The sequence below is a fragment of the Lolium perenne genome, chromosome 4, assembly GCF_019359855.2.
Source record: "Lolium perenne isolate Kyuss_39 chromosome 4, Kyuss_2.0, whole genome shotgun sequence".
NCBI lineage: Eukaryota > Viridiplantae > Streptophyta > Magnoliopsida > Poales > Poaceae > Lolium > Lolium perenne.
Window position 1 is genome coordinate 227,605,622 of NC_067247.2, and position 71,773 is coordinate 227,677,394.

General features: G+C 43.4%; 3 protein-coding genes and 1 long non-coding RNA gene across 5 annotated transcripts; 2 read left to right on the top strand and 2 right to left on the bottom strand.

Moving 5' to 3' along the window:
- Positions 1–20,683: 20,683 nt before the first annotated feature.
- On the top strand, positions 20,684–32,232 carry LOC127323322 (uncharacterized). 2 transcript variants are annotated; one of them, XM_051351483.2, is made up of 19 exons: positions 20,684–21,049; positions 21,670–21,801; positions 22,289–22,360; positions 22,752–22,822; positions 22,903–23,002; positions 23,081–23,179; positions 23,466–23,592; positions 23,770–23,903; positions 23,985–24,044; positions 24,132–24,364; positions 26,220–26,649; positions 27,273–27,596; positions 27,717–28,322; positions 28,407–28,580; positions 29,551–29,781; positions 29,853–30,136; positions 30,223–30,501; positions 30,646–30,774; positions 31,639–32,232. In XM_051351483.2, the coding sequence occupies exons 1-19, from the start codon at positions 20,891–20,893 to the stop codon at positions 31,769–31,771; spliced, it is 3,777 nt and encodes a 1,258-aa protein (XP_051207443.1). In that variant the 5' UTR covers positions 20,684–20,890; the 3' UTR covers positions 31,772–32,232. The 2 variants fall into 2 exon arrangements, with proteins under 2 accessions (XP_051207443.1, XP_051207444.1); XM_051351484.2 differs by lacking the exon at positions 20,684–21,049 and adding an exon at positions 22,151–22,202 and having other exon boundaries at positions 21,667–21,801.
- Positions 32,233–34,811: 2,579 nt separating this feature from the next.
- Positions 34,812–37,584, top strand: LOC127323278 (DNA-directed RNA polymerases II, IV and V subunit 6A). Its single transcript, XM_051351432.2, has 6 exons — positions 34,812–34,968; positions 35,668–35,701; positions 35,792–35,961; positions 36,037–36,088; positions 37,090–37,157; positions 37,248–37,584. The coding sequence occupies exons 1-6, from the start codon at positions 34,937–34,939 to the stop codon at positions 37,315–37,317; spliced, it is 426 nt and encodes a 141-aa protein (XP_051207392.1). The 5' UTR covers positions 34,812–34,936; the 3' UTR covers positions 37,318–37,584.
- A 519-nt stretch (positions 37,585–38,103) lies between these two features.
- LOC127323277 (protein POST-ILLUMINATION CHLOROPHYLL FLUORESCENCE INCREASE, chloroplastic) lies at positions 38,104–39,847 on the bottom strand. Its single transcript, XM_051351431.2, has 6 exons — positions 39,584–39,847; positions 39,372–39,456; positions 39,021–39,099; positions 38,801–38,914; positions 38,577–38,689; positions 38,104–38,475 (listed from the first exon to the last, which is right to left on the bottom strand). The coding sequence occupies exons 1-6, from the start codon at positions 39,769–39,771 to the stop codon at positions 38,248–38,250; spliced, it is 807 nt and encodes a 268-aa protein (XP_051207391.1). The 5' UTR covers positions 39,772–39,847; the 3' UTR covers positions 38,104–38,247.
- Positions 39,848–43,051: 3,204 nt separating this feature from the next.
- On the bottom strand, positions 43,052–45,899 carry LOC127323247 (uncharacterized). Its single transcript, XR_007865479.2, has 3 exons — positions 45,633–45,899; positions 45,403–45,525; positions 43,052–43,115 (listed from the first exon to the last, which is right to left on the bottom strand). It is a non-coding gene; the product is annotated as an uncharacterized lncRNA (long non-coding RNA).
- Positions 45,900–71,773: the final 25,874 nt, after the last annotated feature.

Here is a 71,773-nt window from a genome sequence, read left to right on the forward strand (position 1 = left end):
TGGTATAAAAAATCGCTGGATGTTGGGCTGAGCTCGGTTGCTGGTGTCAATAAGTTTGAGGCGCTTCTTTTCCGCCTCTGCCTTCCGGGTTGCCGCAGTGCTGGGCACTTTGCGGGCGCGTTTAGCAGCAGGGCCGGAGGAAGAAGTCCTTTTCCTTTTAGAGGAACCCGGAGCTTCGGGAGCCTCCGCCTCGGATGCGGCCTCCGGGTCGGTGTTGCCCGTTTGAGGTACTCGGAGGAGAGTTCCGAGGTCTTTCTCTTCAAGGGCCTCAAGCTAAAGTTACCCAATAAACGCTCAGACGAATTCAGCAAAAAACTTAAAGAGAATCAGTAGTTGAGTCATGTAAACTTACCGCGGTCCCGGAGCCATTGGTGTGAATATCCATATTGCACACATGGATCTTCAGCTCACGCGGAATCTTGATCAGCACCCGGAGGCGCTTGTCCAAGGCGTCGGCGGAGAGGTTGTCCTTGGAGGCGCGCATATTGTCTTCGCGCCCCGTGTACTGGAATAGCAGGCGGTCCCGGTGTTGTAGGGGTTGGATCCGCTTAGTAAACCAGGACATGGTCAGGTCCTTCCCCGACAAGCCCTCGTCCGTGAGCTTGTGGATCCGCCTAACCTCCCGAGTCAGTTGAGGAGACTCGGAGAGGTGAGGACATTGAGTCCAGGCCGGAGTCTCGCTAGGGGGGCTGTCCTTGAAGTCTGGCAGCACCTTCGGAGATGCTGGATCCGACACGTCCTTCAGGTAGAAGAAGTTGTCGGACCAGTACCGCACAGACTCGTGTCGATCTATGTGCGGGTACGTGCGCCCAGGACGGAGCTTGAAGGTGATGCCGCCGCAGGTGGCCAGCGTAGAAGTCTGAGAAACTTTCTCCTTTTTTCACGGAGAAGTAATACTGGAAGAGGGGAAGATCCGGGGTTATCCGGAGGTGGCCTTCACACAACGCTACGTGGTTGCTGATGGCCAAAATGCTGTTCGGAGCAATATGATGCGGCTGAAGCACGTACGCCTTCAGGATCTCGGAGAAGAAATCACTGGGCGGGAAAGAGAATCCACGCTCGATAAGCGCCTTGGTCACCACCCACTCTCCGGCTTCGGGTGCGGGATTCAGTTCGCCGGAGACCCTCCGCCAGGATCCGGGTTTTATAAAACCCTCCGCCTCGAGGTTGCGGAGCTCGATCTCCGAGGTGAAGCAGGGCCACCACTTTCCTTTGGCTTTGTCATCTCGTTTCCGAGCCTTTGATTTCTTGGCAGCAGCCTCCTCCACTTTCTGTTCCATCTGTTCTGCCCCCGCGGTGTCTTCCGGGTTGGCAGACATCCCTTCAATGCTTTTGCTGGAATCCTTTGAGGGATCCAGCAACACTGGGATGAATGGAGGAGGGGCGGAGGAGATTGGGGTTGCCGCGATCGGCTCGGTAGAGGGAGGCGGAGTCGACGAAGACATCTACAAAGTCAATGAGCGAGGGAGACTGATACTTAGCCGGATCCAATGTGACAAATACCTAGTTTATCCCTACCAACTACGGCGAGAAGGAAAAGCTTGAGTGCTTACCAGAATGGTTTCCGCGGTGGTTGAGGTCGCCGGCGGCGAGGTTTTGCTGCGGTGGCTCGCCGGACTTATGAACACGAAGAACAGCTCGCGGCGGCGGGATGGCTCCGGCGAAACTCCGGTGGACTCCGGTGCGGTGGAGGAAGAGCTCGGAGGCGGCGCTGTGCGAGAGGTGAAAAGGGGGGCGAATGGGGTGAACGGCGGATATTTATAGGCTGAGGGGAGGAGATTCGTGCTCCGCATCCTGTGGTCGGAATGCAAGCATCGCGCCGTTGGATGATCGACACGTGTCACAAACCCTAACGGTAAAAATGGCTAAGGATAAGTTACCGCTCAAATCGCGTGAAAATGACGCCAGAATTGGCGGAACCGTTTGAACCTTTTAAGGATCCGGGTTGCAGCGTGAAGATAAACAAACTCTTGTCCGCAGCAGGAGAGTAACCCGGAGACGTGCCGTATGCTGTCAATGGATGAAGTCCCGCAGGATGGGGGAGTTTTTCGACCTAGAGTTGGAAAAGAGAAAAATATAAAGTTGGAGTTCTTCAAGTTTCCCCAGGTTACCGAGTTTGACGGAAGCTATGAGGTTTTAGCAAGGCGGAAACAAGAGGTGAATCTCGGAGAACTATGGGGGCTACTGTTGTGGGTATACTTCATGGGTGTACCATCGACAGTGCCTAGATCCGGCAAGCCCGGGTGGCCCATAGATGGTGATGTGGCGTGAGGCCCATCGGGCGGCCCAGTTGCTGTTGATCATGAAGGATGAAGTCCAGCCCAAGATCAGTAAGCTAGATCTTAACCGACCTTCGGAGGAAGCCGGATCCGTGGAGGCCCATAAGGAACCCGGATCCAGTACGATGTAGATGGAAGGCGGATCCTTGACGTACATGGCAAGATATTGTACCGTAGTTAGGCAATCTGTAATCCGGCTAGGACTCTCCATGTAAACCCTAGATCCGTGCGCCTATATAAGCCGGATCCCGGGAGCCTGATAACCCACAAGTATAGGGGATCGCAACAGTCTTCGAGGGAAGTAAAACCCAAATTTATTGATTCGACACAAAGGGAGGTAAAGAATACTTATAAGCCTTAACAACTGAGTTGTCAATTCAGCTGCACCTGGAAAAGTACTAGTAACAGGGGTGATGTGAAAGCAGCAGTAATATGAGAGCAGAGGTAATAAAGAATACAACAGCAGAGTGTAATATGAGAGCAATGGCACCAGAAAATAGTTGATACTACTTCCAATGACATGTAGAATGAGTATATGATGATGAGAGATGAACCGGGGTTCCCAGCTATCTACACTAGTGGTAACTCTCCAATAACAAGTGTTGGGTGAACAAATTACAGTTGGGCAATTGATATGATTGAAATAGCATTAAGACAGAACATCAAGATTATTAATCATGTAGGCATGTTTCCCATATATAGTCATACGTGCTCGCAATGAGAAACTTGTACAACATCTTTTGTCCTACCAGCCGGTGGCAGCCGGGCCTCTAGGGAATCTACTGAAAATTAAGGTACTCCTTTTAATAGAGCACCGGAGTAAGCATTAACACTCAGTGAAAATGCTGTGGCCTAAGGCGACGTGGGTTGCCCGATCTCACGAATTGACCGAGGGAAAGGCGGGGAAGAGGAAGACCACGAAGAACACGGCGATGAACACGATGAACACACGCAAACGCACACCAACCCGATACAATTCGGTTTACTCCCGATAGCCTGAACCACTATCCCGATAGAATCCCTCAAGAGAAAGACACGCGGTAGAATCCCCGAGAGGAAGATCGGTATACGATCGGTGGAATCACACGAGTGAGAGACCGGTGGTAGAATCACAAGTGTGAGAGACTAATCATATAAGGAGTGCCTTGTACAATAGATTATGGTAATCTAAGGAGGGGGTTTCCCTAATCCCAAAGGGATGGTGGAGGCATAAGCCAAGTTTCACTCAAGTTATGACCTAACCTAATGAAGGGGGAGGTGGGAGCCTATATATAGGGAGCCACTAAGGAGGGGTAGTTTAGGCATACAAATAGCATAGTGGGATGGTTTATATTATGAGCTTCATAGTGGGGACGGCGGTGTCGGCGTAGGCATGGCGACAGTGCCGTCTTCCTCCGGCGTCGAGCAAGGTGGCAGTGCCGGCCACTCCGTGGCGGTAGTGCCGGCCTTCCTAGACGCGTCTCCTTCTTCCGTCTCCTCTTCCATGCTTCCGTGACGTCGGACTTGAGCGTAGTTCTTGATGATGACCATGATGCGGATAAGACCGAAGGTCGGGCTGCATCATCTCCCCCCACTTGAAAAAGAGTCGCCCTCGACGATGAGTCTTCATGAATGCGTAGAGGAGGTAGATGACACCAACGCTTGAATGTCCCTTCACTTGTCAAGAGCCCTATCAATAGCACAAGAAAAGCAAAGGAGCAATCAAAGCGTAGCCAAAGTCCAATGGATTTAGGAAGAGAGCGCAAGTAGAAGGATGTCACCTTAGCAAGATGTCGGTGTGCTCTCATGGAGAGATCTTGTGTAGTCGATGTGTTGGGTTCGATCTTCTCATTGAAGCACTTGTGGATGTAGCTCTCTAGAGCTCGTTTCGTCAACTCGTGCTCAATCGAGGTTGACATTCTCTTTCTTGTACCTACACACACCATAGCTAAAACAAAGAATATGTGTGCATGGTATATGAACACATCATCCATCATGATGGTCCATTTCTTTTGCACATCACCATTAGCGTTAAGCAAAGCATCATAATAGATATGGTGAATATGCGGGGTAAACATGGGAACATGCTCAACATGGATATATGCAAAGTCTCCAAAATTTGAGAGAGCTATGGGGGCAATCTCACTAACAAGCACATTAACATAATTGCAAACCAAGCATTTGAAAGAGCAAGTGTTCAATATTTTGGATGCATTAATGGGAGAATATTGCAAGCATTGTGAGCAAAACATGTTCAAAGTTTCATCATTGTTGTCGACAAACCTAGGGAAAGAGCAATTGTTCGGCAAGGTTGTCACAACACAAGCATGAATGTCCTCATTGCAATCAACACATGGAAAAGAGAAATTGTTCGATAAGTTGCAAGCAATAGGAGAGAAAGTGAAACTCTCATAGCATGGCATGGACATATTATCATAAGCAACTAATTCCACATGATCAACAATGTTATCAAGCAAAGCATCACATGGGAATAAGAATGAAGCATATGACATGGCAATAGGATCATCCAACTCATGCAAGCACTCACAAATCATCATGTCCACTAGTGGGATCATGGCATCATCAACACCCGTATAGGTACCTTTGTAGTCCCGCTCATATGAGGTAGGTGTTGTGGAAGTGGTAGGCTCCATGTGGCCTCCATGTTCATCTTCAATCAAGCATGGTGTGATAGCATCATCTTCATGCACCATGTACATCTTCTCCATGATCGGCGTCTCGTCATCCATGGAACCTAGTGAGACACAAGGAAACACACTAGAGGTAGAGGGTAAGATGTTAGAATTGAAAATGGCCTCACATGACCTATCAACTACCACTCTCATCTCACTTGGTGTATCACTCATGCTCTCGAAGTGGAGGCACTCATCAAGCTCACATATAGTGGAGTCACTCATCTCACATATAGTGGAGTCGCTCATCTCACATATAGTGGAGTCCCTCATCTCCATGGCAATGGCGTCGTCGATGTCCGAGAAACCTAGCAAAGAGGAAGACAACACAAGAGGAGTAGAGGTTAAGTTGTTAGAAATCGAAACATCCTCACTCGACTCATGGTGTGTATCACTCTTGCTCTCAAGGTGTTTGAAGTAGGATTTGCACTCGGCTTTGTCTTGGAGGGTCATTTTGGCCTCTCGAGCATCTAGCTCGGCGAAGTATGCTCTCATCTCGGCTTGCTCTTGTGGGGTCATCATGTATATATCTCACTAGGAAGGTGTATATGTATGTGGTGGAAGGAAAGCTACACAAGTATCTCACCTATCAAGAAAGTATCGGAAAAATGGTTCAAGTCAAGAGCAAAGCCAAAATGTATCGGGGTTACTCACACACACACTCAAAGCACACGCAAAAGGCTAAGAAACACTATATGTGGTGGGTAAGGGGTGGATAGCAAACGAAAAAGATCAACGGAAAAGTCTATTGTCAAATGTGGGTAAGATCCAAAGTCAAATGTCAAAAGTGGTGATCTATGTCAAGGAAACACGGAAACACACACAAGAAGATCAATGGGGTTAGCGCGACCAAGGAAGTGAGCAAGTAACAAGATGGTCCTAGCGAAGACTATTAGCTCGGTGTCACACCAACACAAGAGAGACCGTAGCTTGGTTGCACAAGATAGAAGCAACAGATTTGCACAAGGGCCACTCTTCTCTTATCTCTCTTAGTGCTCACAAGCTTTGCACTTCTCGGTATCGGTGGACACACACTCTTTTCTATTTTTTTTTCTTTTTCTCCTTTTTTCACTTTTTTCTATGCTTAGAAGCTTTATTTTTCTCTATGTCACACTTTTCTTCTTTTGTGTATCTTTCTCACCGAGCGTGCTTCGGAGCTTTGCTCAACACAACGCACACACACACAAACCCTCTCACGGTCGTGACACTTGTGCAATGCTTCGCAACGCTCGGAAAGCCACTCTCAATGGGATAGGTACGCAAAGAAAGAAAGGGGCTACAAGGGGTAGGGGAGGCAAGTTATACCTATTGACGTTAGGCGGTGTCAAGCACACGAACTTGCGATGATGAAGTGGTGGTGTCGATGACGATGTCGAGGTTGCGCCGGAATCCGGGGTGCCAACGGTGTCGTCGCGGAGTTGGTGTAGGCGCGGAAGTGGAGTAGACGACCGATGCACTCCAAATCGGAAAACGAGCAAATTAAGTCAATGCCCGAAAAGTTGGGTCAAAACGAGCGGTCAAAAAATATATTCCAAAAATCATCAAAAATTAGAGATGGGCTATGTGGAGTATTTGGGGGATGCTGTTAAAATTTGGAGTCGAACGGGCGCCGGAAAGTTGTCAAAATTTGGGGCAAAAAGTGGAGCCAAAATTGGACGAAACTGGGTCAAATCGGTCCAGAACCCGGTCAAACCGGATCTGGGACCGGCGCGCCCGGTCCAGACCGGGCCCCGGACCGGATGGAGCCCCTAGATTGCGCCGGATGGCATCGGTCTGTGCTCCGGTTTCAACCGGGTGGCCCGGTGTGCCGCCCGGTTTGCTCCGGTTGGAGGCGATTTTGCGTGGATGTTGGTGGTGCTGCGCGCGTGGAGGTGAAACGGGCGTGGGGATCGAGGCCAGGGGCCAGGCGGCTCTGGATGCGAGGCGGGGGCAGCGGATGGCGGCCTGCGCGTGGAGGGCCAAGGGCGGCTGAGCGCGCGCGGGGCTTGGGCCGGCGTCCAGCGGAGGATCGGCCTGGTGCGGGGCTCGACCAAGAGCAGTCCAGCGGAGCTTGGGCGGGCGGCGCTGGGATCGAGGCCGGGGCGCGCGATGCGAAGCTGTGCGCGCGCGGGCAGATGCGGGCGGGCGGGCGGGGCCACGGCGGCCGAGCTGCCGGATGCGAGGTGGTTTGGCTGGGGAGCTGCGCTGCGTGCGTGGATGTGGCTCGTGGTGCAGCGCTGTGGCAGCTGTGGCACGGAGCGAGCGCAGCGAGTTGGGGCGGGCGTGCTGTGGTGCTCAGCAGCGAGATGGGCCGGTGAGGCTGGCGGCGGCGGGTGGGCTTGGCAGCTGCGGGATCTGATGAAGCGCTGTGCACCCTGGCGGCGCGGGATTCGGTGCTGGCCAAGGATGCGTTGACCAGGACAGGAGGAAGATGAACCGCGCGGCTGTTCTTGCGAAAGTGACCACTGCCCCGCTCGAAAATCTTCAAATTGAGGCCGAAATTGATGAATTCGAAGGGGAAAAATATGGAGAAGTATAGATCACCACAAGTAACACCAGATCTGTGGAACAAAACCACAAAAAACTCAACAAATTCGGAGATCAATTTTCGAGCTATTTTTTGGGGCAATTTTTGGAGAAAATTTTTGGGCGAAATTGGAGAGATTCGAGGGTCAAATTCGTGGCAACCTTTGTTCTGATACCATATGATGCGGCCTAAGGCGACGTGGGTTGCCCGATCTCACGAATTGACCGAGGGAAAGGCGGGGAAGAGGAAGACCACGAAGAACACGGCGATGAACACGATGAACACACGCAAACGCACACCAACCCGATACAATTCGGTTTACTCCCGATAGCCCGAACCACTATCCCGATAGAATCCCTCAAGAGAAAGACACGCGGTAGAATCCCCGAGAGGAAGATCGGTATACGATCGATGGAATCACACGAGTGAGAGACCGGTGGTAGAATCACAAGTGTGAGAGACTAATCATATAAGGAGTGCCTTGTACAATAGATTATGGTAATCTAAGGAGGGGGTTTCCCTAATCCCAAAGGGATGGTGGAGGCATAAGCCAAGTTTCACTCAAGTTATGACCTAACCTAATGAAGGGGGAGGTGGGAGCCTATATATAGGGAGCCACTAAGGAGGGGTAGTTTAGGCATACAAATAGCATAGTGGGATGGTTTATATTATGAGCTTCATAGTGGGGACGGCGGTGTCGGCGTAGGCATGGCGACAGTGCCGTCTTCCTCCGGCGTCGAGCAAGGTGGCAGTGTCGGCTACTCCGTGGCGATAGTGCCGGCCTTCCTAGACGCGTCTCCTTCTTCCGTCTCCTCTTCCATGCTTCCGTGACGTCGGACTTGAGCGTAGTTCTTGATGATGACCATGATGCGGATAAGACCGAAGGTCGGGCTGCATCAGAAAACATGTGATCCTCATATCTAAGCCTTCCCCTCCAGTTGTCCCAATTTCTGTCACTTTGGGGCCTTTGGTTCCGGACATAGACATGTGCAAACAACTTGTAGATACAATCTAAGCAATAAGTATAGAGCTTAAATCTAAGATCATGCCACTCGGGCCCTAGTGACAAGCATTAAACATAACAAGATTGCAGCAACAATAACTTCACAAGCTTATATAGATAGACTAATCATAATGTAACAATCCATCGGATCCCAACAAACACAACAACGATTACATCAGATGAATCTCAATCATGTAAGGCAGCTCATGAGATCATTATATTGAAGTACATGGGGGAGAGAATACCAACTAGCTACAGCTAGAACCCGTAGTCCATGGGGGAACTACTCACGGAGCATGATGGAGGCGGTGGCGTCAATGGAGATGGCTTCCGGGGGCACTTCCCCGTCCTCCAGGTGCCTAACAGAGACTTCTGTCCCCCGAATTGGAGTTTCGCGATGGTGGCGGCGCCCCTGGAGTCTTTCTGGAGTTTCGTCAATCGGTATCGAGGTTTTAGGTCACCAGGGCTTAAATAGGCGAAGAGTCGGAGTCGGAGGCTGCCTGGGGCCTCCCCCTCATAGGCTGGCGCGCCCAGGCCTGGGGCCGCGCCGCCATATTGTGTGGGGCCCTGTGGCACCCCTCTGGTCCCCCTCTCGACTTTCCGAAGGTTCCGGAAAAATAAGGTCCCGGGTCTTCGTTTCGTCGAATTCCGAGAATATTGCCCGAACAGCCTTTTCTCGGAACCAAAAACAACAGAAACAAAGAACTGCCCTTCTTCGGCATCTCGTTAATAGGTTAGTTCCGGAAAATGCATAAAAACATTATAAAGTGCAAGCAAAATATATAAGTATTGTCATAAAACAAGCATGGAACATCAGAAATTATAGGTACGTTGGAGACGTATCAGCATCCCCAAGCTTAGTTCCTGCTCGCCCTCGAGTAGGTAAACGATAAAAAAGAGTAATTTCTGTAGTGACATGCTACTTACATAACCTTGATCATACTATTATAAAGCATATGAGATGAATGCAGTGACTCAAGGCAATGATCTATAGTTGCTAACAAATAGATAACATATAGCAAAACTTTTCATGAATAATACTTTCAAGACAAGCATCAAACGTCTTGCATAAGAGTTAACTCATAAAGCAATACATTCAAAGTAAAGGCATTGAAGCAACACAGAGGAAGATTTAAGTTTCAGCAATTGCTTTCAACTTTCAACATGCATATCTCATGGATAATTGTCAACACAAAGTAATATGATGAATGCAAATAAGCAAGTATGTAAGAATCAATGCACAGTTGACACAAGTGTTTGCTTCTAAGATGGAAGGAAGTAGGTAAACTGACTCAACATAAGGTAAAAGAATGGCCCTTTGCAGAGGGAAGCAGGGATTAAATCATGTGCTAGAGCTTTTTAAGTTTTGAAATCATATAGAGAGCATAAAAGTAAAGTTTTGAGAGGTGTTTGTTGTTGTCAACGAATGATAGTGGGCACTCTAACTACCTCATCAACTAGACTTTCAAGAGCGGCTCCCATGAAGGACGTTATCTCTACCAGCAAGGTAGATCATCCCTCTTCTCTTTTGTTTACACGTGTATTTTAGTTTCATTATTTATGGATGACATTACTCCCAACCTTTTGCTTACACAAGCCATGGCTAACCGAATCCTCGGGTGCCTTCCAACATTCACATACCATGAAGGAGTGTCTATTTACAAAATTAAGTTGCTTACTGATGAATCAGAGCAAAACATGTGAAGAGAATTATTAATGAAAGTTGATTAATTGGGGGCTGGGAACCCCGCGCCAGCTCTTTTTGCAAAATTATTGGATAAGCGGATGAAGCCACTAGTCCATTGTGAAAGTCTGTCATAAGTAAATGACAAGATCGAAAGATAAAACACCACATACTTCCTCATGAGCTATAAAACATTGACACAAATAAGAGATAATAGCTTTTGAATTGTTTAAAGGTAGCACATGAAGTATTTGCTTGGAATGGCAGAAAATACCACATAGTAGGTAGATATGGTGGACATACATGGCATAGGTTTTGGCTCAAGGTTTTGGATGCACGAGAAGCATTCCCTCTCAGTACAAGGCTTTGGGCTAGCAAGGTTGTTTGAAGCAAACACAAGTATGAACCGGTACAGCAAAACTTACATAAGAATATATTGCAAGCATTATAAAACTCTACACTGTCTTCCTTGTTGCTCAAACACTTTTACCAGAAAATATCTAGACCTTAGAGAGACCAATCATGCAAACCAATTTCAACAAGCTCTACGGTAGTTCTCCACTAATAGGTTTAAACTACATGATGCAAGAGTTTAATCATGATCTAATTGAGAGCTCAAAACAATTGCCAAGTATCAAATTATCCAAGACAATATGAGGCATTTTCTTTTTCCAACCAAATAACAATAAGTGCAATAGCTTCCAACTTTTGTCATTGAACATTAAAAGTAAAAGCGAAGAACACGAGTGTTCATATGAAAAAGCGGAGCGTGTCTCTCTCACACACAAGGATTGCTAGGATCCGAATTTATTCAAACATAAACAAAAATAAAAACACACAGACGCTCCAAGTAAAGCACATATGATGTGACCGAATAAAAATATAGTTTCAATAGAAGAAACCTGATAAGTTGACGAAGAAGGGGATGCCTTGGGCATCCCCAAGCTTAGACGCTTGAGTCTTCTTGAAATATGCAGGGATGAACCACGGGGGCATCCCCAAGCTTAGGCTTTTCACTCTTCTTGATCATATATCATCCTCCTTTCTTGACCCTTGAAAACTTCCTTCACACCAAACTTCTCATAAACTTCATTAGAGGGGTTAGTACTCAAAAAAACTTTAATCCACTTTAGCCCTGTAGTGACACATTGCAAGACCTCAATAAAACATTAGCTACAGCTCTCCACGTCTAGAAAGCCTCACTTAAAGTCCACAAGAGACAATGCAAAAAACAGAGACAGAATCTGTCAAAACAGAACAGCCAGTAAACACGAATTTTTAAAAGGTACCTCCGTTGCTCAAATCAGAAAACTCAAAACTAATGAAAGTTGCGTACATATCTGAGGAACACGCACGTAAATTGGCAGATTTTTCTGAGTTACCTACAGAGAATCATACCCAGATTCGTGACAGATAGAAATCTGTTTCTGCGCAGAAATCCAAATCTAGTATCAACCTTCTATTAGAGACTTCACTTGGCACAACAATGCAATAAAATAAAGATAAGGAGAGATTGCTACAGTAATAACAACTTCCAAGACACAACAAAACAGTAGCAAAATAAAGACATGGGTTATCTCCCAAGAAGTGCTTTCTTTATAGCCATTAAGATGGGCTCAGCAATTTTAATGATGCTCACATAAGGATGAGAGTTGAAGCAAAAGAGAGCATCAAAAAGCAAGTTCAAAACACATTTAAGTCTAACCCTCTTCCTATGCATAGGAATCTTGTACACAAATAAATTCATGAAGAACAAAGTGACAAGTATAAGAAGATAAAACAAGAGTAACTTCAAAATTTTCAGCATATAGAGAGGTGTTTTAGTACCATGCAAATTTCTACAACCATATTTTCCTCTCTCATAATAATTTTCAGTAGCTTCATGGATAAACTCAACAATATAACTATCACATAAAGCATGTTTCTCATGATCCATAAACATATAATTTTTATCAAGCTCAAAAATAGCGGGATTAAAACTTTCAAACCCACTTTTATCAATAATATAACAAGATGATCGATCAATCTCAAGAGATATGGGACTCATAGATAAAGTCAAAAACTCTCCAATCCCATTTTCATTAGTAGTACAATTAAATTTATCAACTAACATAGGACCATCATCTAGATATTTATCATAAACATTTGCTAAGCAAAACTCTTTAGTACCATGCATTTCGACATCAGGCACAAACAAAGCATTATCATAAGATTTATCAAAGTAGCATGGATTATCATAGATAACAGTAGCATAATTATTCTCACAAGTTTTACTCATAGGAAATATTTCAAGAGAATCCACAGGAACATAACATTCATCCTCTTTCGATAAGCATGGAGGACAATCAAATAGTGTAAGAGATAAAGAGTTACTTTCATTAGAAGGTTGGCATGGGTAGCTAATCCATTCTTCCTCCTTTTGTTCATCACTCTCCTCTTCTTTTTCATCCAATGAGCTTTCAGGTTCATCAATTTCCTCCTCTTTTTCATCTAATGAGCTTTCAGGTTCATCAATTTCTTCTTCCACAGGTTCCTGCAAATTGTGAGTGCATTCTTGTGCATTAATGAGTCTCTCGTTATAATCAATGATATAAGGATTATCACTGTAGCTTTCTATGCAAAAATTAAGGATAGAAGAGACATAATCTTTAAGGTCCTTACAAACAACACAAGTTTCATAATTTTTAGCAATGAAGGATTCTATCTCAGAGGCTCCCATAAACAAAACAAATTGTTCTACTTCTTCGAACCCAAAATGAATATAGTTATTCCAATTATAGTTCTTAATTAAAACTTCCTCACTAAAGCCACAATGAAATTTAAGATGTTTAGTATCCTGTTTAGAGCAATAGTTTATATCATGGCGTTTAAGCAAGATTTTAGCAATTGTATTCAGTTTTTCTATCACAGCACTCATAACTTTTCCCGTTCTTGATTCTCTATAATTATTATATAATTCAATAAGCTCCAAATAGGTTGTAGGTTCTCCCATAATAGCAGTTTTTAATTTTTCGGTTTTTCAAATTTTTATGGTTTTTTGGGTATATGAGAAAAGTAAAACAAAACAAAAACAAACTAGACAAAAGTAAACTAAGCAAAGTAATACTAGACAGAAATAAACTAAACACATATAAACTAGACAAAAGTAAACTAGGCAAAACAAAATAAAATAAAACAGAGAGAGAGGTAGAGTGTACTCCCCAGGTGAACTTATGAGTAGAGCTATGCCTCTCCGACAACGGCGCCAGAAAATAGTCTTGATAACCCACAAGTATAGGGGATCGCAACAGTCTTCGAGGGAAGTAAAACCCAAATTTATTGATTCGACACAAGGGGAGGTAAAGAATACTTATAAGCCTTAACAACTGAGTTGTCAATTCAGCTGCACCTGGAAAAGCACTAGTAACAGGGGTGATGTGAAAGCAGCAGTAATATGAGAGCAAAGAGTAACAAGAATACACAGCAGCAGTAGCAGTAATATGAGAGCAATGGCACCAGAAAATAGTTGATACTACTTCCAATGACATGTAGAACGAGTATATGATGATGAGAGATGGACCGGGGTTCCCAGCTATCTACACTAGTGGTAACTCTCCAATAACAAGTGTTGGGTGAACAAATTACAGTTGGGCAATTGATAGGATTGAAATAGCATTAAGACAGAACATCAAGATTATTAATCATGTAGGCATGTTTCCCATATATAGTCATACGTGCTCGCAATGAGAAACTTGTACAACATCTTTTGTCCTACCAGCCGGTGGCAGCCGGGCCTCTAGGGAATCTACTGGAAATTAAGGTACTCCTTTTAATAGAGCACCGGAGCAAAGCATTAACACTCAGTGAAAACATGTGATCCTCATATCTAAGCCTTCCCCTCCAGTTGTCCCAATTTCTGTCACTTTGGGGCCTTTGGTTCCGGACATAGACATGTGCAAACAACTTGTAGATACAATCTAAGCAATAAGTATAGAGCTTAAATCTAAGATCATGCCACTCGGGCCCTAGTGACAAGCATTAAACATAACAAGATTGCAGCAACAATAACTTCACACACATATATAGATAGACTAATCATAATGTAACAATCCATCGGATCCCAACAAACACAACACCGATTACATCAGATGAATCTCAATCATGTAAGGCAGCTCATGAGATCATTATATTGAAGTACATGGGGGAGAGAATACCAACTAGCTACAGCTAGAACCCGTAGTCCATGGGGGAACTACTCACGGAGCATGATGGAGGAGGTGGCGTCGATGGAGATGGCTTCCGGGGGCACTTCCCCGTCCCGGCAGGGTGCCGGAACAGAGACTTCTGTCCCCCGAATTGGAGTTTCGTGATGGTGGCGGCGCCCCTGGAGTCTTTCTGGAGTTTCGTCAATCGGTATCGAGGTTTTAGGTCACCAGGGCTTAAATAGGCGAAGAGTCGGAGTCGGAGGGTGCCTGGGGCCTCCCCCTCATAGGCTGGCGCGCCCAGGCCTGGGGCCGCGCCGCCATATTGTGTGGGGCCCCCAGGGCACCCCTCTGGTCCCCCTCTGACTTTCTAGAAGGTTCCGGGAAAAATAAGGTCCTGGGTCTTCGTTTCGTCGAATTCCGAGAATATTGCCCGAACAGCCTTTCTGGAACCAAAAACAACAGAAAACAGCAACTGGCCCTTCGGCATCTCGTTAATAGGTTAGTTCCGGAAAATGCATAAAAACATTATAAAGTGCAAGCAAAACATATAAGTATTGTCATAAAACAAGCATGGAACATCAGAAATTATAGGTACGTTGGAGACGTATCAGAGCCCTAGAGGCACAACCACAACTCATTGTAACAACGTGAAAGCGCCCAAATAATTCCAGACAAGCAGCAGTAGGCCTTGCCATCGTGCAGGTGTTCCGAAGCTGGGTAAATCGTGTACCACCGTCCCGAGGACTCTCCGCTCTATGGCCCCTACTTCTTCTTCCCTCCACGAGGATCCCTCCTCTGGAGTACCGTCGAATAGGCAACGACAATCACTCTCCTAAGATAGTCCCAATCCACTCTGTCATAGGCTTTAGAGAGATCCAACTTATAAGCACAAAAATTCTTATCAGGATGTGTATTTTGCTCAATGAAATGCAGACACTCAAAGGCCACTAAGGCATTATCTGTGATTAATCTACCAGGAACGAAAGCACTCTGATTAGTAGACACAATCTCACCTAGTATAGGTCTTAGACGATTTACCATGCATTTAGATATGACCTTATATATGACCGTGCATAGGCTGATGGGTCTGAAGTCCTTCACGGTTTCAGGCTGATCACATTTGGGGATTAGCACAATCGCAGTATCATTAACCCCCTCCGGCATTTGACCACTAACAAAGAAAAGCTTCACCGCGTTGATCACTTCCTCCTTGATTGTACCCCAATTGCGTTGGTAGAACTGTGCGGGAAATCCATCCACACCTGGAGCTTTGAGGGGGCCAATTTGGAACAAGGCATCACTAATCTGGTCATCCGTGAATTCCTTGCAGAGATTGTCATTCATGGCCGAGGTTACTTTCTCCTGTATCATACCAATAAGAGCATCAGAATTAAGAGAGGGGTCTCTAGTGAACAATTCTTGGAAGTAGGACGATGCAATTCTCTCCATATCAGACGGCACCTCCTTCCAGACACCTTGGTCATCTTTTAATTTCTTTATCTTGTTTCTACGGGCGCGCCAGACAGCTTTTTGGTGGAAGAACCTGGTGTTTCGGTCTCCCTCCTTAAGCCAAGTAACACGGGATCGTTGAAGCCATAGCATTTCCTCTCTGTAGAGTAACTCCTGCATATGATCAGTGGCCTCGCGGATCGCCTGGTGGTCCGCATTGCTCATCCTTAGAAATTCCAGATTTTTCCGTGCTTTGTCGAGCTCACGCAGCACGTTGCCAAACTTTTTCTTGGACCAGGTTTGCAGCATAGACATAACCCGATCAAGCCCCTTCATGACGTCCACCAAATTATTTTTCGGGCCGGCCTCGCCCCACGCTGCAGCAATTCTTTCCCCTAGGTCAGACTCACGTTCCCATAGGATTTCATAGTGTCGTCGTGTACTTCTGTGCTTCACACGTACCTCTTGTACCATCTCAACGAGCACCGTGCAGTGATCAGAAATCGGAGAAGTCAGGTGCTTCACCGTGGTCTCAGCATATCTATCCCGCCAAGCAGGGCAGGCAACGACGCGATCCAACCTGACCCGCACATTAGCGCGTCCGTGCCTCTTGTTATCATATGTGTAAGGAACACCTTCAAAACCCAGATCGGTAAGATTACAGTCAAAGAGCACTTCATGAAACATTTCCATCTGGCTAACCGGCCGAGGGGTACAGGAGAGGTGCTCCTCTTGCCAAAGTGCCTCATTAAAGTCCCCAAGGACTAGCCATGGTAGATTAGACATAGTTTTGAGGCGGCGCAAGGCCTCCCACATACGATGACGATTTTCCACCCGCGGTTCGCCATAGACACAAGTTAGGCGCCACTGCGGGGCATTAGGAGACTCACGGACATAAGCATCAATAAATCTCTCATTAATATCCAGTGAGTTGTTCATGCCAATACAGAGCCAGCCCACCACTTAAACCATCACTAATAAAGCCAGCAAAACCTTTAAAACCTAACCTATGACGCAAGCGACGCATCTTATTTTTATTTTGTCTAGTCTCACAAAGAAAAAATAAACGAGGACTCCAGGTTTGGGAAATCAGAGACAGTTCCTTCACCGTCGGGTTATTCCCGGCACCCCGACAGTTGAACGATATGCAATTCATTGTTCCTGACGAGACCACACGTTAGGTCTCGTCAGTTTCCTGGTTAGCTTACTTCCGGTCGCCGCCATGGTCTTGGATCTGGTGTACACCTTCCTGGTCTTACCCGCCTCAGCTTGCGTCATCGGCGATGTTTGCATCTTGCCTTTCTTTGGCGGAGTGCCCGCCCCTTCCCCTGCATAGTCCAGCCCCACAGACGTCTCTCGATGCTCACCTTGGACCTCCTGCTCCTCGGCACCACGCTTGCCTAGTATGGTGTCAGCCGGAGACATCACTGTATCAGTCACAGAGCCGAACGACACCTGCAATGACGAGAGGCCCTGGAGGGCAGGGATCATGCCACTTGCCCTCGGTTCATGCTGCCAGCTATTCCCATGAGAGGCAGGTGCAGCACTTCCGTGTAGGCGATGCAGGTGTGAGAGCACGTCCTCCGTCATGCTGATATGGACATGGTGCCCGTGAGGATTGTCAATAGGCAGCCCATCCTCATCAGGGAACTCAATGATCGGGCTTACAATGTCTTTACCCACATCAGATGTTGGTTGTTCGACCAGCATTGCATCTACCCCTGCCGCCAAAGTCACTTCAACTTCCTCAGACATTTGCTGCTCCTTTTTCTCCATCTCTGATTGTCTGACTGCAGCTATATAGTCCGGGTCGTCCTCAAGTGGCGGCATCACGTTGTCATCCGCAGACTGGGCACGCGACTGCTCACGCCCTGGCCATGCAACCCATATCATTTATGTCAAAAATTTCCCAGCTGCGCCTCTGCTAGCTAAAGGACCCACCACATTCAACCCATATCGTTTCTTGTCTTTGACACCTGAACTGAATCCATGCCAGCGTCAGAGGAGCCCGAGCTTGCGGCTATGCTTCCGGATAGCCCCTTCGTTGGCTAGGACAGGCCACCTTCGCCGACCATATGCTTGGCCTCTCTGCTGCATGTTCGTTCCGATTTTGCCATCCCAACTCCGCTGCTAGCTAAAGGAGTTTGGGTCTGGATTTGGCATTGTTTTAACCAGTTGTTGGACCCACCGCATTCAACCCATGTCGTTTCTCATCCTTGACATGCCATGGCTGCGAAATGCCACCCACGAATATGTTTGGCCAATTTCCAAACCTAGTTCCAAGGTATGAATTCATTGCACGTTCTCACCAGGAGGTAAGCAGTGACATGTATGTCAGTATGTGAGCTTTCTTTCTTCTTTTCGGTCATGGCAGATAACTTCAAAGTTTTTTCTACGATCACTTCACAGATATGTTGACGATGATAGTGTTGTTTTGATGGCCACGGCTCTTGTCATCCATGACAACGATGAAAAACAACCTCCAAGTTTCAAGGGCTCGGTAAAGGGACGTAATAGGGAAGCTGTAGATTTTGAGCGGGGCACGGACTGTGTTTTTTCATCGGTACATGTGAAAGTGGCATGTCGTGGTTTTCGTCCACACTAATAATGTGGTTAGTCAAGAATCTACAAACGTGTTGCTTTCACACTTGCCGGAAGTAGGTGCTGTTTTTTTTTTTTTTGCCTTGAATTATGCGTGCGTGTAGGCTGGGGGAGGACGTGCTTGGCAGGCAACTCACCTGATTACATCTAAAAGGAACCGACAAACCATTTTCACTCTGATTATAGCGGTACATGACACATCCTCTTATCATCATCAGCATCATCTCGTGTAAGGTGCCGGTTGCATTTGTTCACACGGCACCTAATCAGTCGGCCGTGCATTATTGCTCTTGCTGTTAAGAGAAAAAAAAAGGAAGAGTTGGAGTGAGAGCGACGCCTGTGATCGTGTGCTCGTAGCCGTCCATCCCCATCCGAAAAGGGCAAAGGAGGAAAACGTGAGCAGGGAACAAAAGGGGCCTAGACGCCTGACGCGACGGCTTGTCGGGACGCCTGAGTTGAGATCGGGTCAGTTCCGCTCGCACGCACATGTGCCACACGCACACGGCTGGATCCATGGTGGTGAGCTGGATGGATGGATGGATCGCACTCACGCATGCATCCGCACCGGATAGCCTGCAGCGGAATATGCCGAGCGCGCGCGGCCGTGGCAGCGCCGGATATGCCTGCCGTGCCGGGGCATCAGCATCACGCGGCCACATGGAAAGTGCGATTCTAGTTCTTAGCAGAAAAAAGAGTGATATGCTTTCTGGTTGTGGTTTGTGGCCGTGCTGCGGAAGGAAAGCCGTAGGGAACGGCGGCTTTTCACATCTTGCCTCTTGGCAACACCGACTCGACCGTCCCTGCTTCCTTCCTTCCAGTCGACCACGTCATCATCCCGATGGACCAACCAATTTCCTCCCATTTCAGTTTCACGTCTCCATCGGCCTCAATCTAAACTAGACAAATGGATTTCTTTACGTCTTACTCCTAGTCACCTGAGAAAAATGCAACCGTACTTCGGGGAAAAATTAAAGGGTGAGCATATACTACTGTACCTTCTTTTTGCAGGAGCCATTGTGCGATAAAAATTTGCCAAATAAATAGTACAAATAGCCACATTGATTTACAACATTGTAGTTTAACTTGAGGATGAAACGCGACCAAACTTCGGTGGCAGGCCTACCGACGCCAGAAGAGACGCCTCGCCTCGTGCACCTTGCAAGTGTGGAGGCCCCACTCCAACTGCTCGTCGTTGAAAATCACAATGTTGTGGCGGTGCATCTCCTCGCGTGCGGTTGTGCGCACCCGCCGCATCATTTGCTCGTCGACCTCGGGAGCCACAAAGTAGTCATCCTCTTCCTCCGGCTCCTCCAGCCTCAGGAGCAGCGATGTAGTATGGCGGGTAGTCGATGGGTAGGGTTTTATGCAACATGTGGCAGCCCCGGAGCTCTTCGCCTCCACCACGGATGGTGGAATCAAGAAACATACGCGCAGTGGCGATTGTAGGCCTAGCTTGTACACTCTGCCGCGCGGCGGATTATAACGGAGGAGTCGCGGCTGAGGCGGTGGGGAAATGGGGATTCTGAATGGAAAATTCCCTTACGACCTAGGTATATAGTGGGTGGATGAGCTCCATGATGATTTTATTCGATCTGGATGGATTTGACGTATCTGGTTGAGGCACAGAACAAAGCAAAACTGCAGCCCAAGTTATTGAGGATCCGCTAGATATGTAAGATGGACTCGTAATTGGAAATAAGATGGTTTTGACTTACAAAATATGGAAATAAAGGTTCAAGTAAAAGGTGGAGGACAGGTTGCGTATCCAACTAGAGTTGTGGAATTCTGGTGAACTTTATGAACCTACGCGTCTGTATTTTGTTTCGTAAAATAAAAGGTTAGCTACGCTGCTCTAATTTAGAAAAAATGTGCAACTACAGACATAGCAAATCCATAAACTGATCTGCTAACAGCAACTTCACTAGTAGTTAACTAATGGAATCATATGCCCACTCCTCTCGTCTAGAAAAAATAAGTAGTACTAGTAGAAAAGCAAATCGAATCATCAACTTTGACCTACTTATAAATAGAAAAGTGGTTTTAAATCACATCTGGCCGATGGTGGCAGCGATCCTTTTCCGTGCGCCCGTGGTGAAGGGAAAAGAAAAACGCGGATCGCGTGTGCAGCAATGGCGACCTGGTAGTAGTATTTTGGTTTAAAAAACTGATGGAAGCAATCGGCGATCTGGCAAAGAGATAACTGCGATTTCGATTCGCAGACGACGAGCCGAGTCGGAGGATAGGCGTAGGCCGGCTGGGTGGCTATAAGGTCGGACCGACCTGACCTCCCCTCCTTTCGCTTCCTTTGCGTCTCGGCTCTCCTATCGCAAATCGCATCCTCTTCTTCTTCTTCTTCCTTGCCCCGCCTGCCTACTGGCTCCCTGCCCCCGCCCTCGCCTTCCCTCCGTCCAACTCCCGCGCCGCGCCATCCCTCCTCCCTCGAGCCCCGTCTCCCCGTCGCGTCTCAGACCAGCACGCTCCGCGCCGCTTTTCCGGAGGAGGGTTGCTTGGGATGGAGGCGAGCGAGATGGAGGCCGCGGGGGAGCAGGTCATCAGCAGCAGGGGCGGCTCCGTGCTCGGGAAGAAGACCATCCTCAAGAGCGACCACTTCCCCGGATGCCAGAACAAGCGACTCACCCCGCACATCGACGGCGCGCCCAATTACAGACAGGTGTGACTGCTCTCCCTCGCCTTACCCTGCTACTCTCCCTCGCCTTACCCTCCTCGCCGATTCACGCACCCACAGCGTTCCTTCGCCTGCCAAATTTGGGAATTCGCTTGCCTCTGTTTTCTCAACCCCAAAACATAATTGTTTCGTTTCGTTACGTTGCACATGTTTCCTGCAGTAATCAGCCCTGCCGTGCTCTATTAGCTCTCTGTTTGTCCCGATTCTGCCTCATCATAATGTATGTAGGCTCTCATGTGCTTTTACTGCTGCGCCTCTGTAAATTACATTCCCAACATAATTATGTATCATATCAAGTTACCTCTCTGTTAGTCTCTGCTTGTATCTCATCATAATGTATGTAGGCTATGAGCTCTCAAACATTGTTATCCCCTTTTACTCTTCTGCCTCTGTATACTACATTCCGATGGGCAATAATCAGAAACACCACATTGCATCCGCTTCATCTCGGTAATCTCACCGATATAGTGCATGCCCGTTTGGTCCCTACCAAGCTGTGCTCTCCCCTTCCCTGAAATATAAGGCGTATTCTGATTCGTTTAGCCAAAGGATTCTAAATATTGTGTATCATGTCAAGTTACTCATTATCACGGTTTGTTCTTCAGGCAGGGTCTCTGCGTGTTCATGGTGTTGCGATGCCCACGATGAAAGGAATTGTCAACGTGCTAAATCATATCGGAGAGCAGAAGAAGGGAAAGCAGACCCGAGTTCTATGGCATAGTCTTCGGGAGGAACCAGTAAGAAAACTAACTACCAAGTATTTCTGCCAATTATCTGAAATGCAAAGCCTACCACCACTTTGGAAACACTAAATTGGTGCAAATAAATAGATAGCGGTAGGGAAGAGGTTTTTCCACGAACGTTAAACATGTTATGGGGGCTCCACTACAGTTTCGTTCAGGAAACAAAACATTACACATGTTATCTAATATCTCTTATGTATGAAAAATATTCTATATCGTTCTCTTCTTATATGTATGTTCATCATATGATTCTCTTTCTCTCTTTTCCAGAGAGCTCTTTGATTTATTTATTTTAGTTTATTTACACATGCCTAAACAATATGTATTTTTCAAATTTTTGTAGTGATTTTAGCAGCATTTTGCTTGAATTTCGCATCAAGTGTCTTTTGAACAGGGTATATCATGTATGCTCTATCTTGTGTGTTACGTTTTTTCATGTTAATGCATTTAATAATACATGTTTTTCCACTAATCTAAACAGGTTATCTATATCAATGGCCGCCCATTCGTTCTGAGAGATGTCGAAAGGCCCTTCTCGAACCTTGAATATACGGTTTGCTTCGTTGCCTGAATTAGATTTTTTTTCTTGAATTTTCTGACAATGTATGGTTTTGGCTAAGTTTATTGGTTATAAGTTGGAATCACATTAAGGTCTTAGACTATAAATACTTGTCCTATTGAACTTCCGGTGGATATTATGACACAAATGCCCTTATATCAAGGCTAATATTGTTTTAAGAGAATATAACATTTTGGTGCAATTACAAATGCTGACTAGCGTCACACGGTTTCCTGTAAATTTGGGTAATTTTGATCACATGTAGGTTATATATTTGAGCCGTCCGATAGAATACTAAAACATGAGGTCTTGTACAACTATTATAGGTTCCATTTTATTTTTTTCCCTTTGTACTACTATTAATCCTGAATTTGTGCTAATATAGGGAATCAACCGAGAGAGAGTGGAGCAAATGGAGTTTCGCTTGAAAGAAGATATTCTTCAGGAAGCTTCAAGGTACATACTAGCAAGATAAACTACTTTTCTGTTCAAATTACTTAAAACATGTTTTTATAATGGACTATCTTGTGAACCAGATATGGGAATAAGATCCTAGTTACTGATGAGCTACCGAATGGTCAGATGGTGGACCAATGGGAGTCAGTTATCTCTGATACAGTTAAAACTCCACTTGAGGTAACTCCATGCTTTATGATTCAGAACATATCTCTTATTTCTCTTTCGTATTTTTGATAAAACTATGTTCATCTGCAGGTCTATGAGGAGTTACAACATCAAGGATACCTTGTTGATTACGAGCGTGTTCCTATTACTGATGAAAAAGCTCCGAAAGAAGGAGATTTTGACAACCTGGTTAGTTTTATATGCTGGTGTTAGGTTCTCCATGTAACTTCTCGTGCCAATATCTTCATTTTTATTGCTGTAAATTGGATCATCACATGTCAAGGTTGTCTGTTTACCTTGGGATCTGCGTTCTAGTCATGCACTCACGCTATTTCTCTATGCTTTAACTTTGAACTCTTCAGCCATAGTTAGTAGCAAACACATTTAGTAGGCGTTGTATTACCTGCAGACAATCAGCTCTTGCAAACAATTTTTTTCTGAAAGAGCATTAAATTTCCTTGGATGTGCGTAACAGGTACATCGAATCTCTCAAGTTGATATGGAGACTGAAATTGTGTTTAATTGTCAAATGGGGAGGGGACGAACTACTACTGGTATGGTCATATCTACCTTGGTTTACCTAAATCGGATAGGAGCTTCAGGTGAGGACCAACATGTTTTCGTTCTTTCAAGAGATTATTTAGTATTTATAGACTGATGGCAATTGAAAGTCTGCTTGATGTGTACCGTGTCTTAGTATATGCTTGTTTATGTGCTTATAATTTATGCCGATAATTGGATTTTCATATATGTGACATGCGGGGTGATTTCTGCTGCAGGTATCCCAAGGACGAGTTCAATTGGGAAGGTCTTCTATGCTGGAAATGATGTAGATGACTACAGTCCTAGCTCAGAAGAAGCAATTCTCAGGGGAGAATATGCTGTAATTAGGAGCTTAGTCCGTGTTCTGGAGGCAATAACCTGAAAATGTTCAACTGTTTTCTCTTTTCCGTAGTTTCTCTTTGTAGTAACTTTGTTTTTGACATTTATGCAGGGTGGTGTTGAAGGTAAAAGGCAAGTGGACAAAGTTATTGATAAATGTGATTCTATGCAGGTATGCCATTTTATGTCCTGATGTTAATACAATTCAAACAACTTTATCAATTTATTTCATGCTTAAGCTTGCTGTCATTGTGAACAGAACCTGAGAGAAGCTATTGCGACCTACCGCAGTAGCACTCTTCGTCAACCTGATGAGATGAAACGGGAAGCATCACTTTCCTTCTTTGTGGAGTACTTGGAACGCTATTACTTCCTCATATGTTTTGCTGTCTATGTACATTCTGTGAGCTCTGCTCACCAGGCAACATCTTCAGAAGTTAGTTTTTCTGATTGGATGAGAGAAAGACCTGAACTGTACAGCATTCTTCGAAGGTGAGCCATGGCACCTTGCCATACACATGCGAACAGTGCATAGCTTGTAAGAGTGTATATAGCTCAAACTTTGTTTCCTTTGAGAGAGAGACAAGTTATAGATTTTTACGCTTGTTGTGTTTCACTTTATTGAATTTGGTTGCATGTGGGGGTGTTACGAGAAGTGATATGTGCTATCTTCTTGCTTTCCCTCATAGTGCATAAAGTATTTCCTTTTAGTTTTCTTTTATAGTTTACTTGAATTGCTAGGCCACACTGACACTTATACTAGGCAGTCTCCATGTCCATCTATGAGAAAGTGATGCTTGAGTGTTGAGTCATGTAGAAACTATGTCGGTCATATCATACTGTTAATGATGTGTCAGTGCGGTGTCAATGAGGAGGGAACAATAACAGCTCTTTGAAAAATCAAGGAGCTTAGGCTGGGAGCTGAGAACCAGCTGGTTTCTTCCTTAAATCTGGTTCATCCTGGATTGCTGTTCCCTGTTTCTGTTTATATGCATTTTTTCATCAACTTATTTTGTTTCTATAATAATTAACACTGACAGTTCATCACCCTTAATAAAAAATCATCTCTTGCATGCGCTGGTTCCAACCTTTACTTTTCCCTCAGTCAATGCCATTATTTAATGAATTTTATGCAGCATTGCATTTTAATTATTAGCTTGTTGAATTATATTTCTATATCTGGTGACCCGCTTTATGAAATTAATAGGTTCAAGCGAAATGTTAGAATCTTGTACACGGTTCTGATATTTCACGGCTTTATGATTTTTGTTCTTCTCCCACCTTCCCACTCATTCTTGTAGCTTCTGACATGTTCCGATCAAGTCATATGATGTCTTAAACATGCTCTAACGTTTGCCAAACACCATGTTGATCTAAATAAAGGCATAAACTGTAGCGAGATTGTTGGACGAAAAAAGCATCTAACTAAAGATATGGTATCCGCATGGGAGACCAGCATTCCACAACCATGATGTCGATTTTGCAGCTCAATAGCTCACTTCATTGGATAAATGAACTATTCATGAGATCAATACATGGGAGAGAATGACAGCTCTAATTTGTGGTTCCTTAATCCATATGCTTTTATTTGAAGTTCGGATTACCTTAAAGTAGTTAATTCCTTATCAGGGTTTGGAAGTAAGTTAAGGTAGTTGTCTGGTTTACGGGAATCGGGGTCTCCAGTTTCCATATAGATAACCTACCCCAGTCCAGCACCTATCTGCAACTTCGTGCATAATGGGTGCCATATTATGTGCTGGTTATATTCCACTTATCATAGTCTACAAAAGATGAAGTTTGCTGATTTTGGACTCGAATAAAATTGTTGGTTCCGAGGCGAAAACCTAAACTGGTCAGGTTCAGGCTTTTGGCCATAACTAATAATCATATATCGATATGATCCATTGTTACTTTACTTGAGAGATCATCCCTAACTCAGTGATAATAATCTGGGGTCTGTAGCAGCTTCTGTCACATCTTTGCACTTCAGTTTAAAGTCATTTCAGAATTGTATACGAGCATCCATTGAATAAACCTAGCAGAATGCAACTTTCATGTTCGTTTCACATGTCTCATTACTAATGTTGGCATAGAATCAGACACCTTGCAAGCATAAGCATGTCGTGCCCGCTGTATTTCCATGATAAACTATCCACTATGTGAACAATCCATGGACTTTACTTCTCAGTTCTCACTACTTAAAGCATTAGTAAGGATGCTTTTTGAGACAGTCGAGACTCGAGAATACCATAAAAAGCATCTATCTATGTATAATATTACCAGCAATAAATTTTAATTTTCTATTTATCGGCTCTTGTTACATCATTTGACATTTCAATGTATTCAGGCTGCTGAGGAGAGATCCAATGGGTGCTCTTGGTTATTCAAGTTCAAAACCCGCTCTTCCAAAAATTATTGAATCTGCTGATGGACGCCCACATGAAATGGATGTTGTTGCTGCCATGAGGAATGGAGAAGTTCTTGGACGTCAAACTGTTTTAAAAAGTGATCACTGTCCAGGGTGTCACAATCTTAATTTGCCTGAAAGAGTTGAAGGTGCACCTAATTTTCGGGAAATTCCTGGATTTTCTGTGTATGGTGTTGCAAATCCTACTGTCGATGGCATTCGGGCTGTTATTCAGCGTGTTAGTACAAGCAAGGGAAAGCGACCAATACTCTGGCATAATATGAGAGAGGAGCCCGTTATTTATATACATGGAAAGCCTTTTGTGCTACGAGAAGTAGAAAGACCATACAAGAATATGCTTGAGTACACGGTATGTGCCATCTCCAGTTACCATTCTGGATTTATGACAAGGGTAGTATGATTTGTAGTGTTAACAGGATATTGAAAACTTCATATGACAATTTATGTTCAGTTTGCATTGCTGCTTCTCCAACATGACCACATATTTTTTCTCTTTGATATTGTAAGTTTGTTACATGTACGGACCACAAAACTTCTAGCACCTAATGTGATTAATTTGCATGCACAACTTATTTATCTCCATTGCTGCATGTCTTTTAGGACAAGTACTGATCTTCAAGGTGATGCCCTAAGGCCTTTTTCTGATTCTGTTTCTCTAGAAACAATTCTGCTCATTTATTCAGACCATTCGAAGAACTTGTCAATTATTATGTCTAAACATGGCAAATACTAGTACTACTTGTTGTGGCTTGTGGGCCTTTGTTCACATTGGGGCGACTTTCTCCCGTAAGTTGCATAGCCTTTTATAGGAATCGCCCCTCAAGATTCAGACTATACCTCAGCATTCTAATCAGACCTAAATTAATTATTCATATATTGCAACACTGTCATTGAATGTGATTTGTGATACGTTATCCTGTAATTTCTGTGAGGAACTTAGTGGTCTAATTCATTAAAATGCACTGATACCAGGGGATTGGCCGTGATAGAGTCGAGCGCATGGAAGCCCGTTTGAAGGAGGATATTTTACGGGAAGCAGATCGGTATGATGGGGCCATAATGGTTATTCATGAAACTGACAATGGTGAGATCTTTGATGCATGGGAAAATGTCAATAATGAAGCTGTTCTGACTCCACTGGAGGTATACAAACGGTTGGACTCTGAAGGCCTTCCAATCAAATATGCACGAGTGCCCATTACTGATGGTAAAGCCCCCAAAAGTTCAGATTTTGACACAATAGCCATGAATGTCGCAGCTGCTTGCAAGGATGCTGCCCTTGTATTCAATTGCCAGGTATTACAACTCATGTATTTACTGTGAAAGAATTATACATTTGTTATTTGAGATAAGTATGGGCTCTTCATTTATACTAGAGACATAAAATACTTACATTTTAACTTTGTGGTCCTATAGATGGGCAGGGGCAGAACAACTACTGGTACTGTGATTGCTTGCCTGCTCAGACTTCGAATTGATCATGGCCGGCCTATTGGAATGCCGGCTAGCAAAAATAATCACGAAAATGCAACTGATCCCGATTATTCAAGTGGAGAAGAAACAATAGACCACAATGGTCACTTGAATTCAGATGCATGGAAACCTCATACTTTGACAGAGCTGCAGTCTAGATTTGACATTAATGACATCCTTCTATTGCGAAAGATTACAAGACTATTTGACAACGGAATTGAATGTAGACAGATTTTAGATACTGTTATTGACAAGTGTTCAGCTTTGCAGAACATTCGCCAAGCTGTTTTGCAGTACACAAAAGTAATTAATCAACAAAATATGGAGCCAAGAGTTAGGAGAGTCGCATTAAATCGTGGTGCTGAATATTTGGAGAGATACCTTAAATTAATTGCGTTCTCGGCATACCTCGGTAGTGAAGCGTTTGATGGTTTCTGTGGGCAAGGAGAAACAAAGATATCATTTAAAAATTGGCTGCAACAGCGGCCAGAGATCCAAACCATGAAATGGAGCATAAGGCTACGACCTGGTCGTTTCTTCACTGTGCCTGTAAATATCTTTCTCTTTTCTTCTGAGGCTTCATTTGGGCACCTTTGAGTACATGTTCTACTAAGAATCATTTGCCATTTGCAGGATGAGCCTAAAGCAACATGTCAACCTCCTCAAGGTGACGTGACGATGGAAGCCATTGTCAAAGCCCGTAGTGGCTCTGTTCTGGGGAAGGGATCCATACTCAAAATGTATTTCTTTCCTGGACAGAGACGGTCAAGCAGCATGAACTTCCGTGGTACACCACATGTTATCAAGGTACTTGGTTGTGTAACTAACCAATGTGAACTCCATCTTTTCTCTGGATGTATATAGTGTTGTTTTATAATTATTGATATTGATATTCCTGTTTATTTCTGCCAGTTAAACCTTCTATGTTATTCAAACATTCCGACCTTTCAAAGTAGCTAAACTTTTGGTTTAAGGTTTCCAGGCTTGTACTGTAAGAAAAAATATCAGACTAGCTCACACCATGTGCAGTATTGTATTAGGAACACAAAACTTTCAAACAAAAACAATATTTTTCCGTCTATCTGTTCTAGTGTTGGCAGCTAACACTAATATCGGTTGGCGTGATAACTGGATTTTCACATCGAGGGCCCTGATTTTGTACATATAGGGTCAAAACACTGGATTCCTTGATTTAGCGTCAATAACTCAAAACTGGCAACATGACCACATTGAGGATTAATGTTTTCTCCTGTCACATTTTTTAATATCCCTTTTATTTTGCCAGAGCCTATTGTACATTCTTTCCTCCTATAGTTGTTCCGCACTTCTGCTAACAGCCATCATGCTTTTGTTGGAATCATCATATTTGAAATGATAATCAGTGGCGCCACTGCTAGCCTAATTCTACTGGAACTGTAAGATTTTCTTGTAATACTCATAAAATGCTGGCTATTACATCAGCTTAATCTGTTGGTCAAGAGCGATGATAATCTGGTATCTGCATTCCAAGCTGGACTAAAGTTGGACCTACATCCTGAATCTTCGGATTAAGCACTCACCTTGTTTATTGAGGGTGCATGACACATGAAAATTTCATCGCCTGTTAAACTGTTGTGTGCTACTCCCGCCGTTCTAAATATAAGATGTTTTGGCAAGTAAATTTTGCTTACCAAAACATCTTATATTTAGAAACAGAGGGAGTAGTTCTTTTCTCGAGAAAGCTAGCTTCATTTTAGAAATATAGGGCTACTTACAAAAAAAATCATGTCAACTTCAGGTGGATGGGTATCCTGTGTATAGCATGGCAACACCAACTGTTGATGGAGCTAGGGAAGTTCTGTCATATTTGAGCTCTAAAGATACAACTGGAACAAGCATTGCTCAAAAGGTGGTTGTCACGGATCTTAGGGAGGAAGTTGTAGTTTACATAAAGGGGACACCTTTTGTTTTGAGAGAACTAGATCAACCTGTTGATACACTGAAGCATGTTGGTATAAGTGGCCCAATGGTGAGTAAATCCTCCGATACTCTTCTAGGAGTATTTGCTTTATGGCAATCCTTAAATTATATCATATGCAGGTAGAGAACATAGAGGCAAGGCTGAAGGAGGATATACTTTCTGAAGTTAAACAACTAGATGGTCGGCTGCTTCTGCATCAAGAAGAATTTAATGCAGCCACAAATCAATGTAGTGTATTAGGTTATTGGGAACATATAGGTCTGGAGGACGTGATGACACCAGCAGAAGTGTACAGCACATTGAGGGATCAGGGGTATTGCATTGACTACAAAAGAATACCTCTCACCAGGGAAAGAGAAGCATTAGCTGCTGATGTGGATTCAATACAATCATCAATCAATGAGTATGCACCCTAATCCAAAATTCATATAATTTGATGACTTCTGTTGCTCAATAACTGGACATAAGATCACTATTGCTTTTTTACAGATCTTCTAGGTACTATCTCTTTATTTCACACACGGGATATGGTGGCGTTGCTTATGCAATGGCTATTACGTGCCTGAGACTTGGTGCAGACGCAAAGTTTGTGATGGAACAAACAGCGGAAACACACTTTGTATCAAGTTCTCTTACAAAAAGTGTATCTGTCAAAACCTTCACTGACATAGCCCTCAGGCAGGGTGACTATCGTGACATACTAAACCTTACTAGAGCACTGATACATGGTCCTAAGAGCAAAGAAGAGGTTGACAAAGTTATTGACAGGTATTGAAGTGTGATATGTGACCTTTACTTGAGCTAGTTCAATATGATTTTAAAAAATGCTTTAAGATCTAAGTTAAGTTTGTAGTTTATGCGGTCCAAGTTATGACTGGTCTGCATTTTTCCTAACTGATTTCTCCTATTAAGGTGTGTCGGTGCTGGGGATTTGCGGGAGGATATTTTGCAATACAGGAAGGCACTGAGAGATTGTTCGCATGATGATGATGATGACGAGGCACGGTCATATCTCATGGATATGGGTACTAAAGCTTTGAGGTGTGTCTGATTTGATTTAGATCAAGTGCTTTTCTGCTACAGGGCACTCTTTTATTCATAACATCTTTATTTGGTCATACTTGATATAAAATATTAAATGTAAAGTCCATGCATTTTGTTTGATCTGATTTAAAAAAATCATACTAACTTATCTTGCATCACTGGACTTTATGTTTTATTGGCAAAATGTAGAGGAGGCTACGACAGTAAACATCATCACTGAAGTTTATAAAAATAAAGTATTATTTCACATGTATATCTTTTATCGCCATATATTGTAGTGAGAATTTGGTTTTACAGTTTGCAGGAAACATGGCAATTATTTGAATTAAACCATATTAGGAAATAAATCAGTGATGTTACTTAAGTTCTAATAACCATGGGAAATAAATCATTGCTGTTACTTATGTTCTATCAACCATGGGGAATAAATCAATGATGTTTCTGTACTTCAGTTGTATCAACCATGGGAAATAAACCAATGATGTTACTTAAGTTCTATATGCAGCCTGGGTACAGCAGGGAGATGAAGTTTTGTCTGTGCTTCTGCTGCGTAGTCCATGCCAATAGGTTATTTATATAGGAATATTATTTCATGATATTCAAGAATGACTGGTTACTTTTGGATGCTGATCTAGGCATCTACCTTTCTATTAGCTTAGTAAGCGTTGCACAGTCAAAAAGAATATTACGCGAAGTATTAAAATAACTTGCAGTAGTAGCAGTTGTGAGATGGTAAGGATTTTATTTGACTTTGACATCATCCTAGACATGCATTGTTAAATTTAATATGTTTTAGGTACATGTTTTTTTTTCAAATGTTGATTTAAATATTTATCTTACTCAAAATTAATGCAATTGCAGGCGCTACTTCTTTCTCATCACATTTAGGTCCTACCTTTATTGTACATCCTTGCATCCAGTAACATTTGCATCATGGATGGAGGCTAGACCTGAACTCGGCCACCTCTGCGATAACTTAAAGCTGGATAGGTAGAGTATGAGTATATTTTATCATGGCCATAATTTTGGTGCCCCGGCTTTCTTGGGACTGTTGGACCATCTACCCATCGTTTGCGTTGATAACATGGAACTAAAAAGGAGACAAGGAGGTATAATTTGGAAGGAGTATTGGCTGTAAGTGGGGGCATTGTATTAAACTTGCTTTTGCCAATTGACAGAAGCAAGCATGTATATAGTTATTGTCAAGCTTAAACTGGAGTAGGACAGTAAAGCTGAGCTTTCCAGTCACCTGTTTTCTAGTGTTTCCAAATTACAATTACCATACTAGTGTGTAATTCATTTAGATGGATGGCCCTGTTCTGCATCCGACCTCTCTGCTCTACAAATTTGGATTCTTGCGGGCTCTTCTTTTTGTGAGTTTTTACAAGCTCCTTGAGCTTCAATATCTGTATGGACTGCAACTTACAATCACCATGCTAGTGTGTAATTCATTTAGATGGATTGCCCTGTTCTGCATCCAACCTCACTGCTCAGCAAATTTGGATTCTTGCGGCCTTTCTTTTTGTGAGTTTTTACGAGCTCTTGGGCGTCAATATGCTTACTTTGAGGAATCCCACGGAAGTTTAACAAATGTAGTAACGCAACTTGCATATACGGTGCACCACTATTCTCTACTTTTCTCAAGTTGATTTATCTTCAGATCGCAACAAAAATATGGCTAATAAACAGCGTATTGCAGCACAACCTAATAACACTTAATCGCAGCACAACCTGATAACACTCAAGCAAGCATTTCCTGCAATGAAAAACATGTATACAAGATTTTCAAGTGCGCAACCGACACGCTTAACATGAGCCAAAAGCTTTGCATGTTCTATACTGATTTAGCTCAAGATTTTCAAGCGCGCAACCGCTCAGGCTTCAAACGAAACAACGCGCACACATCGACCCCAATGCCGCGTACAGAACTGGTTGACGGGTTTGTCACCCAAGTGACCAAGCATGACACCCGAGAAACCACGCTGACCCAAGGCCACGCCTTTGCCTAGCCAATGCAGAGCTCCTTGCCGCCATTCACCACCAGCACCAACTTTCATGTGTCGCTCCGGTCAAAGCGCAACTTCAAAGACGAAGTCCTAAAGTGAAAAAAAACGATACTAAAATGCTGCCATTGTCCGATCACAAAGATCTACGGTTTCCTCCGAAGTTAACCAGGGGAGGGATGAGAGCTTCACCTCAACAACGCCGCCAAGAAGGGAATAACGCACAAGGGCGCCTACGCCATTGGCTTCGGCCACCACCACCAAATACAAGGCTTTCGCTCGGACCTAGCTCGCAAACCTCTACCCCATGCCTCCACCGGATCCACCAACCTCCATACGCCGACCCCGAGGTCACGGCCCAAAATGGTCGACGGCTTCGCTCCACACAAGCAGCCACCACACTACAAAGAGCCACCTGCTCTATCTGCCACACCGGCCCCAAGGTCGTGTCCCAGATTAGTCGATCGGTCTGCCATCCAAGTAACCGAAACAAACACCATAGAGAGCCGCCGCTCCCCATTAGACAGAGGGAGTATTATTTCTCTATTTTCCCTCCCATAGAACGATTTTAAAAGTTTCGACATGGTTTAGACATACAACCAGTAGCAGTCCAATGGGGAGAAAATCTTATGCAACCCAGATCGCACATGGCAGGACGTTGGACCACCTTCGAAAATACGAATCTCGAAGGAAACCACCACTTATACCAAATAAAAAACCAAATCCACTCTACTTGACCACTATTTTGCGTGTTATGCCGCCTCATCATCAGACCGACCACTGCTTCGCCTATCTATGTAAGAATGAACTAGATTTGGGTCTAAAGTGAGGGTTTTGGAGGAGCCGTTGCTAGTCCCCAATCGACCGTGTTTGGATTTACCGAATCCCAGAGATGAACTCGATGAATTAAAAAAATAATCTCTAACACTCGCACCTTCTACCGGATTTACGATCAATGCGGGGATCATAATGGACCTCTACCAATTGGAGGCGTGGGATCTCTATTTCACAGAAGGATACAAGAGGATCAAAAGAGAGAAAGCTTGGCTTGGGAAGGAAGAAGATTATTCACGTGAGTGGTGTTTTGGAACATGGGAGCATATGCTCCCTCTATTTTGAAATTCATCTTACACATATTTTGAATTTTTTAAAAAATGAAACAAAAAATTTGCACGTACATCTTCACGTGCTACACGCTCACAAAGTTGTTTCATAAAAAATGGACTTGTCATATGACGTGTGTAAAAAAGACAAAACTCAGTGCTAAAAATAATGCTTTTTACAAGATAAATTTTCTCTTTTTTACATAGACCGCAAAAAAAATATTGATTTTTTCGTGAAACTTGACGAATGCACATATATTATGGAGATGTACACGTAGAATTTTTTGTCAAAAACTTTCAACAACTCGAAATATAATTTTTTGGTATAGAGAACATACGCACCGGGAGCCGAATTGAATTTCCGTTTTTGTCATTTCATTCATATAATATATCCAGTTCAGTATAACTCCTGGACCATATATAGGTCAGTCGGTCAGGGCACGTACAATGGGATGATGTCAGCCTTCCCTTAGAGATGCCACGTCAGATTTTTGCTTAGTTGGAAGAGAGAGAATGAATACAGAGAAGGTTGTCTTCCCTTAGCTAAGAGATCATCTCTTAGGAAATAAGGGAAGGCTATTTTCTCCATTGTATCACATATGTCTTCCCTTAGCAACAAATTTCCTACCAAAATTTAATTATTCATATTAATTGCTAGAGATAGCTGTAAGAGATAATGCGTTGTATGAATTATATCTAATGCCTTCTCTAGCTGATGTGGCGGGGTAAGGGAAGGCATGTCTTCTCTACCATTGTACATGCCCTCACGCACTTGACAACACAAGTCACACAACCCACTCGCTGAAGCATCGTTGATTCGTTGGTTTACAGGCCACCGGTGAGCTGCTCTTCCCGGCGCTTCCTGGTTGCTTTGAGATTCGTATTTCCATATGTGCCCTAGCCAGTATATTAAGATTCGTGCTCGTATCGATCCTTCTCCCAGGCGTTCATTTGTCCAGGCTCCAGGTCAGTTCCCCTCGTCCTTCCTATCGCTATTCTCCCAAGCCCGCGGCGGCGAAACCCTAGAGACGGGAGCACTCGGCGGCCGGAGCCATGGCGGACGACGATTATGAGGCTGACATGGGGTTCGCCCCTCTCTTTCTCTCCTCTCGCTCTCTCTCTCATGCTTATTTCGTGTGATCGCTGGAATCTAGGCTAGGGTTTCCGACAGGTAGCGGTCGATAGGGGCGAAATCTGTTTCCTTCCTTTCTTGATAACATTTCCGCTGCTGGGAGTTGTTCCCGGACGATTGAATTGGCGCTCAACATGGAAGTAGTTATTTGATACCACGGGTGCTAGGTACGGTTAATTGGGTTTCGAAAGCACGCGCTCTTGGTGTTGAATCCGCACCGCTTCTCACATGTAATAAGCAACACGTTTGCTTGTCGATTGACGAGGCCATATTTTGTCTTGAGTAGCAACTCGAAGCAGTTTGTGCGAGATAATTTTCACAGCGTCTGGAGGGCAAGATGTAGGTATTCCTCATCTGGTTTGGATATTTGTGTGCCTCTGGATCGTTTTGAGGCGGCGGTTAAATATTTCAGTTGAAAGATTAATTGCGCAAGCTCCATCAAACTTAGCGGGAGCTGTAAAGTCTTGTGCATCTAATTGGGACAAGAATTTGAGCTTGTTTTTTGGTTGGTTAAATAGTTGGTCAAGTCTATCTATTCAGGATGCCACTGTCATTATGTGACACTATTATGGGTCTAATTGCACAAACTAAAAGAGTACACATTATTTTGCTGATTTAATTATTGAGTTGCGATTCCTCATTTCTTATGCAGATACGAGGATGAGCCTCCAGAAGCTGACATTGAGGTGCATATCCATTGCTATTTTCATATACTGCTGTTATTCTTCAGAAAAAAAGAGCTGGTAGCTTAACTTGATGTAACTTCGCTTTAATAGGATGGGGTTGAAGAAGATCCTGAGAACAATGAGGATGCCCCTGATGACGTGGTAGGGGGTGAAGGTGAAGAAAAGGAACAGGATAAGACTCCGCGTCCGCGCCATACAACAAAATATATGACCAAGTATGAGCGTGCGCGCATCCTCGGTACACGTGCTTTGCAGATAAGGTATACTTCTATCTGAGTACACCTTACAGTGAACGAGTTCATTCATCCAAGTAATTGACCCTTCCGTATTTGTAGCATGAATGCTCCAGTTATGGTTGAGCTTGAGGGAGAAACTGATCCTCTTGAGGTAAAGCTACACTTATCTTTTGCTTGCATATACCTTTAATCTAGGCTCACAGATAACAATAGCCTTGATTGGTTGCTTTCATTATTTCAGTTTCACTTGTCACACTGTACTTCTCTTTCTAGCAAACTCTGATAGTATATTTCAATCAATATTTAATTTTTTGATAAAGATTGATCTTGATACCTTGGAATTCGTCATGCCCCTGGTATTAAAAAGCCATGTTTATTTATGAAGCTACTTTATGCCTAGCTGTAAACTTCAGAATATGCCCTACAATTATAAGATTGACATTCTCGATGTGTATGACCATCTCATCGTTTAATCTAGGGATGTACTTCATATCCAACTATGAGCTAATGATATACAGTATTGTTGGAAGTATTTATGAATGCCACCAGTTACTGATGAAGTTATGGATATCTGTTGTTCTACTGGATTATCAGAATGCTTTCTTTTAATATTGTATCTAATTACGCATTTGTTATCTTGAAGCTTAAACGTTCCATTGACAAGGAAATATACTTATGCAGTTATATGTATTGACATTTTACACTGTACAGGCATACACTACATACATCCTTTGCTGTACTACGTTGTAGTTATGGTCTTATAAAGCATATAGCTAGATATAACATTATAAGGAAATCTGTATTACATGGTAAGACAGCGAAGGATGCGTACATGTATAGCTATCTTAAACCAAAATGATGTCCTTGTTTATTGTTTATAGTTCTACCTTTCTCTGGAACACAGTTAACAATTTGTGTTCTGTTTGTCAGAAAAAGTAACCTGAATAGTTTTAGTTGAGAGCACTAAAAGTGTGAATGATAAATATTTTTAGTAGGAACGAAGGGTAACTGGAATGAAACTTGATGTCAATAACTTGTTACAAACGCACCAAGATGGTTTGTCTCACTTAGTGTAGAAAATGTTACCATCAGTTAAGTCAATTGTAATTGTAAAATTGGCTGCTCTGCTGATCGTAGTGTCTTTGTTTTCAGATTGCCATGAAAGAATTGAGAGCACGTAAGATCCCCTTCACGATTAGGCGGTACTTACCTGATGGAAGGTGAGACTTGAAAGAAAAGCAATCCTCACTTCTCTTCCTGCCTATCATGTACTATATAGCCTCATTTTTATTTACTTTGTGTTGAAATAGTTACGAGGACTGGGGAGTCGATGAGCTCATTGTTGAGGACTCCTGGAAGCGTCAAGTTGGCGGGGGCTAAAGCTGGTAGACTTTTCGGCATGAAAGGCTCTGTGCTGCATCTGAACTTTGCCCTCGTAGCTATCCTCTTCGTTATATGCAAGTCTATCACTGAAGTAGTATGAACTATGAACAATGTTATGTTACCGTACCATGTGTGTTTTGTGTCTGCCTTGTGTTGTTGAACTGTAATCGAATTGCATGGTTGGAACAGTTTGCTTGGACCATTGCTGTCAAGCAGCACAAGTTGAACTGAATTATGTGAATATCCTATGGACCTTTAACATCACTAGTTGCTTTTATCCGTTTGTGACCAATGTTGTTTATGCAAGTGAAATCCTGTCCTTTTTGTGGGCACGGTACAGGGCTTCCTGCAGGTTAAGTACCCAATGTTGTTTATCCGTTTGCTTTTATCTTAGGTTTTCACCCTGAAGATAGTCTTCGCTCTCAAAACAATACCTTCAATAAAGATATTGACATAACAGTTAAACCCAAACCTTGGATTTCACCCTTAAAGGTAAAACTTCGAATTTCACATCTGCTGCCGCCTCCACTTTCATACTACTGTTGCGAAGTCTGGAACATTTGTACTGTACTTTTGCCTAATCGGATAACAAATTCTCATTTTTTACTAGTGAAAAAGAGAGGCACAGCCACTAGTGGCGGCTTCTCTCTTTGTTTTATAAGCACTGTAAGGTGGAACAGAAATGTCTTTCTCATGTCATGTTTCCTCGATATATTAATCATCCTTTTGCTAATTGATGCACTATCATCAGTAGCATCATCGACCATGTCCTAGGTAGTAGTATTGACTATCACAGCACATGTACTGTACTATCATTGTTTGTGTTATCGTATCACGAATTCTCTCTTCTTTTATACAAGTGAACAAGAAGGGCACATCGACCAACTCTTTGTTCTAGTACAAGTGAACACTGCCAAGAGGTGGTGGTCACTCCTCCGAATCAGAGTCCAGCGGGCAGGTGCCGTCATCGATGACGGCGAGTGGATCAAACATGTGCGAGGCCGGATCCATGCATCCGCTCACAATGTCCAGCTTGCACCGGTCTCCACCTTCTTCGTAGTAGCTGCCCATTTCGCAGCTTGTGATGACGATGTTTTCATCCGGGAAGATGGCTCTGTCGCAGGCACCCTCCATGTTGAGCTCGTCTGCCAGCCCCTGCAGGTAACACCATCATCAAAGTTGTTACCCACTTCCATATACGATGGCCTAAGAGAAAGACAAAAATACATACTGATTGAAGCTGGAGGAAGGCATACCTCGTTGAAAAAGCTCAAGGGCTTGCCGAGCCATGGTTTGGGGACCTTAAACTTGAGGGTGTATTCCCCATCCCATTCACTTCCATTTGTGAAGGAGAAAACCAGTGTCGTGGCTGCAATAGCACACGACTATTATCAGTATTCATAAAAATAATCTTTGTCTAGAATACAGTACTACTGATAAAAAAAAATCTAGCTCAAAGATGCTAGAAATGTGCACACACCATGCTGCGGCACTCGAATCCTGATGGTGTATATGGGGGGATCGGCTGATCCCCTCTCCTGCAGCGTCATCTGCCTCGGCTCACCACCGCACATGATCGGCTGGTTAAACCCCCCTGCAGGTAGGTTAAGCCTCGTCAGTTGGCTAAATATGCACAAACCGAATCAATCTTTATCCAGACACTTGAACACAAGATGGTATGTGGAGTCTGTTTTAGCTACCGTTGAACGCGACGCCGAACTGCTCGTTAGGTGTCAGCTCGGTCGTCCCAGGGTTGTAGAATATCTTCAGGCCCTCTCCCTGCCACACACGAATGTTTGCAAGGATGGTTAGAATAGAACTATAATCCTGAGAAAAGCAAAGATAGATAAAGCTCAGACAGTTGAGGGTGTTCCCCACGAATTAGTTCGTTGTGCCTGAACCAGATCCAGGTATCACATGAACGACATGTATCCAGTTTTGTTTCACAGAAAAATGATTAACATCAACTGAATTAGCGGCTGTTTCTTTTGCACCCACGGACCCAACCGGCTGACTTGATTCATGCAAAGGGCTGAAGACAACTTTCATACCGGGGCAGGAGGAAGGCCGCTGGTGGTCTTCCAGTAGACCGGTGCCTTTCCTAGCTCGAACTCTGCCCACGTCGGGAGCGAGCACCTGCGACGATTAAACACTTGAAAAAATTAGCTACGGATCAAACCAAACACGGATGCATAGCTAGCTAGTAGCTAGGAGTACTGGACGAGCTCGGGAACAGAACAATCCAGGTATATAGCTATCTTACTCCTTGGTCTGCGGCACCGAAGCCGTTGCCGTTTCCGTCGCCGTGGCAGAGGCGGTTGCGGCCGCGCGGACCGCGGCCGAGAAGCTCCGGCAGGTGATGACTGTGGCACGCGAAGGCCGGCTACGGCGGCGGTGGAAGGCGGTGGCGCCGCCGCCGCTCAGGCGGCTGCAAGAAGAGAGCGTGGCCATCGTGTCCTGTGACGATATCTAGTTTGCTTGCTTGCTTCGGTTTTGCAGGTGTGGTTCAGTTCAGAGATCAGCTTCTTGCGCTCGCTGGAGGCATATATAAGCGTGGATAGATGCGAGCGTGCTTGTGTGGTGAGGAGGTGGCAACGACAGGGTGGATGATGCTACTGGTGAAGAATTGTTGGACAACTGAGACGGCATGCTAGATTTTTTTTCGTTTAGCTAGGGGACAAAACAAAGCTCAAAGATGGGCTCTAGATTTTCCCATGGGAAAAATCTTCTCCACATAGTCGAAATATCTTCTTTCTTACTGTCTGTCACTGGATTTTTCCTTGCTCATGCTTCTTTGCTCACCGAAGCTTACCATTGCTCTGCCCAACGTGAAAATAAAGAAGAGGTGGTTTTCCGCAAACAATAACAAACAGTTTCAATTCCTTCGAATACTACTGAAAATGAACACGAGTGCGAGAGCGCGGCAAGCCCCAATGCTATGATTATTGCCAACAAGAAGAGAGTGATACAAGCTACAGTACGTCCATGGCGGCATGAGCATCCCCGAAGACCTCGTCAATAAGGTGGAAACATAGGTGCCCAAAATGTTGCGTGTGATATTGCAAGAGTTGGAAACCCCATGTACCACAATTCTAATTCATGTCGATGGATCTAGCAACTAAACGCTTGGATGCTAGTAGAGACGTTATAGCTCACAGTTGTGACACTCGAGACGGAGAGTTTGTGGGATTCGCAAGGAGCTGTTCAAGGGATCCGATGAATCGAACTGCACTACCCCGACACGGTGCACATGGGCGTCTAGTGGTAAAACCATGACGTAATCCCTAAGCATAGATCCTCGCTATGCAAGTGCTCGCACCACTGCATATTCCAACAATGATATGGTAGTCACATTACCAAAATCGACGACGAGATCATACAAATCATCCTATATGGACATGAGAGGAGATGCAGGTGGAGATACATGCCTGTTTCTTCCCGAATTACTACACAAGGGACGCCGAAAAGCTTGAGGAGCATAAGCAAAGAAACCACAGAGATGAGTGTGCCATGATCCGAGCTAATGTAGAAAGGTTATAAGAACAAACAACAAGACGATTTTTTTGACCAAATTGAATACTCCAATCAAGTAGAATGTCAAAACTTGTCAACCTTACAACACCTTAGTGGAATTGGTCCATTAAGCAACTAGGGTAGAAACAAGTAACAGTCACTCTTTCCAGCTTACAATGCACATGCCACAACATACTCTCTGAGTTCCACATGAAATGACTTGGTATTCACTCCATCGCCGTGAAGAAGTGTTTGTAACCTCAGGGTACAAGACGAGGTCAAGTGCAAGCCGACCCTCCCCCTCAAACCAACAAGGGAGCACCCGACTCTAGGGTCGCTTGCTTAATGGCATCCACTTGAAAATCTCATGCCATTATATGCTTAAAATGCTCTCCCACACCCGAACAGATGCCCGCCTACGATTACATGGAGGATACGATGGAGCATATCCTTGGTGCCCCTTCTCCAAGACGTTGTGGCATGAGGTTCTGTCTTGGATTAGATCCACTGCCCATCCCTGGTTGTCGAGGCTGACTTCGCTGAGTGGTGGGTGCTGGTGATGCGATCCACACCCAGAACCATGCGCAAAGGAACTTCGCCATTGATTATGATCAGGGCATGGTTAATTTGGAAGCATCGAAACGAGACCTTCTTCGACAACTCTAGTCCCTCAATATCCTCGCAGCTGGACACGGTTGAAGATGAAGCAAGAATCGTGGACGAGCGCAGGTGCGAGGGGGCTTCGTTAGGTTCTCCCCTAGTTAGCTTTCGGGTTTAGTTGTATGTTATGGTGTTGGTCTTCTCTTGAACCTGTACATATAACCTTCTTTTCTATGAATGCATCGAAACACAAATGCTTTCGAGCGTATTTGCGAAAAATATGCTTAAAATGCCAAGATGATAGTCACAAATCGAGTGAGTGTAGTGACCTCACCCGGTAGGGTGCCAATCTCTATGCTTTAATTGTGCTAGTCCCTGGATCAATCGTTAGCACACACAGTTTAAGATATAATACCAAGGAACAAAGGTCTTTATTACATCGCATGATCCATCGGAAATAAAATAGTTCATTACAAATTGCATAGCTCATGGCTAGCGTTTATTCAGAGTTCACAACGGTAAAGTAAAAGCATGGAGCCATCTTTCTTCATGATGCCACAGGCAGACATGTTGAGCGAAGACTCGTGATCCTAATCCAGCATTACTTAATCAGAGTAGTGACCTGCAACATGAAAGGTTACAGCCACAAGGGTCAATACATTTTGGAATTGTATTGGCAAGATGTCATATGGTGGACACAAATGGCACCTAACACTTACATGATTATTTGGCTAAGTGGAGTTTGGCCTTTTTGCAGAAAGCATGCATTTTCCCTATCTTTTTGAAATCAACATTTTATTTGGAAAATATATCACCTAAGAGCATGAACCCAGGTTCTCATCACGCTGGCTCACCAGGGATAGACACCAGACGATCCAGCTACTTACTTTACTACCCAAGTTTCCCACAAAGTTTTAGCTTAAGAAATTGGGATGAGAGAGATCTTCCAACAGCTCCAGGTCCAGTTGCTCAAAGTTGTCCGTAACCGGGGACACGGCTAAGTACATAGTTTTTTACACTCTGCAGAGGTTTGTACACTTTACCCGCACTACTTAGTCAGCCCCTTTTTCCACCATGATGCTCATTTTGCTCAAATGGTTGGGAGAAGACTAAGACGAGACTATTTTCGGAAGTAAGGCCCTGAGCCCTCAGGACGGACCCGTACCAACCTACACATCTACATCTGCTGGTCACGTCGGGACAGGTCCCTACCACCTACTTAGTCAAGACAGAGCCCATATGCCATGCGGATGTACAAGAAGCTACTAAACATGAAACCTGTCCAATCTCTTTTGTTCCTGAGCGGCGGACCCCACCAATTTTCACCGTGCAGACGCTCCACTCATACCAATCCGCCCAGGTGTTTCATTTATCAAGTTGTTTTCATTTATAACAAAAACATATTTCTTCATCTCATCTCATCATGATATCCCAACCACGTAACTAATAGCATGGCTAAGCAAAACTACCTACGATGGCAACTTAAGAGAAACTAGAGGAAATCCTAAGACTATAGGATTAGCATAGCATAGCATATACTTTGAAAACATCCTACACATGCAATATCTACTAAGTAAAAACTACATGCATAGAAAACATAGGACATGAGTGACACTTGCCTTGGTGATGAGGAGAGGGATTGGTGCACTCGTCACAAAAGCACTCCTGACAATCCAAACAATCTACAAACCAAAACACTACATAAACACACATACATAGACAAGCACAAGAAATAAAATATGAATGCATATGTGAGTTAAATTTAACAAAACACACTTATGTACTTCTCTGGTTGTATTCTATATGCATGATGCCATGGTCATAATTTTAGTGTTGTTTAATATATATTTAAAACATTTTCTAACACTAGAAGGGTCTATAACACTATATAAAATATAGAAATGAAATAACAGAGACAAATTAATTCTTTTATTGTACTACTGTACAAAGGATTTGATTTTCAGCTAACATCAAAAAGAATCGCTCGAAAATATTCTATAGAACTCATTTTATAGCCAAAATACTCTAATTTATTTTCTGCAAAAACTGTGAATGAACATGATGCAAAAGTGCAATATGATGCATCTATAATATTCTACGCATTTTTAAGAGTTCAGGGACATATTATTTATCTCGTTCCGATTTGTAGAACTCCGGATATGATTTTTACAAGGTTTAGCATTGCGCGGACTAAATCGAAAAAGATAAAAAATATATTCTACCGTGGCAAGGTGACGTGGTCTCTTTGATTCGGATACAGGTTCAGGTTATATAAAAAAAACACGTTGAAATATATACTTAGTTGGCCCCAAAATAAAAAGTAAGATTTGGCTTCCATAACCAATGTCTGCACGCGCACCAGAGACTAGTAGCAGGATTTTAGAACTAATACTAAACGATGAGATCACCTCCTCTAACATTAGCCATCAGATGAGATCAGCAGTTAAGTGTATGTGTTGGGGAGTGCTCCGGTGTCCCCCCCCCCTCAACTCCATATTTCTAAAAAATTGGAGCTGCTCCAGTTTTTTTTTTAATCTGTGGAGTTGCTTTAGCTTTTGTACAAATACGTGGAGTTGATTCTGTGGAACAGAAAAACACGGAACGGCTGTTTATTTACGTCCCACTGCTACCGGTAAGTGACCAAAACATTACGCACGTCTTATCTTTCTCCCCTTCCCGCCCAGACTCTTCCCTGATTTGACTTCACCGCAACGCGATTCATGCCGCGAATCGAGGCCGCCGGCAAAAGAATCAATGTACCTTTAGCCGGAGTCAAACTTGTCTGATTCATTCTTGCTTCCGCGCAAATCGAGTTATAGCTTGTTGCCGCTGCCAGAAGCTTGTTATGGGCGCCTCAACCAACTTGGTGAGGCGGCGTGAGACGTAGTGGAGGTGACAGCAAGCTACTGGCGGCGACGGTAGTGAGCTACAACTCGATTTGCGCAGCGGCGAGAACGAATCGGACAAGTTTGATTCCAGCGGAAGGTACGTGGACTCGTTTGCCGGAGGCCATGATTCAGTGGCGACAAATGTATATCACGTTGCGGTAAAGTCAAATGGCGCGGGAGGAGAAAGGAGAGAGATAACATGTGACCGCTCCAACATAAAAACACGAAGTGGCCGTAATTTACATCCGACTGCTACTGATTAGTGACCGAAACGTTACACACGTGTTATCTCTCTCCTCCCTCCTCTCGCGCCATTCGATTTCACCGCAACGTGATTTACATTTGTCGCCACTGAATCATGGCCTCCAGTGAACGAGTCGACGTACCTTTCGCTGGAGTCGAACTTGTCCGATTCGTTCTCGCCGCTGCGCAAATTGAGTTGTAGCTCTCTGCCGCCGCCAAGAGCTTGCTGTCACCTCCACTACATCTCACGCCGCCTCACCCAGGACGAAGTTGGTTGAGGCGGCCACAACAAGCGGCGGCGGCAACAAGCTACAACTCAATTTGCGCGAAATCAAGAATGAATCGGGCAAGTTTGACTCTGGCTGAAGGTACATTGATTTGTTCGCCGGCGGCCTCGATTCGCGGTAGGCGTGTTGTGGTGAAGTCAAATCGGGAAAAAGTCTGGACGGGGAGGGGGAGAAAGATAAGACGTACGTAACATTTTGGTCACTTATCAATGGCAGTGGGACGTAAATAAACAACTGCTCCGTGTTTTTCTGTTCCACGGAACCAACTCCACGTATTTGTACCAAAAGCTAGAGCAACTCCACAGATCAGAAAAAAATTAGAGCAACTCCACAGATCAGAAAAAAAAAACTAGAGCAGCTCCAATTTTTTTAGAAACATGAAGTTGAGGGGGGGACACCGGAGCACTCCCCGTATGTGTTAGTGGGGATCTAGCTAGCTATTTCCCTGTGTACGCACGAGCACACGCATACGTATAAAACTACCCTACATCAGCACGGTGGCCGATCCCAGCGATATACAAGGATTTAGAAGGCTTGGGTTATACTTATACCTATCAAAGCACGAAGTCGAGACGAGGTTGATGGCGAAGTAGACGACGACGGAGCGGAAGGAGTCAGACGGAATCACTCGTCAGAAATGCTCCCGTGGACTGTGGCGTCGGTCGCCGACGAACCTGTCGAACCAGAACAAGAAAAAGCACAAAACCTTGTCGGGTAGGTGCCCAAGGAATCAAGGAATCGAATGGAGGCAGAGGGAGGTCAAGGGGACGCCGGTATCCACCGTAGTCGTCGACGAACGGCAGCAGTTTCCGTGAGATTGCGAGATGGTTTGCGAGCAGCCTGGTGGCTCTCGTTCTGTAAGGTTTGAGGGGAAATGGAGAGGATTGACAGGGCTATTTGTAGGACAAAACGGCTCATCAAATGGTGCCTTAAATCTCCGGGAATCAAAGAAAAGAGAAACGCAAGAAACTGAAAACGGCCGGGCTCGTGCTCGTGCATTGTCTGTTCGTTGCTGAGCTTGAAGACGCTGACGTGGCTGGAACCCACTCGTCAGTAGGTGGAGAGAGAGAAAGAATAGGCAGCTGGTCAGGTTTGGCCTGGGCAGGTCGATTCATTCACGTTGGCCATATTCTTTTTTAAAAAACGAATTTCCTTTCCCTTTTTTCTTCTTCTTATTACTTGAAGCTATTTTGATTCAAAACTGACTCAAACAAACTCAGAAAAAATTAAAATAAAATATTTATGGATTCCTTGTTAAATGTACAACATTAAGGAACCACTTTTAGTTCAAAATAGTTTTGACAAAATCGAATTTTGGCATACATGCCTATATAGTTCCATTTGCATTACTTTGTTTTTTTTTTGTATAACATTCAATTTTTTTCCTAGGAATGCAAATATGCCATGATGCTTATGAATGCAATGCATGTATTTTAATATTTGAACATTTGGGATGTTACAGTGAGCGTCCTAAAAACTCTGACATAGTGATCAACGAAAGGCGGACATAATGAATCAATGAGTGAGGGAAAGATAGAAGCCATAGGACAAGTGGCAAGACTTCGAGATGGAGGAGGACACTCTCATCGCAAATAATAACAATGTCATTCTTTTTCAAGAAGTTGGAGTGGGTGGAAGCTTACTACCTCCGATTCATATAATTGTAACTAATATAGATGTATCTAGAACTAAAATATGTCTAGATATATCCATATTAACGATAATTAATACGGATCGAAGGGAGTAGAAAATCTAGCACGAATAAGTCGAACAAAGTCTTGCCTTTGTTATATGTCTTACTAGCACAGAACCTGTGCGTTGTTAGGGCGCAACATTAAATTAAGTGAACACAATTTAATATGTTTACGGTCTGTACTCGATCGAATCGAAGTGCCAAGGAATTCTCGATCGATTTGTCTTTTCCACCGTGCAATAGTTAAAATCACAAAACATACACCGAATTTGCAAGAAGATGGAAGTAATTGTTCAGATGGGCAATATTCTCTAGCTCACATTTTATTTTGCTTTTCCGATTCCAAATAATACAAGTGGCATATAATGATTACAGATGGGTTTAAAAAGTGCTAGAGAGTAGAGACTAAACATGTATGAGGAAGATCCACTTGAATTCGGCTGGGTCTGCAGCGGTGGAACTATTGTAAGATTTCTTTTAAGTACCAATGCAAGTAGCAAGTACTTTTTCCCGCAAAAAAAAGCAAGTACTTTTAAAAATTATATTTCCACTAAAAATTGCATAAAAGCAGTTGCGCATGAATCTTTAGAAAAATTATATACACATAATGCAGTAAATAAATTAATGCACATATTCTAATTGCTACGATGGGTTTCTCTCTGCTCTAAGATATAGAGTTACCGCACCAGCTTTGACAAAGAATACCATGGGCATTATGTGATGTACAAACCGTACGTATCAGGTTCTGGAATCTACTGATGAAAATGTTACATAAACAAATTCTCCAACAAAGGGTAGTTTTTATTTTCCTGCGATATGCTTCATCTACGCATAATATTATACCAGAATTAGGAGAAGAACCGTGCATTGCTTAAAGCGGAAATAATTTAGGGGATATCTAGTCCCAATGCATGTGTGATTTCCTTTTTAAATAAAGGGTGCTTCATTACTCAAAATATTCAAGTATTACATCCAACTTTGCATAACTAAGATGCACACAGTCGTTTAAGTATCAAGTCTGAAGAAAAATATAAGAGATCGATCGAAAGAAACTAGACTATGCTAGTTGGCTTCAATCCGCCTAAAATGCAGCCACCCATGTCGGGAAATAAACTCCTTGACCGTGTTCTCCAACCGTGTAGACACCTCCATAAAGAGGTCTCGGTTCTCCAAGCGCTGAAATGATGACCATGAACGGAGCAAAGCCGTACATCAGTAAATGACCTGCATGGGAGAAGAATTCTTGTCATTGAAAACCTTATCATTTCTACATAGTCATAGCGTCCATACTACTGCAATCACGCCCACTCTGATAAGTGGTTTATACCTAGTATCTACCCCATTTAGCCAATTGCCAAATATATTTGCAACGCTACGAGGCGGGTATAAGGTAGAACCCATCTGAATGATTGACCATATAGATCTAGCAAACCTACCGTTGAAAAAAAGATGTTTTATTATCTCATCTTGTTGACAGAAAATACATCTCTTCAATCGTGCCAGTTGCGTTTAACAAGGTTGTCTTGCGTTAAAATCACACCGCGATAAACGTACCATGCAAAAAAAAATTCGTTTTCAGTGGTATCTTCATCTTCCAAATGTACTTATTAATTATAACCGGTTGACTAGGAATGGTAAGCGCCCTGTACAGTGAATTGACCGAGAAAACCCCACTCTCGGTGAGGCTCCATCAGAATTCATCAGTCTCCTCAGATAGTTGTATTGAAACTAACCTCTGTAGCAATTCATTCCAACTAGTCAATCGCGGACCAATTAGACCACGCCTGACCATCATGGAGGGAGGAGAAGTTTCCATAACCTTCTGCAAGGTGTCTCCCTTATGACGAAAAATATTGTACAAAGCTGCATATTGTTTCCGAAGAGTAGTTGTTCCCAACTATCTATCTTCCCAGAACCTAATCTCCACCCCATTGCTTATGGAGAAAAAATCAAAAGGGAAAAAAGTTTTTCTTAGTTGCCATAATGCTAGCCCAAAAGTGAGAGTCTCCAGGTTTTCAAAATACCTGAGATAGCGCTTTTGAGCCCACATACTTTTTCCTCAATTAATAGCCTGGCTAGCCATTTACCTAGCAAATCCCTGTTCTTAACTTCAATATCATGAACACCAAGTCCACCTTGATCTTTTGGATGGCATACAACACTCCATTTAGTTAACCAATATTTCTTCTTCTCGATGTCCCCTTGCTAAAAGAATCTTGAACGTAGATAATCTAATCTCTTCAAGATTCCTTTGGGTAGACAGAAGAAAGATGTCAACACCCGGATTTTTAAGTCCAGATGCCTATTATGCCATACATCGCAATCCCAGAAATATTGTTTTTGCGAGACATAGTAGATTGATATCACAGAACATCATTCATTACAAACCATAATTGTCTTACAACAAGGGATCACAGGATCCAGTCTTGCAGCATAGTTGATCTAAAGATCAAATACAAAACACACAGCGGAAGAAGCGTAGTAGCGGTCCATCTGTTCCACAGGCAACGCTTGACGTCAGGAGTAGTCCTAGTTATTGTAGACGTCCTGCTGTCCACCATCCTGGTACTGTTGGTTCTCCTCCTCATAGTCTGGCCATTTGAATAGTCAGGGACACAACCAGGAGTACTTTAAAGTATTCACAAACTAATACTAGTGTAAGTACTAACAATTTTAGTAAGAGGGTTCTAAGCTCTAGGTTCATTTGCATAAAGCCAGTTTTATTTCATTGTACCCGGAGTAGGTGTCGAGGAAGCATAGCGATTCCGACCCCGCAACCTCGTCGATGATCTGGTCGATTCGCGGTAGGACGAATGGGTCCTTGGGGCATGCATGGTTGAGACTGGTGTAGTCGGTACACATGCGCCATGTCTTGTTCTTCTTCAGCACCAAGACTGGGTTTGCCAGTCATTTGGGGTGTTTGATTTCTATGATGAAGCCGATGGCGAGTATCCGGTTCACCTCTTCGGCGATTGCGCGTCGACGCTCTTCGCCCACGGATTGCATCGCTTGCCTAACGGGGCGTGCGGTGGGGTCGACGTGTAATTTGTGCTCAGCAAGTTCTCTCGGGACACCCGGCATGTCAGACAGTTTCCATGCAAAGTTATCTCGATTCTCACGGAGGAACTTGATGAGCGCGCTTTCCTATTGGGCGGACAGGCCCATCCCAATGGTAACTTGCCTACTCGAATCATTCTCTACAAGATCTACTTGACGAGTATCGGTTGTGGGCTTGAAGGTTGCTGCGGACGAGTCAAGCTCAGTCGGCTTCTCGAGGATGGCGGGGTCGTTGCGGTCGACTGGGTACTTGGCGAGCTCGACGATGTTGTCGTGTTCCTCGGCGATGATGGCGTCAGCGAGCTTGGCGCTGCTGTCCTCGCACTCCAGTGCCATCTCCGGGTCGCCGTGGACGGTGATGACGCCACGGGGCCCGGGCATCTTCATCATGTTGTAGGCGTAATGAGGCGCGGCCATGAACTTGGCGAACGCCTGGTGACCAAGGACGCAGTGGTATGGGCTGCGGAAGTTGACCACCTCGAATGTTATCCGCTCGGTGCGGTAGTTCACAGGTGTGCCGAAGGTCACCGGCAGCGTGACCTTGCCGATCGGGAAGGCCTTCCGCCCCGGGACGATGCCATGGAACGTGACTTTGGTGTTCTCGAGGCGCGAGTCTGGCAGGCCGAGCCGCTGGAAGGTCTCGTAGTACATGATGTTAATGGAGCTCCCTCCATCCATCAGTGTCTTCGGCAGCCAGTAGTCAGCCACTTTGGGCCTGACGACTAGCGCCACTCGGCCGGGGTACTCGATGCGTGGGGCGTGATCTTCGCGGCTCCACGTGATGCTTTGCTCGGACCAGTTGAGCCACCGGGGGACGTCGAGGACGACTGCGTGTACATCCACTGCCCTTGTGAGGACCTTTCTGTCCCGGCGGTTTCCAACTCCGGTGAAGGTATGGAGTGAGCCGGCGCTGGGGCCGAACCCGTCTCCCTTGTGCTGGTCTTGGTCCTTGGTGCGGTCCTTGTGCTGATTGCCGCCGTCAGCTTCCTTGGCACGGCGGGCCTTCTCTATCTGCTTCAGGGAGTAGCAGTTCCCCATCGTATGTGTTGAGGGCTTGCCCTCCCTGTTGTGGTAGATGCACGGGGCGTCCAGTAGGCTGCGTGCGTCGAATCGTTTGGGCTGTGGTCGATCCTCTCGGGGCGTGCGGTTATCGCGGCGAAAGGACTTTGGGTCGCGCTGCTCGTAGTCGGTGTTGGCGACGAGTTCGGTGTGTCCGCCGTCTGTGCGGCGCTTGCCGTTGCTTGATCGACCGCCGAACCGGTAGTCGCCGCGGCGAGTGTCGGGGTGAGTGGGGCGGCGGTTGCGCCGCTGCCCGTACTCGTCATCTGAGTCGACTGTAGGGTCTTCATCGGCGTAGCGCAAGGCGATGTCGAAGAGCTCGGCGATGGAGATGTTGTCTCTGCTGACGCGGCGGAGCTTGGCGCTAAGCGGCTCGTACCGGCAGCACCGCCGGAAGCAGTAGATCGCCGTGTCCGTGCTGATGCCGCTGGAGGTCGTCCACATGTCCTGCCAGCATTGCACCCATCGGCGAGTCGATTCGTGTGGGCCTTGGACGCAGCGATCCAGGTCTTCTATGGTGGTTGAGCGGGTATACGTGCTGGCGAAGTGCTGGATGAACGCGGCGCGAGCTTCTTCCCAGGAGTCGATGCTGTTTGGGGTGAGGGTGTTGAACCAGTGGCGATTTACGCCATCCATCATGAGGGGCAGGTAAAGTGCGGCGAGCAGCTCGGAGTGGTCCTGGATGCCCATCGCCATGGTGTAGTAGTTGATCCAGACCGTAGGGTCGATGTGAGTGTCGTACTTCTCGATGTCGCAGGGCCCCTTGAACCCTACGGGGTAGGGCTCGTCTCTGATCATAGGGCCAAAGCAAGCTGGGCCGACTCGATTGAAGGCACTCTGGCGCGGGAGTTCGTCAGCGTAGCGGTCGTTCATGCGGTTTCGCGCCCGCCATTCTTGGTCGTTGACGATGTGGGTGCGCGCGTCGATTGGATGTCCGTTGGCGGCGACCATTGCTCGCGCGGGGCGCGGCTCGACTCGGTGATTGGTCGAGTGGGTGATGTCTACGCACGCTTCTATTCCCGTAGACAGTGTTGGGCCTCCAAGAGCAGAGGTTCGTAGAACAGCAGCAAGTTTCCCTTAAGTGAATCTCCAAGGTTTATCGAACTCAGGGAGGTAGAGGTCAAAGATATCCCTCTCAAGCAACCTTGCAATTAAGATACAAGAAGTCTCTTGTGTCCCCAACACACCTAATACACTTGTCAGATGTATAGGTGCACTAGTTCGGCGAAGAGATAGTGAAATACAAGTAATATGGATGATTATAAGTAGTAATTGCAATCTGAAATAAAAATGGCAGCAAGCGAACATGTAGCAGAACTTGTTGGAAACGGTGTTTCAATGCTTAGAAACAAGGCCTAGGGATCATAGTTTCACTAGTGGACACTCTCAACAATGATCACATAACTGAATAAATAAATGCTACTCTCAAACACTCTCTTGTTGGATAACAAACATCATTCATTGTGTAGGGCTGCAAAAGCACACCTCAAACCGAAGTAAACAAGCTCCACAACGTCATAAAAGAATCACACACGATGCACACACTGTCACCATCACACCGTGGAGAGTGACTCCGGCGTTCATATTAAAGTAACCTCTAGAGTGCATAATAGACAAGAGTAACATCTACATATTCAACTAGATTACAAAGCTCATGATCACATAAAGAACACACCATGGGAGAGAGAGATGAACCACATAGCTACCGGTAGAGCCCTCAGCCTCGGGGGAGAACTACTCCCTCCTCATCATGGGAGACAGCAACGGCGATGAAGATGGCGATGGATTCGATGGAGATGGCTCCGGGGGCAATTCCCCGTCCCGGCGGCGTGCCGGAACAGAGATTCTGTCCCCCGAAACTTGTCTTCGATGGCGGTGGCGCTGTGGAACCCTTGGTGGAATATGACTGACTTTTTTAGGGTTTTCGCATCTGGGGCAATATATAGGTGAAGGGGCAGCGTCGGTGGAGTCCCGAGGGGCCCACCCCACCTGGCGGCGCGACAGAAGGTGGGGCCACGCCACCCTATGAGGTGGCCAGCTCGTGGCCTCCCTTCGTCTCTCCTTCGGACTCCGTGAAGCTTCTGAAAAAATAGGGACGTGGCCTTTTGTTTCGCGCAATTCCGAGAATATTCACAGAAGTAATTTTCTGGAACCAAAAACAGCAGAAAACACGAACTGGCATTTCGGCATCTTGTTAATAGGTTAGTCCCGGAAAATGCATAAAAATGATATAAAGCGTATATAAAACATGTAGCAATTGGTATAATATAAGCATGGAACATCAGAAATTATAGATTTATAGATACGTTGGAGACGTATCAAGCATCCCAAGCTTAGTTCCTACTCGCCCTCGAGTAGGTAAACGATAAAAAGAATAATTTCTGAAGTGACATGCTACCAACATAATCTGGATCAATACTATTGTAAAGCATATGAGACGAATGAAGTGACTCAAAGCAATGGTCTATAGTTTGCTAACAAATAGATAATGACTAAAAAACTGAATCATATAGCAAAAACTTTTAATGAATAGTACTTTCAAGACAAGCATCAAAAAGTCTTGGATAAGAGTTAACTCATAAAGCAATAGATTCTTAATATAAGGTTTTGAAGCAACACAAAGGAAGATTTAAGTTTGCGCAATTGCTTTCAACTTTTAACATGCATATCTTATGGATAATTGTCAACACAAAGTAATATGATGAGTGCAATAAGCAAGCACATAAGAAATGATGCATACAAAGTTGACACAAGTGTTTGCTTCTAAGATAGAAAGAAGTAGGTAAACTGACTCAACATAAAGTAAAAGATAGGCCCTTCGCAGAGGGAAGCAGGGATTAAATCATGTGCTAGAGCTTTTCAAGTTTTGAAATCATATAGAGAGCATAAAAATAAAGTTTTGATAGGTGTTTGCTGTTGTCAACGAATGGTAGTGGGCACTCTAACCCCCTTGTCAAATAGACTTTCAAAGAGCGGCTCCCATGAAGGACGTTATCTCTACCAGCAAGGTAGATCATCCCTCTTCTCTTTTGTTTACACATGTATTTTAGTTTTATTTATAGATGACACTCCTCCCAACCTTTTGCTTTCACAAGCCATGGCTAACCGAATCCTCGGGTGCCTTCCAACATTTCACATACCATGGAGGAGTGTCTATTGCAAAATTAAGTTGCTTACTGATAAATCAGGGCAAAACATGTGAAGAGAATTATTAATGAAAGTTAATTAATTGGGGCTGGGCACCCCTGCTGCCTCTTTTTGCAAAATTATTGGATAAGCGGATGTATATGTCACTAGTCCATTGGTGAAAGTCTGCCCAACAAGATTGAAAGATAAAACACCACATACTTCCTCATGAGCTATAAAACATTGACACAAATAAGGAGTAATAAAGTTTTGAATTGTTTAAAGGTAGCACATGAAGTATTTACTTGGAATGGCATAAAAATACCACATAGTAGGTAGTTATGGTGGACACAAATGGCATAGGTTTTGGCTCAAGGTTTTGGATGCACGAGAAGCATTCCCTCTCAGTACAAGGCTTTGGCTAGCAAGGTTGTTTGAAGCAAACACAAGTATAAACCGGTACAGCAAAACTTACATAAGAACATATTGCAAGCATTATAAGACTCTACACTGTCTTCCTTGTTGCTCAAACACTTTTACCAGAAAATATCTAGACCTTAGAGAGACCAATCATGCAAACCAAATTTCAACAAGCTCTACGGTAGTTCTCCACTAATGAGTTTGAACTACATGATGCAAAAGCTTAAACATGATCTACTTGAGAGGTCAAAACAATTGCCAAGCATCAAATTATTCAAGACAATATACCAACTACCACATGAAGCATTTTCTGTTTCCAACCAAATAACAATCAATGCTGAGGCTTTCAGCTTTCACCATAAACATAAACAATAAGTGCTGAGGCTTTCAGCTTTTGCCATGAATATTAAAGTAAAACGAAGAACACAAGTGTTCAAATGAAAAAGCGGAGCGTGTCTCTCTCCCACACAAGCATGCTAGGATCCGATTTATTCAGAGAATGAAAATAACAAAACAAAAATAAAAGCACACAGACGCTCCAAGTAAGGTGCATAAGATGTGATAGAATTAAAATAAAGTTTCACTAGAGATGACCTGATAAATTGTCGATGAAGAAGGGGATGCCTTGGGCATCCCCAAGCTTAGACGCTTGAGTCTTCTTGAAATATGCAGGGATGAACCACGGGGGCACCTCCAAGCTTAGACTTTTCACTCTTCTTGATCATATTATATCATCCTCCTCTCTTGATCCTTGAAAACTTCCTTCACACCAAACTCAAAGCAATCTCATTAGAGGGTTAGTGCATAATAAAAAATTCACATGTTCAGCAAGGACACAATCATTCCCAACACTTCTGGACATTACCCAAGGTTACTGAAATTTAATGGAGCAAAGAAACCCACTCAAACACAGTAAAAGAGGGAATGCGAAATAAAAGGCAGAATCTGTCAAAACAGAACAGTCCGTAAAGACGAATTTTTTCGAGGCACTTAACATGCTCAGATGGAAAAGCTCCAGTTGAATGAAAGTTGCGTACATATCTGAGGATTACTCATGAATTTTTTCAAGATTTTAGATTTTTCTACAGAGAGAAAAACTCAAAACCGTGATAGCTAAAAATCTGTTTCTGCGCAGAAATCCAAATCTAGTATCAACTTTCTATCAAAGACTTTACTTGGCACAACAATGCAAGAAAATAAAGATACAAAGGTATTGCTACAGAAGTAACAAACACCTTGACTCAAAACAAAAAGAAAAGCAAAAATAATAGAAAATAAAAATGATGGGTTGTCTCCCATAAACACTTTTCTTTAACGCCTTTTAGCAAGGCAGAGTGATTTTTATGATGCTCACATAAAGATGAGAGTTGAAAAGAGAGCATCAAGAAGCATATATAAAACATGTTTAAATCTAACACTCTTCCTATGCATAGGAGGCTTGTAAGAAAACAAGTCAATGAAGAACAAAGTGGGTAGCATAGGAAGACAAAACAAGTGTAACTTCAAAAATTTCAACACAAGGAGAGGAGACTTAATATTATTGTGATATATGAAATCGTGTCTCCCTCTCTCATAAGGATTAGTAGGTCTTAAAGTACCCAGCAAATAAAAGCAAGTCAAGAGAAAGCTCAAAACATTCATCATAAAGAGAAGAAATTTAGTAACATGAAGATTTCTATACCCATACTTTCCTCTCCAAAATAATTTTCAGTGGCATCATGAATAAACTCAAAAATATAGCTATCACATAAAGCATTCTTATCATGATCCACATGCATAAAAGTATCATTACTCTCCACATAAGCATAATCAATTTTATTAATAATAATGGGAGTAAAACTATCACAACCATCATTGTAATCATCATAAACTGCAGGCATGGTATAATCATAATAAACTTTATCCTCCATAGTAGGTGGCACCAAAATACCACTATCATTATAATCATCATGAATGGGAGGCAAAGTATCATCAAAGAAAATTTTCTCCTCAAAACTTGGGGGACTAAAAATATCACAACCAGCTTCCCCAAGCTTAGACTTTTCCATAGCATTAAAAATAATAGTGTTCAAAGAATTCATGCTAAAAACATTGCTACAACTATTTTGCAAACAAAGTTCCATGGGTTTTTTAATTCTCTCTTCAAACACATCATGTTCTAATTCAATATAAAGTTCATAAAGATCTCTAGTTTTTTTGTTGTTTTCCATTAAGCCTAACTAGTAAAAATAAAAACAAGAGATAAAAAGATATAATTGCAGAATCTAAAGGAAATAGCTTCGAGCACGCACACACCGACAACAGTGCTAGGAAATAGCTTAGTAGTCGGAGGATGTGAATACCTTTTACCTTACCTCCCCGGCAACGGCGCCAGAAAATAGTTTGATGTCTACGCACGCTTCTATTCCTGTAGACAGTGCTGGGCCTCCAAGAGCAGAGGTTCGTAGAACAGCAGCAAGTTTCCCTTAAGTGAATCGCCCAAGGTTTATCGAACTCAGGGAGGTAGAGGTCAAAGATATCCCTCTCAAGCAACCCTGCAATTAAGATACAAGAAGTCTCTTGTGTCCCCAACACACCTAATACACTTGTCAGATGTATAGGTGCACTAGTTCGGCGAAGAGATAGTGAAATACAAGTAATATGGATGATTATAAGTAGTAATTGCAATCTGAAATAAAAATGGCAGCAAGCGAGCATGTAGCAGAACTTGTTGGAAACGGTGTTTCAATGCTTAGAAACAAGGCCTAGGGATCATACTTTCACTAGTGGACACTCTCAACAATGATCACATAACTGAATAAATAAATGCTACTCTCAAACACTCTCTTGTTGGATAACAAACACCGTTCATTGTGTAGGGCTACAAAAGCACACCTCAAGCCGGAGTAAACAAGCTCCACAACGTCATAAAGGAATCACACACGATGTGCACACTGTCACCATCACACCGTGGAGAGTGACTCTGGAGTTCATATTAAAGTAACCTCTAGAGTGCATAATAGACAAGAGTAACATCTACATATTCAACTAGATTACAAAGCTCATGATCACATAAAGATCACACCATGGGAGAGAGAGATGAACCACATAGCTACCGGTAGAGCCCTCAGCCTCGGGGGAGAACTACTCCCTCCTCATTATGGGAGACATCAACGGCGATGAAGATGGCGATGGAGTCGATGGAGATGGCTTGATGACCCACAAGTATAGGGGGTGTATCGTAGTACTTTCGATAAATAAGAGTGTCGAACCCAACGAGGAGCAGAAGGTGTTGACAAGCAGTTTCGATGAAGGATTCACTGTAAATGCTCACATACAAGTTTTCAGGGAGTTTTGATATAGCAGATAAATAAAATACAAGTAAGTAAAATGCGAGAATAATAATTGCAGCAAGTGGCCTGATACGTCTCCGACGTATCGATAATTTCTTGTGTTCCATGCCACATTATTGATGATATCTACATGTTTTATGCACACTTTATGTCATATTCGTGCATTTTCTGGAACTAACCTATTAACAAGATGCCGAAGTGCCAGTTCCTGTTTTCTGCTGTTTTTGGTTTCAGAAATCCTAGTAACGAAATATTCTCGGAATCGGATGAAATCAACGCCCAGGTTCCTATTTTGCCCGGAAGCATCTAGAACACCAGAGAGCCGCCAGAGGGAAGCCCTGGGGGCCCCACACTACACCCTGGCGCGGCCAGAGGGGGGGCCGCGCCGCCCTATGGTGTGGTGGCCCCAGGCCCCCTCCAAGGCTGCCCTTCCGCCTATTTAAAGCCTCCGTCGCGAAAACCCTATCACGTTCGACGAAAACCACAGAAACCTTCCAGAGCCGCCGCCATCGCGAAGCCAAGATCTGGGGGACAGGAGTCTCTGTTCCGGCACGCCGCCGGGACGGGGAAGTGCCCCCGGAAGGCTTCTCCATCGACACCGCTGCCATCTCCACCGCCATCTTCATCACCGCTGCTGCTCCCATGAGGAGGGAGTAGTTCTCCATCGAGGCTCGGGGCTGTACCGGTAGCTATGTGGTTAATCTCTCTCCTATGTACTTCAATACAATGATCTCATGAGCTGCTTTACATGATTGAGATTCATATGAGCTTTGTATCGCTACTAGTTGTGTGCTACTCATGTGATGTTATTAAAGTAATCTATTCCTCCTGCATGGTGTAAAGGTGACTAGTGTGTGCACCATGTGGTTCTTGTCGTAGGCTATGATCATGATCTCTTGTAGATTGTGGAGTTAATTATCATTATGATAGTATTGATGTGATCTATTCCTCCTTCATAGTGTAATGTGGGCAGTGTGTGCACTATGTTAGTTCTTGGTTTATTTTGCAATGATCTATTATGCTCTAAGGTTATTTAAATATGAACATTATTGTGGAGCTTGTTAACTCCGGCATTGAGGGTTCGTGTAATCCTACGCAATGTGTTCATCATCCAACAAAAGAGTGTATGTAGCACATATGAGAAAGAGTTATTTATTATGCGATCAATGTTGAGAGTGTCCACTAGTGAAAGTATGATCCCTAGGCCTTGTTCCTAAATACTGCTATCGCTGCTTGTTTACTGTTTTACTGCGTTTCTACTGCCTGCTATATCACCATCCATCAACTACACGCCAGCAAGCTATTTTCTGGCACCGTTGCTACTGCTCATATATATTCATACCACCTGTATTTCACTATCTCTTCGCCGAACTAGTGCACCTATTAGGTGTGTTGGGGACACAAGAGACTTCTTGCTTTGTGGTTGCAGGGTTGCATGAGAGGGATATCTTTGACCTCTTCCTCCCTGAGTTCGATAAACCTTGGGTGATCCACTTAAGGAAAAACTTGCTGCTGTTCTACAAACCTCTGCTCTTGGAGGCCCAACACTGTCTACAGGAAAAGGAGGGGGCGTAGACATCATGGCCCAATCCTTTTTAGCACAAAGGACAAGCCGGTTTATTTACTTATGATGACCAAACGTTCTTGAGGACACACGGGAATTTAGTCTAGTGCTTTCGCTTCATATAGTTGATTAATCTTCATTGTTTTGATAAGTGTTGTGTGGGTGAACCTATGCTAATGCACCGCCCTTCCTAGGACTAATACATACTTGTGATTAAACCCCTTGCAAGCATCCGCAAATACAAGAAAGTAATTAAGATAAATCTAACCACAGCCTTAAACTCTGAGATCCTGCTATCCCTCATGCATCGATATACCAACGGGGGTTTAGGTTGCTGTCACTCCGGCAACCCCACAATTAGCAAACGAATACAAGATGCATTCCCCTAGGCCCATAAAGGTGAAGTATCATGTAGTTGACATTCAGTGACACCACTAGAAGAATAACACCACAACTTAAATATCAAACCATTAAATATTACTCAACATAGTTCACTACTAACATTTAGACTTCACCCATGTCCTCAAGAACTAAACGAACTACTCACAAGACATCATATGGAACATGATCAGAGATGATATGATGCTGAATAACAATCTGAACATAAACCTTGGTTCAATGGTTTCACTCAATAGCATCAATAACAAGGAGTAATCAACACCGGGAGAGTTTCCCCTATGAAATAATCAAGATTCAAACCTAGATGTTACAGCGGAGACGAGGTGCAGCGGTGGAGATGACGGTGCCGGTGGTGGAGATGATGATGATGATGATCCCAATGAAGTCCAGCTCGATGATTGTGATGATGGTGACGATTTCCCCCTCCGGGAGGGAATTTCCCCGGCGGATTTCAGCCTGCCGGAGAGCTCTTTCCTCTCTGGTGTTTTCCGCCCCGCAGAGGCGGTTGTGTCTACTCTCGATGATCCCCCGCACCTTAGGGTTTCAGGTAGATGAAGTACGCGAAAGAGAGATGGCCGAGGGGGGTCGTGGGCCCCCTCCCCACGTGGCGGTGCGCCTGGCCTGGTGGCCGCGCCGGCCTATGGGGAGGGCCCATGGCGGCCCTCCTCGGCCTCCCCTTTTGGCTGGCTCCGTCTTCTGGAAAAATAAGAGCTTCGGTATATTTTCCGTCAATTGTTGATCTTCAGAAATATTGTATCCTGACGGTGCTTTTCCAGCAGAATCCTGACTCCGGTGAGTAATTCTCCAATAATCATGAAACTTGCAAAATAGGTGAAATAACATAAGTATCATCTCTAAATATGAAATATATCAATGAATCTCTACTATTAAGAGCAAACTGGTGAATGCCTGGTGTCACATTTTTAGGATGGACAATAATACCCCCCACGTCTTTACCAAGATGATGTATCTCAACGCAATCTTGAAAAAAAAACCTGCGCGCGGAACAAAGAAAACGCAACAATAATAATACCCCACGTCTTTATCCTGAAAATGCCACCCCGCTTCTTATCCCCAAAATTCAGCAACTAATTAACAGCAACCGCGTATACCTCTCAGAAACGCGAAACTAACTGCAAATCACGTCAAATCCTCACCCACACCGACGCCTACTGCGCCGCCCAGGGCTCAGCCTCCCGCGCCAAAGCCTCCTCGCCCTGCCACGGCCCCTTCTACATGTGCTCTTTTGCCGCCCCTTCCTCTCCGCGCCACGGTGCCGCCCTGTTCTTCTTACGCCTCGGCTCCAGCCCCTTTCTTCAGCTACACGATAAGAGATAGGGCTCTCCGCCGCCGCTGGCAGATCGTTAGCGCTGACCGCATGAGGAGGTCACTGGGCTCCTTCTGTGCTGTCCTTCGACCTTCAGGCGCGAGCCTGTCCCCATGTCCCACGACCTACACTACCTGGAATAGAGGTAGCCTCCCGCTGGAATCCCACCGCGCACGACGCAGTCTGATTCTGCGCCGAGGTCGAAGGCGATGGGCTCCCGTTCAATCGGAAGGACGCTACCACGCTCCTCCACCGCAAACGCTGAAATCAGGGAGGCAACGCTGAAATCAGGGAGGCAAGCATCGGCTCTCGGCACGCATCTCGCCCGATGATTTTGGAGCCGTGCTGGGCCATGAACCACTGCCGTCCTCCACTTCAAGTGTGGTGTTGTGACTGTTGTCCTCGCAGCGCCACCAATGATCACGAATGGAACTCACCCCCCTTCCGAATTTTTGTGGTATTACTATCTCTAAGTTTTGCATTTGCCAAAATATATGTGATTGTCAAATAGTGTTTTTCTTTGTTGAGATACCAACATCTGTTAATGTGGGGACAATTTCTGTTCTTTTAGTTGATGGATCGTGCTCGCTCAAAGTCATCAGACCCGTTGTGGCACAGTCCTACACTATCCAAATTCTTTCTAAGGCCTACATGGAGTCACCCATGCTGCTCTGCTTATGTCGAACTGCATTTGCTCCCCATTGAAGTGCATGCAGTTGACCACGGCCCTGGCGTGAGATAGTGTTCAGTACAAACGACGGCTGGAGCCAGGAAGACGGCTGGGTCAGCTGCCCTGGAGCGTGGGTGAGGGCCATCAAAGTCAGACATGATCATCGCCATCGTAATGAGCATGATATGTAATGATTTTTCTTCTATCCTACCGCCTATGTTCAATGGAATGCTTATATGGAACATACATGAGCAACTCCATTGCTGTAACACAAGATTTCAGTATATCATCTTCTGATTATGTTGGATTGTAAATATTACTATCAATGGTTACATTTAGAATTACAAGTTCATTTTATTGATTTTCTGTCACTTAGATGTACTTATGTCTATAAGATTCCAGATTCATATTGTGAGGTCAACTTTTGCCATTTTTAGTTGTTCTATACCCTCCAAATAATGCAAGTAGGCATACTGTACATAAATGTAACTAAGCAAATTGCTGAACATGGTTTAATTTTTTTGTTGTCACTAATGTACAGGAAAATTTTCATTGGAAGAATATTAAGTATCAAGCCAGAAAATTGTCAAATACGTGGCGAACAACAGGCAGGTATGCATGTACGACTTGATTAGGCCATTAAGAGTGAACCATCATAGTATGGTTCCAGTTCCCACAAAACAAGTTTGTTTTGTTTGTTACCAAGTAATTAAAAGTGTTACGCACTCTCAGTGATGTAGATTCTTTTGATTGTACCGACAGTTTTTCTATTTACTAGAGTTTGTCGATATAGGTGCTTTGTACATGGATGAAGATTCTAAAGGGAGGTCCTCTCGATTTATTTATCATTACCACAATATGTGTTGAACAGGGCGTGGAACTAAGAGGAATATGATGATTCTTGTTGAAAGGAGTTGATCTTTTAATGTCTAACAGTTTGCTTCCCACAAGTATAAAAGTGAAGTTTATCTCAATCTTGTGGCAATTTTTGTACTTGTACCATGATGCAATGCATGGATTTATATAGATATAATTCTCACTTCAAAGTTTTATTGGAACAGTAGTGCCATGCATTTTTATTTGAATGTATATCGTAAATTCACTCCAGAAAAGTACTCGATTGATACAGTTACGTACTTCATGTTTGCCAGGCTACATTTCTTCAGAGATATGATTTGTTGCATCAGATGATGAAATTGCACCCCCCTGTTTCAGGGTTACTGAATATATGTTGTGTTTTACCTTTTTTGATGTGTAACACATGCATTCTGATAACTACAACCGTGGAATACTTTTTCTTACTGTGTTATTAATAAAATTCTTCAGAGTAACGAAAAATACCCACCAGTTCAATAGTAAAATACTTGGCTTCGAGATCTTATGGGTTTCAACTCTAGCCTACCACAACTTGTTTGGGACTGAAAGGCTTGGTTGTTGTTGTTGTTGTTGTTGTTGTTGTTGTTGTTGTTGTATTAATACAAACAAAGCAACAATGTTGTTCAACAAGGTCTATATATTTCGGTGCAGATACACACAACTAAGATGATGTTGCTTATATGAAAGCAATATGTTCCCAAGGTGGATGAATTGTTAACCAGAAGATATTACACTAGGTGATGATGAAGGTAGGACATCATTGCTATGTAAATTAGATCTCTTGTTTCACAATACTACTGAAGTAGTGAAAAATAACCCTTTGAGCCGACAATGAACTAATATGCGGAAAAGGCACAATAACAACCCAAGACACCGTTGAACTTGTGTAGAAAATGCATTCCTCCAATGTGGTGTTTCTGTTCTCTTACAGGAATAGGATATCTGATTCCACGTGTTGTAGATTTCCTGCACTTTTTTTCTGCCTATCCCCCTCTCCCCTCAGGCTCTAACGTGATGTTAGTTTTCGTGGTTGATTGGAATTGGATTGATCAGCTTGCTCTGCTCGCCGTGCTGCAATTATCGAGGTTCTGGCGTGTTTCATAAAGTACATAATGCCGGTGATGCATGTTGGGCCGTTGCAACATGAACACACCTTCTTCCTGCTGCTTCGGCCCCCTTCCTTTCCATGCGCTACAAATGCTGGATCAGGAATTCAAGTCTTCTGGTAAAGCTCCCTGTAAACTCTCGCATTTTTTTACATATATAGTTGTGTGCATGATAGAATAGGGATCATGGAAATGGCTACAATTGGATGAAGCAATAGCTTGCATTAGTTTTATTCTTGGGAATATTAGATTCAAAAATATTTGGTTTGGAAGTTACCAATCAGAGGCTATTACTTTCGTAGATGCAACAAGATAGATTCTAGATTATATTATACAGGGTTATGCATAGGAAGTCTACTTATGTATTGGTAGATAAGGTCTTTATTTTATTTTATGGTTATTCTATTTTCTACCAACTTGTTATCGTAACAAAAAGGGATGAGAGAGAAATGAGTTGTGAAGACCGTGGCAACAATAGTAATCACAAAAAAGTAGGTGTTACCCATCACAAATCCAAATATTCATTCACTCTAGATTTTACAATGTTGATTTTATTGTTTCCGTACACCTGAGAATGGTAGCCAATCATACAACCAAAATAAGTTGTATATAGCATTTCATATATTTGATGCTTAACTAATAATAATGTAATATCTGATGTAGCATAATTTTGCTTGTTACAATTTAGTCTATTAGTTCCATACGTATGTTTTTTTTGACTAATTGGATAAATTTGTGGAGCCGTGGCGGAGCACGGGCATTCAACTAGTAACAGTAAATTATGATATAAAATAGTGATGCAAAATGGACGTATCAACTCCCCCCAAGCTTAGACCTCGCTTGTCCCTAAGCGAAACTGAACTCAGTAAACAAGACCACATGTTTATGGAGTGAATAGTCGATAAATGAAATACAGACAAGAAGAGTCGATAAATGAAATACAGACAAGAAGCATCACATTAATTCACACAAGACGTTCTAGTGAACAACTTCCTCATATAACTCAACTTGAAACAGGTAGAGGGAAATCACAAATAAAGGTGCACAGGAAATCATAATTGGTGATGGCAAACTTCGTTCTTGGTCAAAGAACAATTAACAGATTGTACTTATCTTTCGAGTAGAGCCTTTATATTAGAGCTTATATGGCAGAACTTAGATGCTCAATCATAACAATCTCCTCATAATCATTGATAACCTTCAAAGTCATATTCATTCAGATAAAATTTATACTAAACAAGGAAGAATAAAAGACATGATTAAATAGATCACAATATAAATGGTTGGATCGCAACAACTCAATTTCTTGCTTAAGATAGAGAGAAATAGGTTTACTGACTCAACATAAAGTAAAAGATAGGCCCTTCACAGAGGGAAGCAGGGATTAAATCGTGTGCTAGAGCTTTTTAAATTTTGAAATCATATAGAGGGCATAAAAGTATAGTTTTGAGGGGTGTTTGTTGTTGTCAACGAATGGTAGTGGGCACTCTAACCCCCTTGTCAAACAGACTTTCAAAGAGCGGCTCCCATGAAGGACGTTATCTCTACCAGCAAGGTAGATCATCCCTCTTCTCTTTTGTTTACACATGTACTTTAGTTTTATTTATGGATGACACTCCTCCCAACCTTTGCTTACACAAGCCATGGCTAATCAATCCTCGGGTGCCTTCTAACATTTCACATACCATGGAGGAGTGTCTATTGCAAAATTAAGTTGCTTACTGATGAATCAGGGCAAAACATGTGAAGAGAATTATTAATAAAAGTTAACTAATTGGGGCTGGGAACCCCGTTGCCAGCTCTTTTTGCAAAATTATTGGATAAGCGGATGTGCCACTAGTCCATTGGTGAAAGTCTGCCCAACAAGATTGAAAGATAAAACACCACATACTTCCTCATGAGCTATAAAACATTGACACAAATAAGAGATACTAACTTTTTGAATTGTTTAAAGGTAGCACATGAAGTATTTACTTGGAATGGCAGAGAAATACCACATAGTAGGTAGTTATGGTGGACACAAATGGCATGGGTTTGGTTTAAGGTCTTGGATGCACGAGAAGCATTCCTCTCAGTACAGGTCTTTGGCTAGCAAGGTTGGTTAGCAAGCATAAGAGTTGAGGGAGACAAACAAATATACATGTGATAGAAACAATCATGCATCTTCCTTGTAGGCACAAATAATTTTAACTTCAGAATACTAAAGTCATTAGCTAACAAGAAAGAAAGATAAAGAAATAATATATCTACATGTATTTCCCTCTTTTCTACTTAAGCCTCAAAGTATTGTTGCTGTTGACCAATGCTAAGTTTGCCAAAACCAAATAGATTTACTTGATGCTCCCAAAGTGATACCAATACTAACAACAAGATCAATCATATAACAGAAATTGCAAACTAAAATCAGGTGTGCAAAACGTAAATGATAAAACTTCTCATTAATATTCCATAACGATAACTCACACCAAGGGATACATAGATAACCAGCTAAAAGAGAGATACTTCCACACTGCAAACCATCTTATATGATAACTTCCCAACTCATGATATGACACTACTTGATAGTAAAAAGGTAAAAGATAGTGATGATGTAATACCGCGGCACTCCCCCCAAGCTTGGAACAAACCAAGGGGTGCCAATACCAATGATGAATTACTCCTTCGGTGGTGATGGTGAATTCTTCCCATCATCAGACTTCCAAGGAAGAGGCTCTCCATCAACAAACGACATCTTGGTCTCAGGAATCCTGAAACTGGCAGCATAGCTTATGTGTTTAAACCTGTTTTCATACTCACAGTTTTGATTCTGAACATCATAAAGTTGCGCTTGGAGTTTGTTGGTAGTGTTGTGAAGCAAGAGGATATCGTCCCACATCTTTGCAGTCTCCTTCTTGTGTTCATCAATAAGTCCATACACCATTTTGTGGAAGATATCCACTTCATGTTCAGCCATCTTCTTGTAGGTGAAGACCTGTTGTTCTAGCTTCTCCATCCTGTCCTCCAAGCTTCCTTCTCCTTTAGGGCCCCAGACATCTTTAATCTGCAACTCTCCATCTACGAGCAGCAATTCCTTGGGATGCATCTTCAGCTTGTTCATATACGGGTTGGCGACGTTCTCAAAGAAGTTGTCCTTCGGAGTTCCCGATGAAGATATGGTGGCTCTAGATCTGAAAACAATATCTGGCAGAAAACAGCTCGCAACAAAACACGACGAGAAAACGATATACGGACCTCGGGGGATCCGGGGGATTATATAGCAAAAAAATTCACGACAGAAGGAAAGTACCAGGTCGAACCAGAGTGGAAGAGGGACTCCGAGGAGCCGTCCCCATACGGTGGCGCGACCAGGGTGGGGCCCGCGCCACCACGTGGGGACGCGCCCTCGTGCGTCTCCTCCACTCCGATTCGATCTCGTAATTTTTCATATTTTCTAAAAATAGCAAAAACATTGTTCGGAAAGTTAAACGCGAACTTTTTATTACCAGAACTGTTACCTATTCGAAGTCGAACTCTGCAGAACTATCAATTTGACCTTTAATGAAAGTTTCCAGAGTCATCACTTGAATAACATCAACATCTTCATTATAAGAATCTCCAGAAATATAATGCTTGAGTCTTTGTCCATTCACCACTTGTGTGGCATCACCTTTCAAAGAACCAATTTTTATTGCCCCTGAACGATACACCTCCACGATGACATATGGTCCTTCCCATTTTGAGAGTAATTTCCCTGCAAAAAATCTAAGACGAGACCGATACAATAGGACTTTATCTCCAACATTAAATTATCTTTTGATAATTCTTCTATCATGCCATTTCTTAACTTTCTCCTTAAAAAGTTTAGCATTTTCATAAGCTTCACTTCTCCACTCATCTAAAGAACTCAATTGTAGCAACCTTTTCTTACCGGCAAGTTTATGATCTTTATTAAGTTCTCTTACAGCCCAATAAGCTTTGTGCTCTAGTTCTAAAGGTAAATGACAAGCTTTTCCATAAACCATTTTATAAGGAGACCTACCCATAGGATTTTTATAAGCAGTTCTATAAGCCCATAGTGCTTCCTTCAACTTACTAGCCCAATTTTTCCTAGATTTATTAACAGTCTTTTGCAAGATAGATTTAATTTCTCTATTTGATAATTCTACTTGCCCACTAGTTTGAGGATGATAAGCGGAAGCAATCCTATGATTAATACCATATTTAGCAAGAGTTTTTCTAAAACCACCATGAATAAAATGAGAACCTCCATCAGTCATAAGATATCTAGGTACTCCAAACCTAGGAAAAATAACATCTAAAAGCATTCTTAAAGAGGTCTCACCATCAGCACTTTTAGTGGGTATGGCTTCCACCCATTTAGTAACATAATCAACATCAACAAGTATATGAGTGTTACCTTCTGAAGAAGGGAAAGGACCCATGGAGTCAAATCCCCAACAATCAAATGGTTCAATAACAAGAGTATAATTCATAGGCATTTCATTGCGTCTATAGATATTACCAACTCTTTGACATTCATCACAAGATAAAATAAACTTTCTTGCATCTTTAAAGAGAGTTGGCCAATAAAAACCTGACTGTAGAACCTTTTGCGCGGTTCTATCTCCGGCGTGATGTCCTCCATAAACACTACCATGACTTACTCAATATCTCTTGTTGTTCATATTCGGGGACACATCTTCGCATAATACCATCCACTCCTTCTTTATATAAGTGTGGGTCATCCCAAAAATAATGCCTCAAGTCATAAAAGAATTTCCTCCTTTGCTGAGCTGAAAAGGTTGGAGGCAAGTACTTGGAAACAATAAAGTTAGCATAATCAGCATACCAAGGACTATCTCGCGAGCTCACATTTATTACAGCCAATTGTTCATTTGGAAAACTATCATTAACAAGAACAAGATCATAAACAATATTTTCCAATCTAGACAAATTATCAGCAACAGGATTATTAACGCCTTTCCTATCTATAATATGTAAATCAAATTCTTGCAAAAGAAGCACCCATCTAATAAGCCTTGGCTTAGCATCTTTCTTTTCCATAAGGTACCTAATTGCAGCATGATCAGTATGAATTGTGACTTTTGAATCAACAATATAAGGTCTAAACTTGTCACAAGAAAAAACTACAGCTAATAATTCTTTTTCAGTTGTAGCATAATTTATTTGAGCAGCATCAAGAGTTTTACTAGCATAATGGATAACATTCAATTTTTTATCTACTCGCTGTCCAAGAACAGCACCTACAGCAAAATCACTAGCATCACACATAATTTCAAAAGGTAAATTCCAATCATGAGGTTCAACTACGGGAGCAGTTGTTAAGGCTTTCTTTAGAGTTTTGAAAGCTTCCTTACAATCATCATCAAAAACAAAAGGTACATCTTTTTGAAGAAGATTAGTAAGAGGCTTTGAAATTTTAGAGAAATCTTTAATAAATCTCCTATAAAAACCAGCATGACCAAGAACACTACGAATACCTTTAACATCCCTAGGATAGGGCATCTTCTCAATTGCTTCAACTTTAGCTCTATCAACTTCAATACCTCTCTCAGAAATTTTATGTCCCAATACAATTCCTTCATTAACCATAAAGTGTCATTTCTCCCAATTAAGAACAAGGTTAGTTTCTTCACATCTCTGCAAAACTTTATCAAGGTTTCATAAACAATTATCAAAAGAATTCCCATAGATAGAAAATCATCCATGAATACCTCTACAATCTTTTCACAAAAGCCATGAAAAATAGCAGACATGCATCTTTGAAAAGTAGCAGGAGCATTACATAAACCAAAAGGCATACGCCTATAAGCATAAGTTCCATAGGGACAAGTGAAAGTGGTTTTCTCTTGATCTTTAGTTTTAGCAGCAATTTGTGAAAACCCAGAATAACCATCAAGAAAGCAGAAATGAGTATTTTTAGATAACCTTTCTAGCATTTGATCAATAAAAGGTAAAGGGTAATGATCTTTCTTAGTAACTTTATTAACTTTTCGATAATCAATGCACATTCTATACCCTACAACTACTCTTTGAGGGATGAGCTCATCATTATCATTAGGTACAACAGTTATTCCTCCTTTCTTAGGAACACAATGCACGGGACTAACCCATCTACTATCAGCAATAGGATATATAATACCAGCTTCAAGAAGTTTTAATACCTCATTCCTTACCACATCCTTCATCTTAGGAATTAGACGACGCTGATGTTCAACAACAGGCTTTGCATCATCTTCCATGTTGATGGCATGTTGGCAAATAGAGGGAGAAATCCCCTTCAAGTCATCAAGAGTGTAGCCAATAGCTCCTCGGTGTTTCTTCAATATTTCCAATAACCTTTCTTCCTCAAAATCTGAAATCTTAGCACTAATAATAACAGGATATGTTTTGTTATCATCAATATAAGCATACTTACTATTATCAGGCAACGGTTTCAAATCAAAAACAGGATCTTCCTTTGGTGGTGATGTTGTACCTAGATCTTCAACCGGTAAGTCATGTTTAAGAATAGGTTGACGAAGGAAAATTTCATCAAGCTCATTCCTTTCTTCCCTAAAGACTTCACTCTCATGATCCTCCAAATGTTGCTGCAAAGGATTATTAGGAGCAAGAGCAATAGATGCAAGCTGTTCAACTCTAAAATCATTATTAGGCAATTTACCTTCATAAGGAACTTTGGCAAATTTAGAGAAATTAAACACATAAGTTTCACCAGCAAATTTAGTCACAATTTTCTCTTTCTTGCAATCTATAATAGCTCCACAAGTATTTAGAAAAGGTCTACCAAAAATGATAGGACAAGTCTTACTAGCAGCAGAACCAAGTACCAAAAAGTCAGCAGGATATTTAATCTTACCACATAGAACTTCCACATCTCGAACAATACCAATAGGAGATATAGTTTCTCTATTAGCTAGCTGAATAACCACATCAATATCTTCTGAACGTTCTAGGACGTCGCCTAGAGGGGGGGTGAATATGCGGTGTATAAAACTTCTACTTGAGAGCTAAACTAGGCGGAATAAAACTACACATGTGTTTACTAGTTTAGCTCAAAGCCTATCAACTAGGGGTTTGCCTAAGAGCACCAACAACCTATGCTAGCATGATGAGCACAACGTGATAACAAGCTAGGTATAGCACATCAAGCAAGATAGATATAACAAGGTAAAGCGCATAGGTTAAGAAGCTCGGGTTGAGAAGTAACCGGTGCACGAGGAGATGATGATGTATCCCGAAGTTCACACACGAAGGTGCTACGTCTCCATCTGGAGCGGTGTGGAGGCACGAGGCACTCCAATGAGCCACTAGGGCCACCGTATTCTCCTCGAGCCTTTCCACCAAAGGAAAGGCCTTGATCCACTAAAGGACCCTTGGGGTGGTCACCGAACCCGTACACGCTTGGGCAAACGCCAATTATCGGCTTGAGGCAACTCCACAACACGGAGGCTCTCAAGTACACGGCCACAAGAGGCTACAACACACCACCAAGCCACCAAGATGTTAATGCGCCACAAGAGGCTAACACACTCAACCAAGGAAACAAACTCCACCAAGGATGCTAGTGCGCCACAAGAGGCTAACACACTCCACCAAGGAAACAAACTCCACCAAGGATGCTAATGCGCCACAAGAGGCCAACACACTCCACAAAGCAAACACGACCACTAAGGCAATGCGGCCACTAAGGCAAGATGGCCACTAAGGCAAGATGGCCACTAAGGCAAGAACACCAATAAGGTCGAACACTCACTCTACGAGATCGAAACCCCGAAGAGAACTCATACCGATGCACCTAATGCAATGGCTAAGAACACTACTAGGATGCCCAAGTTCTTCTCTCCCAAATTCCAACAAAGCTAGAAGAAGCTATTGGGGAATAAGGGAGGAAGAACAAAGAGTGGAGAAACACCAAGAAACTCCAAGATCTAGATCTAGCAAGATCCCCTCACTTGGAGAGGGATTCAATTGGTGAAGCCCTAGATCTAGATCTCCTCTCTCCTTTCCCCCAAAAATATGAAACAAATAGTGGGGGGATCAAGAGGAGGAAGAAAGAACTCAAGGTCAACAATGGAGGAGAGAGAGTGAAGGGAAGGGTAGTTTGGTCGGAGGTGGAAGAAGGGTATAAATAGGGGCTCCAAAATATAGCTATTGGGGGCCGGAAAAACGGTCAGATTCGCCCCAAAGCGGTACTACCGCTGTGCAGAGCGGTACTACCGTTTTCCTCCAAAAAGCAGATCTGAAAATCGGGCCAAAACCGGTAGTACCACTCCTCGGAGCGGTACTACCG

Excerpts from the sequence above, each read along its gene's own strand:
- LOC127323277 (XM_051351431.2), bottom strand. The coding sequence starts at position 39,771 with ATGGCCACGCTCTCTTCTTGCAGCCGCCTGAGCGGCGGCGGCGCCACC. Across the intron at positions 39,457-39,583 it reads TCGGTGCCGCAGACCAAGGA|GTGCTCGCTCCCGACGTGGG; the intron begins GTAAGATAGCTA and ends TAATCGTCGCAG. Across the intron at positions 38,476-38,576 it reads CCTTGAGCTTTTTCAACGAG|GGGCTGGCAGACGAGCTCAA; the intron begins GTATGCCTTCCT and ends TGTTACCTGCAG.
- LOC127323278 (XM_051351432.2), top strand. The coding sequence starts at position 34,937 with ATGGCGGACGACGATTATGAGGCTGACATGGG. Across the intron at positions 34,969-35,667 it reads GATTATGAGGCTGACATGGG|ATACGAGGATGAGCCTCCAG; the intron begins GTTCGCCCCTCT and ends TTTCTTATGCAG. Across the intron at positions 35,702-35,791 it reads CTCCAGAAGCTGACATTGAG|GATGGGGTTGAAGAAGATCC; the intron begins GTGCATATCCAT and ends TCGCTTTAATAG.
- LOC127323322 (XM_051351483.2), top strand. The coding sequence starts at position 20,891 with ATGGAGGCGAGCGAGATGGAGGCCGCGGGGGAGCAGGTCATCAGCAGC. Across the intron at positions 23,180-23,465 it reads AAGGAGATTTTGACAACCTG|GTACATCGAATCTCTCAAGT; the intron begins GTTAGTTTTATA and ends TGTGCGTAACAG. Across the intron at positions 28,323-28,406 it reads GTCGTTTCTTCACTGTGCCT|GATGAGCCTAAAGCAACATG; the intron begins GTAAATATCTTT and ends TGCCATTTGCAG.